Consider the following 72,089-nt stretch of genomic DNA (forward strand, 5'->3'; position numbering starts at 1 on the left):
TCCCACCATATAACTATGGATCTCCAAAAGCACTGTGTGATTGGTAAACTCTCTGAACTGTGATGTACAGTTGATCCTCCAAGAACACAGGGGGTTAGGAGTATCCAGGTTCCAATATCCATGCTTCCATACTGGCAGATTCAACCAACCACAGATAATGTACTATAGCAGAACATATTTATTGAAAAAAATTCACATATAAATGAACACACACATTTTGTTCAAGGGTCAACTGTATAATATATATATATATATATATATTTTTTTTTTTTTTTACTTTACAATATTGTATTGGTTTTGCCATATTTGTGGGAACTTGTAATTATATTTGGGCCATTCCAAACATTTCTATGGAAAACTGAATTAATTTGTCTGTTTACCTTCTGGTTTGAACCTGAGTCACCTCTGCATCTCAAGGGTATTTCCATAGCAGTTGACAAAATACTCACTGTATGTCTGCTGAAGGAGTGATATGAAGCTGTGAATCACAGAAGTTAAACTGTAAAATCAGATGTCAGAAAGAAATTAACACTAGTTAAGAATAATGTCTATGCTCATTCAAATTTGAAAATCTAAGGCAACAACCTAGAGAAAGTATGGTCCGATGGAATAAACCTTCTTTAGAGGATGAAATCAAGACTAATTTACTATCTCCAATAACTTCTGCTAAAATAACTTCAGTAGAAGAAATATACGCAGCTATTTAATATTCTACTTATCAAAACCCTCTATTCCATACAATGAGTTGATTATCAAAGCTAATATCTGGTATCTAACCAGTGCAAAGATTTTTGTCTCTTATGGAAACCATCATTAGAAACTGATCACAGATGTATGCTGCTAAACTATTAAACAGCCCAAATGACCTGAGTTCATTAATTATTCATAAGAAAGAGGGGAAACCATCACTGGGTTAATCAACAAAATATTTCTACTGGTCCCTAAAAAGGACTTTGTTATTATGTTTCACAAAACTATTAATTTTCTTCCTGCATTATCCTTTGCTTTGATCCCAAGGAAGACACTGAGCCTATGCAAACCAAGTAGGGGAAATTGGTTTTTAGAAGGGCAAGTCAATTGTGAGAACTAAACTTTTTGCGCATACTAATACACAAGTGAGACACACGCATATTAGAAACACTGTATATTTAATGTCAAAGAATTTGAATTCAAGTACAAAAATTAAACAACACATGATTTCAACATTAAAAAACCATAACACTTCTTACTCAACTATACATCGAATATCACAAAAACAGAAGTATAACTACAAAAACCTTGAATATATTAACGGCAAAATTATAATTTATCTTTACAACAAATAATTATTAACTAAAATATTTATAGTTATTTTCAAGGACCACAATGGTAGACTGCTTTTTCTTTAGTACTGCATAAAATTTGCATCTTAATCTTTTTGCCCTTCATTTCTTTTTACATAATAGTTAGATGCTTCTGGTTATATAATTGTTCTAATCTCTGATACAGATAAGTGATCCTTGGTAATCAAATCTAGTGCTTTAATACTTGTGAAACTCTATTTAGTAAAGTTACAATGAAAAAAATTAATGTAAACTTCTGGGTTCTATTGACCACTCAAGAATCAGAAGTTATTTAAAATCCCAAAAATTTAAAACTAACAGTAGTTTGTTATACCTTTATCAAGAGAAATCACTGAGTAACTTTTTAACCGTAGCATTTTTACAAGTTTTACAACTGTAGGTTATTCTGATGTTTACTATGGCTGATGTTTACTATGTTGAATATATAATTTTCTTTTTAAAACCAAATGTACAGACCCGATTCTAAAATAAAACAGTATTTTAATGTGCATGCTTTACAAAGAAACTTCATACTCCTGTTTACAGTATTTTCTTCAGAAGAATGAGGCCTGATTGGAGATATATAATCGCTGTCCAACATGGCCGCCATTAGCAAGAGGTACCGTTGGTGACAAGGAATAGCTTGGATAAGAGTAAGGCCTTGAAGTATAAGGAAGCACGCTGGGAGTCCCAGAAGAGAGGGTAGCACTAACAGGGGAAAGACTATTTATTGAGCTGCGACGGAAATTGTAGTCTGTAAATAAATACATAACAATTATGCTGCACATCTTTATGGTTACAAATTTAACTCAAAGAGACAACGCATTATAACTATAATCACAGTTTAACATAATGTTCTAAAACTTTCAAAATCCTGATCATCTTATATTGCTTGTAAAGACTATTTCAGCATTCACTGCATTGCAAATTCTGACAGTTTCATCAGTCAGTTATGTAAACTTTCACTGACACAATGCTTCAGAGATCTTACTAGGATGCATTGTTGGATATCTATCAATTGTTTTGTGTCTTTATGATCACCAAAAAAGAGAACCTCTGATTTCTCTTACTCTCTTCACAATGAAGCTCCTTTTAAATCTGATATTGACACTAAGGTGTAGGTCATCCATGAAGAAAAGATATAAAACACTGAATTCATTATTTGCTTCTTTTTAAAAATTGTGTTAGGTGAAACATTTACCCCTGGATTGCAAAAACTGTCTAACATTTCATTACTTAAATATTAATATAAACAATTATACAACTCGACAAACCAACTTAATATCAGAATCCTACCAGTACCATAAAACAGTAAAATGAATCATCTTCATAAAATAAACATCAAGAAACCATTATCAACTTACAATATTGAGAAATCCAAACATTAATCCAAATTATTTTTTGAAAACCAGTACTTGAAATATTACTGTTCCAAAATAAACATTAATCTTATGTAGATGCAATTTCCTGCTTCATTAATTATAATGTTTAGAGATGTGTGTGACCATTAAAGACCAAATCTGTTAAATCCTGTACTTTCCAAAAACTCAACTATGTTCTTTAGTGTAGAGTAAGTCAAAGAGTGTGAAAATGACTATAAAATGATTATTTATAAAAGGTATGGTACTTCTAGGAATGGAAGAAATTAGGTCATCTAATATATCGGTCAAGTTTTTTCTACATTTTCCTGGTACTATAAATGAGACTTAAAAATGAACATTAACTTAGTATTGTCATGGAACTTAATAGTAGGCCAACAGGAATGAGATCAACTGCAGGGGAATAAGCTCAAGAAACATCAGAAAGAACGTAGTTAAGAAAAAAAAAATGGAAAAAATAAAAATCAGTTAAATGTAAGTTTAATTTCTAGCACTGTAAAATTCTATAATTAGAATAATTTTTATAAACTTTTAATGGTACCATAAGATCAATGAAAGCAGTTTGCTACAAGAAGACAAATACCAAGACATCCAACTAAAAATATTTTCAATATTTTGAAACTGGATAAGGAACTATCCATTTGATACCATTTGCTTTCCTAATATCCAGGTATAAAGTAACATAAATCCACGTATTATAGAAATTTTTTTTTCTTCTTTTAAAGGATCCTCTTTGCCTAAAGCATTACAATATTGAGTATAAACAGAAATCTTAATGTTTCTGATAATTCTAATAATTGTTTTTTTTAAAGTTCTGATTCTCTCCTCTCATTCTAAAGATTATCACACAATCAATTCCTTATTCATATAGTTCATGCTTTCAAATTTTAACAATGTGATCACAGACAACATGATTTAAAAGAACAGATCTTTAAATAGTTATACTTTGTATATGGGGAAATGCAGTTTTCAGAAAAATCACTTTCACTTTGGGTTTATATCCATTCAAGATCTAATGCAGCCTGTTCATGGAATGTGGCTAAAAGAGAGATTTTCAGAAGATTTCACAAAGAAGATACAGACAACTGGCTACTTACAGAGTGTTCATTAGGTCTGAAAAACTGCATTTTTGATACACCCCTACTGTAAACCTTCAATTTAAAAACACACTAATGACCACTGTAGTCTCACATTCTGAAGGAGACTAAAATATAAAATTAAAAGGGTACTTTGATGGCTTTATTCATAGAGGATAAATAAAGAAAAAAAAATTCTCTCTAATACTATGAAGATTGGGAAATAAAAAGCTTCAGATGTTAACAAGCATTTCAAAAAAAATTCTTTTGCAATCTAAAACTCTAAATATATTCAGAAAAACATCTGGGTGTCTAGAAAATATAATACATACCAAACTTGAGATAATACCTGTGAGATAAATCTAGATGAATTGTATTTCCTCTAATACATAATTTATGTATCACAGACAACAGAACTCAGAAACATCACTGATTTCTATGAAACAACAAATTAACAAATGAATTAAAATTCCTAACATATATTTACTTGTCCACCTCTGCTTTTTCTTCCCAATGAACACCCTTAGTTCTTGTTCATCCTCTGTTTCTGCCTCAGACTGGGATATGGACTCCCCTCCCCACTTCTTCTTATGGGAATGATACAGAGCCAATTTCAGAATTTTACACTGATAATTATTCAACTGTCTTAACACTTTTTAAATTGAGGTAAAATTTACACTTTACATTTAAATTGAGGTACAATTTACATGGGGCTTCTCTAATAGCTCAGCTGGTAAAGAATCCACCTGCAATGCAGGAGACCTGGGTTTGATCCCTGGGTTGGGAAGATCCCCTGGAGAAGGGAAAGGCTATCCACTCCAGTATTCTGGCCTGGAGAATTCCATGGAATGTCTAATCCATGCGGTCACAGAGTCGGACACGACTGACTTTCACTTTCACAATTTACATACAATAAAATGCATACATCTTATGTGTTCATTACAATGAGTATTGCTAACTATAAAAACCTATGTAAACAACACCTAAAGCAAGATATAAAACATATCCTTCAATCTAGAAGATCCCATTATCCATTTCAGAGCCCTTCTATTGGAGGCAACCACTTTCTGATTTCTAGCATTATTAGTTTAGTTTTGCCTGTTCTTGGACTTTATATAAAATGAATTCTTAAGGTACTTTTTATGTCTAGATTCATTCATGTTATATCAGTAGGCTGTTGATTCTTATTGTTGAGTAAGTAGTAGTCCACTGTATGAACACACCACAATTTCTTTATCCATTTACCTGTTGATAAAAATTTGAGTTGTTTCTAACTTTGACTATTATGATTAAGCTGTTATATACATTCTTATACAAGTTCTTTTGTGAATACATATTTTCATTTCTTTGGGGTAAATAACTAAGAGTAGAATTGCTAGGTGATAGCGTAGAGACAGATACTGCTAAACAGTGCATTTACAGCAGTACACACATATTGCAGTGATATGAAATGATATCTCATTTTGGTTTTAATTTGTATTTCCCTTATGTCTAAGGACTCCCTGGTGGCTCAGACAGTAAAGAATCTGCCTGCAATACAGGAGACCCAGGTTTGATCCCTGGGTTGGGAGGATCCCCTGGAGAAGAAAATGGCAACCCACTCCAGGCTTCTTGCCTGGAGAATCCCCATGGACAGAGGACCCTGGGGGGTTACAGTCCACAGGGTTGCAAAGAGTCACACATGACTGTAAGACTAACATTTTTACTTTCACAAAATTTCATCATAAAATTTAGAGGGCTCCAGATAATCTGGGTTGAAGAAAACCTCACAGACTGCTAAATGGGGGCTACATTCCTACTTGTTGTGGCATACAAGAAACTGGTGGAACACAACCAAGCTGTTTAAATTGCAGAAGATAAGTTGCAAAGATCTGAGATGCAAAGGCTGGCTACAGGCATATTTCACTGCATGTAGCATCTGAAAAGATTCTTTGTTATGATTTATGAGGGTCCTGGTTAGGTCTTGGATCTGACCCCAGTGACTTGCAATAAAAATGAAACCAAAGGCTTGAACTAGATATTTTACTAAAATGGTCACTTACTGATCATTCTTACTGGTTTTTTCTTCTTACTGTTGATATCAATAAAGTTTTTTACTAATTAAATTCTCTAAATCAAAATATTAAATAGGAATAGCTTGAGTCCTCAGAAGTCTCTACTTTAAACCACCTCTTTCACTGAAGAATATTACCAACAAAAGATGGTTGATTTGAGTGACTTTTCCATATTCCACACAGTTAAACAGAGAAAACAAGTCAAAAATTAGGCCTTCTAACTCCTAGGAAAGTACTATTTCCACCTGATCAAGCTCTTTTACTCTGACAATTTTCTCAAAACTAGGTTGAGAGAAAGTGTTTCAAAAGGGTGTTGTGGGCAGGGTGAGAAAGAGAGCGCTGAAGCTTCCCAGGTGGCTCAGTTGGTAAAGAATCTGCCTGCAATGTGGGAGGACCTAGGTTTGATCCCTGGGTTGAGAAGACCCCCTCATGTAGGGAATGGCAACCGACTCCAGTATTCCTGCATGGAGAATTTCACTGACCAGAGGAATCTAGTGGACTACAGTCATGGGGTCACAAAGAGTCAGACATGATTGAGTGACCAACACTAAGCTACCCGGCTTCTGCTTGCACCTATCCACACCCTCATTTTGCACTTCAACACACAACTCTGCATTCCCTTGCTTTAAATGCTAAACTTTTATGCAACATTTCATTTAAGGAAAAGGCCCTTTTGTACAAAAAAATGTATGAGTAACTTGCTCTAATATAATGCTTTATTAGAGATATCATTTTAATCAAATCCTCTAAAATTCCATATTTATATGCTGAATAAAAACATTTTTACAGAATAAATTTGATTTATAGGCTTAACCTTAAGAGGGCCCTTGATTCCAGAAGACTTTGAAGCTATGTCTGGAGTGAGCAGGATCGTGAGTCATAGCCATGGTGCCACGTGGTGCCAGGGAGCAAGTGCAGAGCCTGGCAGAACATGTCCCACCTGCTTGCCAGTCCTACCTCTGCAGTGAATACACTGTGGCCTCCGACCCTTCTCTGTCCAGCATGAGACAAACGCCACCAATATGTTTCTCAGTGGAAACTAAGAAATAGGTATACTGATTTATTCTGTTTGAGTCTTGCTTTTCTGTTTCTCTCTTACACATCTTGATGGGACATCACACAATCGCCAACTGCTTTTGTCTTATACAAAGGAGAAAGCCTTAATAGAGACTTTAAAGTGAGTTCCGAGAAAGCATCCTCTCATATTAATCTTTTTCTTTTAGTTTCTAACAAGACACTCTTTGAATTCATTTTCCATTAGAAAGTAAATTCCTCATAATTGGTTTTTTCCTTTCTCCTTGTTAGCTCTGTGAATTCTACCTTGATATCCACCTCTTCTTTCTGATGTACCTTTTTAAAGTGTACGATTCAGTGATCTTTAGTACATGCATAAAGTTATGCAACAAGACCCTCAACAGAAACTCTGTATGTACCTATTAGCAGTCACTCCCCATTCCATCTCCTCCAGCCTCAGCAACCACTCACTTTTCTGTTTCTACAGATTTGCCTATTATAGATTTTTCATATAAATGAAATTACATAATTAAGGTGGTCTTTCTTAACTGACTTAGCATGATTTAAAGGTTCATCCATGTAGTATGTATCAGAACTTTTTTATAGCCATCGTATAGAGATATTGCATTTTGTTTATCCAAATTGTTTATCCATTTGTTTATCAATGGACATTCACCTTTTGGTTGTTGGGAATAATACTGCTAAAGAGTACGTGCACAAAATTTTGTGTGAACATATGTCTTCAATTCTCTAGAGTGAATAACTAGGAATGGAATTACTGGGTCATATGGTAAACTCTATGTTTAACTTTCTGAGGTATTGCCAATGATTTTCCAAGAAACTATATACCATTTTAACTCTCCCAACAGCAATGTGAAGCACCCGATGTTTTGACCTGTGAAAAACATTTCCACCTTTAACATGTATTTTAAGCATTTCTTTAGATTTCTATGAGATCTCTGTCAAAATTTTGAAAAAATTTCATTTTACCATTTTTTATTTCAATTTCTAATATTTGAATAGCCATAACTATAGTAACTCAATAACTTTCTTTTACTGAACCATTGAATTTCATCTTTAAAATAGTTTTTTTCTAACAATATTTTATATATATATATATCTAGAATATTTTAAAAAGGCTAGGTTCAAACATAGACATTAAAATCATGTATGTTAGAAAACAATTAACATTTATCATTCATTATGCTGTATTTCTATCCTAGTACAGAAGACCAAGAGCTAACTGTATAGCAGAGGAAAGCATTTTCAGAATTGGTAATTATTAAGCAACTATAACCTATGAGATATTTAAAAATCATTAACTAAATTTTTATGTGGTATTTTTGACTGGACTACATTAGGAGTATCAAATTTATTGGTATTTTTACCTCATTTACTTTCCCTACTTCAAGTAAATTTTTTTTTTAAGTATTTAATTTCCTACTTAATTTTTCCTATCAGGTGACTGATAGTAAAGGGCAAAGAGTACACATGCAATGACCGATGTGTTTCTCTAAGACTAGGCCCACAGAGTAACTGAGGTCAGTATTTCTGTTTTAACATGATTTATAGGAGGGTTTGAATATGATAATCTTAGTAATAGGTGCCTGAGTAAGAAAGTTACTGTCTATAACTGTTTCCTTATAAGCTTATAGTTAATTAGTTATCTGATTTTACTAGATGATTCTATTTCTCAAATTCAATTTTGAGGGGAAATTATTAATTAAATTATGGACTGCAGCCTATCAGGCTCCTCCACCCACAGGATTTTCCAGGCAAGAGTACTGGAGTGAGTTGCCATTGCCTTCTCCGCATTACGGTGTAATTCCCATATAATTTTGAAGATATGGGTTTAAAATTCTTACTCTAAAAACTTTGATATCATAAACATTTTGTCAATTATCTGTATTATTAACAGCTGTTTCATTCTAAATTATCTAAAGATTATAATTGAAACCCCAAAACAAAGGTTTGAAATCCTTGAAAATGCAAACTAATATCACTACAGTGAAAGCATCAGTTTCAGTGCCTGCCTGGGAAAGAGGACGCAGAAGACTAAGTGGATTATAGTAAAGGTGACAGAAATCTTCTTTTTCTTGATTTCACAGATTTATAAAGCAAAACTGATCAGAAGTCTACACTTTAAATTTGAGCATTTTATTGTATTTTAATTATACCTCAAAAAAATTATAAAGAAATCCCAAGCATTTCTCTGGGTTAGTTTAAGTTTCCCAAACTACATCCCACACAATTCTTGAAACAAGAATCCCTTGGGCCAAAAAACATCTTAGGAAAATTTTAGGAAAGATGGATCTAACAGCTAAACAAATTGTACTATAGTTATTCAGGATGCTAACTGCAATGCATTATAACTTCCAAGGGGAGAATATATAGTTCATGGTTCTTCCCAAACGTGACCACAGAAACAGCTATTTCACTGAACAACTGTGCAAATCAGTATAGGAAGAACCTTTAATAAGACTACTATATAATGGGAAAACATTAAAAAGAAATCAGAAAAATTCTTAAAATATGTTAAATACAGCAATTATAAACTCAAATGTCTTTAGAGGCCAAGATGTAACAAACAAAAAAGCTCAAAAAGGACCAAATGTAAAATAATAGGGGTCCAGCTATTTGTACTGAAGTGAAACCTAGCTGCTTTCCTGTCAAAAAATTGAAGAGACCAAACAAATTCTTTCTAGAATTTCCAGTATGCTACCTTTGTATTAAGAGATTTAATTATGTCAAATTCCTTTTAATGCTAGTTTATACACCATTTGGAAAAAGAGGAATAAAAGAGCAGCCTATGAGAGGGAAAATTATGATTTGAGTTATAGCAAACTAGGCTTTCTAGGTGGCGCTAGTGGTAAAGAACTCACTTGCCAATGCAGGAGACAGACAGGAGTTCAATCCCTGGGTTAGTAAGACCCCCTGGAGGAGAGCATGGCAACACACCAGTATTCCTGTCTGAATCCGAGGTCCAGAGGAGCCTGGCAGGCTACAGTCCATAAGGTCACAAAGAGTCAGACATGACTGAAGCGACACCACACATACAAAACTAGGCTTCAGTGTAGCTTAAAAATTGTAGCTCACTACAAAAACTGTCTGAGCCAAGGTGAAGACACAGCTCTAAGACAGCCAGCAACTCTTTTCAAGTTTCATTTCCATCAATAAATTTAGTCTTCATACTTTAAAATTTGAACAAAAAAAAATTGTAGGGAAGGCAGTTCTGAAACAGCATCACATATTTAAAAATTTTAACTAAGAGTAAGATCTATACAAATAAAGTTTTAAGTTTCAAATTTAAATATATTGCTTGTATCTGAAGTATGCTGCTCTCTGTTCAGTTGCTAAATCATGTCCTACCCCATGGACTGTAGCACATTGGGTTCCTCTGCCCTTCACTGTCTCCCCGAGTTTGCTCAAATTCATGTCCATTGAGTTGGTGAGTATCTAAATATCTCATCTTCTGCTGCACCCTTCTCCTTTTTCCCCTTTCTCCTTTTGCCTTCTGTCTTTCCCAGAATCAAGGTCTTTCCCAGTGAGTCAGATCTTTACATCAGGGGGCCAAAGAATTAGAGCTTTAGCACCAGCATCAGTCCTTCCGATGAATGATCGGGGTTGATTTCTTTAGGATTGACTGGTTTGATCTCCTGGGTGTCCAAGGGACTCTCTCAAGAGTCTTCTCCCACATCATAATTCAAAAGCATCAATTCTTAGCGTTCAACCTTCTTTATAGTCCAACTCTGGTATCCGTAGTTGACTACTGGAAAAACCATAGCTCTGACCATACAGACCTTGTTGGCAAAGTGATGTCTTTTTTTAATACACTGTCTAGGGGCTTCCCTGTTAGCTCAGTTGGTAAAGAATCTGCCTACAATGCAAGAGATTCCTTGGTTGGGAAGATCTGCTAGAGAAGGAATAGGCTACCCAACCCAGTATTATTGGGCTTCCCTTGTGGTTCAGCTGGTAAAGAATTCACTTGCTTGAGGGAGACCTGGGTTCGATCCCTGGGTCTGGAAGATCCTCTGGATAAGGGAAAGACTACTGACTCCAGTACTCTGGACTAGAGAATGCCATGGACATGCACAGTCCACGGGGTCACAAGGACTGGGACATGACTGAGCAGCTTTCACTTTCACTTAGGTTTCTCATAGCTTTCCTCCCAAGGAGCAAGCATCTTTTAACTTCAAGGCTGCTGTCACTGTCTATAGATAATTTTGGAGCCCAAGAAAATCTGTAACCGCTTCCACTTTTTCACCCTTTCCCATGAAGTGATAGGATCAGATGTTGTGACCTTAGTTTTTTGAATGTTGAGTGAAGCCAGCTTTTTCACTCTCCTCTTTCACACTTATCAAGAGGCTCTTTAGATTCTCTTCACTTTCTGTCATGAGAGTGGTATCATTCGAATATCTGAGGTTCTTGATATTTCTCCTGGCAGTCTTGATTCCAGGGTGGAGGAATTGCACATGGTGTACTCTGCATATAAGTTAAATAAGCAAGGTGACAATATACAGCACTCCCATACTCCTTTTCCAATTTTGAACCAGTCAGTTGTACCATGTTTGGGTCTGCTATTTCATGACCTGCACACAGGTTTCTTGTTTATCAGGAGACAGGTAAGGTGGTCTGGTATTCCCATTTCCTGAAGAACTTTCTAGTTTGTTGTGATTCATACAGTGAAAAGCTTTAGACATAGTCAACGAAGCAGAAGCAGATGCTTTTCTGGAATTCCTTTGCTTTTTCTATGATACAATGAATGCTGGCAATTAAATCTCTGGTTCCTCTGCCTTTTCTAAAAGGCATCTGGAAGTTGTACATCTGGCTTGTACATCTGCAAGTTCTCAATTCACATACTACTGAAGTCTAGCCTGAAGAATTTTGAGCATTATCTTGCTAGTATGTGAAATGAGAACAATCATATGGTAGTTTGAACATTCTCTGGCATTACCCTTCTTTGGGACTGGAATGAAAACTGACCTTTTCCAGTTCTATGGCCACTGCTAAGTTTTCCAAATTTGCTGGCATATTCAGTGCAGTACTTTAACATCATCTTTTAGGATTTGAAACAGCTCATCGGAATTCCATCATCTCCACTAGCTTTGTTCATAGTAATGCTTCATAAAGCCCACTTGAATTCACACTCCAGGATGTCTGGCTTTGGGTGGGTGACTATGGCATTATGATTATCTGGGTCATTAAGACCTTTCTTGTATAGTTTGTCTCTATATTATTGATACCTATTCTGAATCTCTTCTGCTTCTGTTAGATCCTTACTTTTTCTTTCCTTTATCGTGACCATCCTTGCATAAAATGCTCCCTTAATACCTCCAATTTTCTTAAAGAGATTTTTCTATTGTTTTCCTCTATCTCTTTGCATTGCTCATTTAAGTAGGCCTTTTTATGTATCCTTCCCATTTTCTGAAACTCTATATTAAAGTTGGGTATATCTTTCCCTTTCTCCCTCGTCTTTTGCTTCTCTTCTTTCTTCAGCTATTTGTAAAGCCTCTTCAGACAATCACTTTGACTTCTTGCATTTCTTTTTTTTTTTTTTTTTTTGAGATTACTTTGGTCACCGCCTCCTGTACAATGTTTTAAACTTCCGTCCATAGTTCTTCAGGCACTCTGTCTCCAGATCTAATCCCTTGACTCTTTTCGTCACTTCCACTGTACTAATCATAATAGATATGATTTAGGTCACACCTGAATGGTTTAGTGGTTTTCCCTACTTTTTTCAATTTAAGTCTGTATTTTGCAGTTAGGAACTCATAATCTGAGCCACAGTCAGCTCCAGGTCTTGTTTTTGCTGACTGTATAGTGCATCTCCATTTTCAGATGCAAAGAATATAATCAATTTGACTTTGGTATTGACTATTTTTAACTTATATGCAGAGTACACCATGAGAAACGCTGGACTGGAAGAAACACAAGCTGGAATCAAGATTGCTGGGAGAAATATCAATAACCTCAGATATGCAGATGACACCACTATGGCAGAAAGTGAAGAGGAACTCAAAAGCCTCTTGATGAAGGTGAAAGTGGAGAGTGAAAAAGTTGGCTTAAAGCTCAACATTCAGAAAACGAAGATCATGGCATCTGGTCCCATCACTTCATGGGAAATAGATGGGGAAACAGTGGAAATAGTGTCAGACTTTATTTTTTGGAGCTCCAAAATCACTGCAGATGGTGACTGCAGCCATGAAATTAAAAGACGCTTACTCCTTGGAAGGAAAGTTATGACCAACCTAGATAGCATATTCAAAAGCAGAGACATTACTTTGCCAACAAAGGTCTGTCTAGTCAAGGCTATGGTTTTTCCAGTGGTCATATATGAATGTGAGAGTTGAACTATAAAGAAGGCTGAGCACTGAAGTATTGATGCTTTTGAACTGCGGTGTTGGAGAAGACTCTTGAGAGTCCCTTGGACTGCAAGGAGATCCAACCAGTCCATTCTGAAGGAGATCAGCCCTGGGAGTTCTTTGGAAGGAATGATGCTAAAGCTGAAACTCCAGTACTTTGGCCATCTCATGCGAAGAGTTGACTCACTGGAAAAGACTCTGATGCTGGGAGGGATTGGGGGCAGGAGGAGAAGGGGACGACAGAGGATGAGATGGCTGGATGGCATCACTGACTTGATAGACATGAGTCTGGGTGAACTCTGGGAGTTGGTGATGGACAGGGAGGCCTGGCGTGCTGCGATTCATGGGGTCGCAAAGAGTCGGACACGACTGAGCGACTGAACTGAACTGAACTGACTGACCATCTGGTCAAAACTGTTAGCCTTTGTCCTGCTTCATTTTGTACTCCAAGGCTAAATTTGCCTTGCTATTCCAGGTATTGCTTCACTTCCTACTTTTGCATTCCAATGCAAAAGTGTGAGTCTTTCATGGATCACGGTCTTGTCATGGCAAAGGAGCTTGTATAACTTAATGAAGCTATGAGCCATGCCATGTAGGGTCACCCAAGATGACTGGGTCATAGTGAAGAGTTCTGCAAAATGAGGTCTAGTGGGGGAACAGATAGCAAACCACTCCAGTATTCTTGCTGCAAGAACCCCATGAACAGTATCTGAAGCATGAGTTATAGTTAATATTTATTGAGCACTTACTAAGTACAAAAAAATAACTACTCAAGATTAGCAGTATTTAATCCTTAACAATAGCCTTACAAGGTAAGCACTACTAATTTTCTCTTTAACATGGAGGAAACTGAGGTACTGAAAGATAAAAAACTTACTCAAGAACATACAGATTACTTCCCAGTGAACTACAACATTTTTTTTTTTTGGTCTCTGTATGTAAAAATGAATTTAGATACTAATAATCTTTACTCAAACTCTAAACTACCTTTAATTTCCTACTAAAATTTATCCTCCTCAGTACCATATTGAAAAAACTAAGTGAATCCTAATAAATTTAGTTTTTATTCTAAACTGTATCAATAATAATTTGGTTTAATAAATCTGAAAAAATCAGCCTTCCATTGTCAAGTTAGTTTGAGAAATCTGGGGTAATCTACTTATGATATGTTTATTTCAACTACATCTACTTTAAAATACTGTTTGTCATCTGGGTGCTTTACAGTGTATACACTAGCCTGTTTAAAGTTTTGAGAAGTCCTAAAATATGGAAACCAGGTTAACTTTTTAAAACTTTGTGTAATGCGTCTATAATAATCAAAGCTATAATCATCAAAAGTTATCACAAGGTTTCATTGGCCAATTTTAAATATTTCTTCTTAAAACTGTAAGAAGAATAATTTATAACTAGCTTTCTGAAAACTAAACATATCACTTAATATTCCTAAGAAGCTTTTTCTTACCTGCTTATTTTCTCCAAATTCTTCTATATAGGTCCAGGCTGAAGAGACTGTGTTCCCTGTCTGTAAGCAGTGAAGACAGAAAAGAATTGAGTCTTTAGACGGATGTTATCCCTATCTTGGAAGTGATGGAATCCTTGATAACTTCAGTTAAAATTATCTGATCAGTAAATATGAAAATAAATTTAGAGGAAAATAAACAAGTGATAATTATTTCTGAAGTTCTGCAAAGATGAACAAAGAGCAGTATTTTGCTTTCAGAATGAAAATTATGATTTAATACATTAACAGAATTAACATATCTTTCTATACAAATTAAGACCTTATTAGTTGGTTTTTCCAAGAAGGACTACTCTACCAATAAAATAAGAAAAATATTTAAAAAACAAATGAGATTGCCCGATTTTTTATAAGTGGATAGCCAAAGAACCTAAGTGAATTTGAAAAAATCAATATCATTTCCCTCTGTGTTAAAAAGAAATAAATAGCCAAACTAATACTAACCTTAAAAAATATTTGACTTATTAACAGCTAAACTTGATCTACTTGAAGCCTAACTTAGCTATATACAGTATAACTTTGAATGTCCATCCATTTTGGTGGATCTCTGTATTCAAGTATGAACAAGTAAAAAATGTTTGATCCACATAAAACTATAGACTTTTAAATACTGATCTGACAGATAACTCAGCAGAAAAAGGCACCATATTTTCTGGTTTTTGTGTAATAAATTAGGTATTTAGTCAACCCTTCCCAGTGAGAACTAAATACCCAGACATTTATTAAAAGAAAAGCTAACTATCTAAAAGCACTGAGAATGGTCAAGATTGAAGAACTGTGGGACTGTGATCTTAGACAAGAAGAAACTCGAAGAGGTATGCACATCTTCTGGAGGTACGTTTTGCCTACAAAGACTGGCAAGTTCTAAAGAGGGATCTGAGAGACAAAGGAAGATGGCAACATACAGACAAATTTCTGAGGATAAGAGAACAAAAACTGGAGTTGAGGAGCATGTCTAGAACCCTGAATAAAACTGAACTAGAAGTAGACCAATTTTAATTTAGTTTAGATGACTAAATTCAAATCTCAATACCTGCCAAGATTAAGACAATCTGAGGTTGCCAGTCCTATGGTCACCTTTTTAAAGCAAGCATATTAGCTTTCAGATCATCACATTTTTCATATATGATACCTGGCATTCAATTGAAAAGAACCAATCATATAAAAAGATAAAATAACGTGACCTACAGTCATAAGAAACAGAAGTCAACAGCAAGAGAGCTATAGGAAATGTAGACAAACTTTTCAGAACTAGACATCAAAATAATTATGACTGCCATCCTCAAGGAAATAAAAAACAAGACTGAAAATTTTGGAAGAAAAATATAAATCACAACAAAAAAATCAAATGAAATTTCAGAACTGAGAAATTCAAATAATTACTTTATCATGTTAGACACAGATAAAAAACAAATTCATAAGCAGAAAGACAACCCTGAAAAATATGTAGACTAATTATACAAAAGAATGGAAAAGTATAGAAAGAACACAGTAGATAAATGGGATATAGTAAAATGGTCCAACAGTTCATAACTGGAGTACCATAGAGAAAAACAGAGAAAATGGGACAAAAGCAATATAAGAAAACAGAATAACTTAGAACTTTCTAAAACAAGTGAAAAACACTGATCCAGATTAAAGTTCCAATTAAGACAAAAACTAAGAAAATTACACCTAAGTCTACCATAGTAATACTTCTGAAAATCACAGGAGAAACAGAAAATATTAAAGTAGCCAGAGGAGTTTATAATAAAGGAGTAATGGAGGCAGTCCCAAGATGGCCAAGGAATAGGACGGGGAGACCACTTTCTTTCCCACAAATTCATCAAAAGATCATTTGAACGCTGAGCAACTTCCACAAAACAACTTCTCAATGCTGGCAGAGGACACCAGGCACCCAGAAAGGCAGCCCATTCTCTTCCAAAGGAGGTGGGACAAGATATTAAAGATAAAAAGAGAGACAAAAGAGTTAGGGACAGAGACTCAACCTAAAGAGGGAGTTGTGAAGGAGGAGAAGTTTCCAAACAACAGGAAACCCTCTCACAGGCAGGTCTGTGGGGGATTTTTGCAATCTCAGAGGGCAACATAACCCAGAGGGGGGGCGGGGGGAAACACACAGAATAGGTGCCTAACCGCAACTGCCAACGGAGAAGCAGCCCAGATGCTCGCATCCACCACTAGCGAGTGGAGGCTGGACAGGGAGGCCTGGGTGGCATCATCAGTCCTTGGGGTAAGGACCAGGCCTGAATGCCCTGAGGACAATCTGAGGAAGCTAATGTGAGACAGCAACCCAAACTGGGGGATCGCTAGAGAGGAAAAATAAAGAGAGAGAGAACTTTCCCATGGAAGGCTCTAACATGTAGCCTGGCCCGCTCACAGAACAAAGGACTAAGAGAATATCAAAGGAGAGTGATCCGGCTGCATACAGCCCACCCCCTACCCCCTGCCAGGGCAGAGGCAGGCAAGCGAGAGCCAGAGCCGGAAGGCAGGGGGCTGCTCCAGTCTCAGCCCCAGAGACGGCATCCTCCACCAGACTGTGAGCAGCCCCCCAGCTGCTAACCACGTCTACCTGGGATCCTGGACGGCTGACTCCTGCCAGGAGGTTGCAGCCTGAGGTAAGCTCCCCAGAGGAGATACACAGCTGAGACGGCACTCCCATGGCATACCAGGGAAACCGAGCGGCTGGGACTGGGGAGGTGGTAAGACGCACAGCCCACCTGGGACAGTGCCCTCGCCAAGCACCTGGTTGCCTGAGCTGCTCCGACCTCGGAAGGGCACAGAATGGATGCCCAAACGAGTCTGTGCCCTTGTGGAGTTCCCGAGAACCTGAGCAGCTTAGACCTCGGAAGTGCACAGAAAGCAGGGCCTGCTTTGGATAGTGCCCTGCAGAGCACCCTGGAGCCTAAGCAGTGTAGACCCAGAAAGCACATGCCTCTGTGAGCGGGGGCAAACCCAGTGTGGTCCATACACTGCAAGCACTCCCTGCTTAGGTACTTGTTTGCAGTGTTTCTCCCTCCCCACAACAGAACTGAGCAAGTCAGCCTAGGTAAGTGACGGGGTTCGACCCCTTGTGTCAGGGCAGAAATCAGAAGAGACTTGCAAACAGAGGAAGCCAAAATAAACAAGTAAGAGAGAACCGCTGTAGTTAACATTGACTAAGCATTGGAGGAGGCCTATAGATCTTGAGAACAAGTACAAGCTGGAACAAGGAACTATCTAAAACTGAACTGACCCCACACTGCCCACAACAGCTCCAGAGAAATTCCTGTTTTTACTATTATCACTTTTTAATTAAAAAAAAATTTAGTTCTTTATTACTCCTTTAATTTTCATTTTTATAACCTACTATTACCTTGCTAAAAGACCATTTTTAAAGCAAATTTCACATATATATATATTTATAATTTTTGTGATTGATTTTGTTTTGTATTTTTAATATTGTAGTTTTGAGAGTCTAACCTCTACTCTAGATTTTTAATCTTTGCTTTTGGGTATTTGTTACCAATTTTTTACCTTTAAGAATCTAATCTTCAGTATCCATTTCCACTCAGGGGTGTGATTACTGGCTTGATTGCACTCTCCCCTTTTGACTTTCCCTTTTCTCCCGTAGGTCACCTCTATCTCCTCCTTCCCCCTTCTCTTCTCTACTTAACTCTGTGAATCTTTCTGGGTGTTCTGGGCTGTGGAGAACACTTAGGGAACTGATTTCTGGCTAGCTTGCTCTCTCCCCTTTTGATTCACCCTCTTCTCCTCCTGGCCACCTCTGTCTCCTTCCTCCCTCTTCTCTTCTCTGTGTAACTCTGTGAGCATCTCTGAGGGATCCAGACTGTGGAGACCACATAGGGAACTGATTACTGGCTAGATTGATCTCTCTTCTTTTGATTCCCCCTCTTCTCTTCCTGGTCACCTCTATCTCCCGCCTCCCTCTTCTCTTCTTCATGTAACTCTGTGAACCTCTCTGGGTTTCCCTCATCTTTTCACCATTAACCTAGATGTTTTATCATCAGTGCTGTATGGATGGAGACATCTTGAGGCTACTGTAAGAATAAGACTGAAAGCCAGAGGCAGGAGGCTTAACTCCAAACCTTGAGAACATCAGAGAACTCCTGATTCCAGGGGACACTAATAGACAGCTCATCCAAAAGCCTCCATACCTACACTGAAACCAAACTCCATCTAAGAGCCAACAAGTTCCACAGCAAGACATATCAAGCTAATTCTCCAGCAAAGCAGGAACACAGCCATGAGCATTAAAAGACAGGCTGCCCAAAGCCATACCAAACCCACTGACACCCCAAAACTACTGGACACATCATTGCACTCCAGAGAGAAGTGATCCAGCTCCACCCACCAGAACACAGACGCAAGCTCCTCTAACCAGGAAACCTTGACAAGCACCTAGTCCAACCCCACCCACAGTGAGCAGCCACCACAATAAAGATGAACCACAAAATGCCAGAATACAGAAAGGCCACCCCGAACACAGCAATCTAAACAAGATGAAAAGGCAGAGAAATACTCAGCAGGTAAAAGAACATGATAAATGCCCACCAAACCAAACAAAAGAGGAGGAGATAGGGAGTCTACCTGAAAAAGAATTCAGAATGATAGTAAAGATCCAAAATCTTGAAAACAAAATGAAGTTACATATAAATAGATTAGAGACAAAGCTTGAGAAGACACAAGAAATGTTTAACAAGCACCTAGAAGAAATAAAGAAGAATCAATCAATAATGCAATAACTGATATCAAAAGCACTCTGGAGGGAACCAACAGTAGAGTAACTGAGGCAGAAGATAGGATAAGTGAGGTGGAAGATAGAATGGTGGAAATAAATGACGTAGAGAAGAAAAACGAAAAAAGAATTAAAAGCAATGAGGACAACCTCAGAGACCTCTGGGACAATGTTAAACCCCTCAACATTTGAATCGTAGGAGTCCCAGAAGAAGAAGACAAAAAGAAAGGGCCTGAGAAAATACTTGAGTTTTTAATAGTTTTTCAACAAATAGTTGAAAACTTCCCTAAAATGGGGAAGGAAATAGCCACCCAAATCTAAGAAATCCAGAGAGTCCCAAATAGGATAAACCAAGGCAAAACACCCCAAAACACATATTAATCAAACTAACAAAAATCAAACACAAAGAACAAATATTAAAAGCAGCAAGGGAAAAACAACAAATAACACACAAGGGGATTCCCATAAGGATAACAGCTGATCTTTCAATAGAAACTCTTCAGGCCAGAAGGGAATGGCAGGGCATACTTAAAGTATTCAAAGAGAAAAACCTACAACCCAGATTACTGTATCCAGCAAGGATCTCACTCAAATATGAAGGAGAAATCAAAAGCTTTACAGACAAGCAAAAACTGAGAGAATTCAGCACCACCAAACCAGCTCTTCAACAGATGCTAAAGGATTGTCTCTAGACCAGAAACACAGAAAAGGTATATAAACTCAAACCCAAAGCAACAAAGTAAATGGCAATGGGATCATACTTGTCAATAATTACCTTAAATGTAAATGGATTGAATGCCTCAACCAAAGACAAAGACTGGCTGAATGGATACAAAAACAAACCCCTATATATGCTGTCTCCAAGAGACCCACCTCAAACCAAGGGACACATACAGACTGAAAGTGAAGGGCTGGAAAAGATATTCCATGCAAGAAGAGACCAAAAGAAAGCAGGAGTAGCAATACTCATATCAGATAAAATAGATTTTTAAATAAAGACCATGAAAAAAGACAGAAGGACACTACCTAATGATCAAAGGATCAATCCAAGAAGATAATATAACAATTAAAAATATATATGCACCCAACATAGGAGCACCTCAATACATAAGGCAAATGCTAACAAGTATGAAAGGGGAAATTAACAGTAACACCATAACAGTGGGAGACTTCAATATCCCACTCACACCTATGGATAGATCAACCAAACAGAAAATTAGCAAGGAAACACAAACTTTAAATGATACAATGGACCAGTTAGACCTAACTGATATCTATAGGACACTTCACCCTAAAACAATGAATTTTACCTTTTCCTCAAGTGCACACACAACATTCTCTAGGATCCCTAGGGTTAGTGTTAGGCACATCCTGGGCCATAAATCTAGCCTTAGTAAATTCGAAAACACTGAAAACATTTCAAGCATCTAAGATTAGATGTCAATTACAGGGAAAAAAACTATTGAAAACACAAACATATGGAGGATAAATAACATGCTTCTGCTGCTGCTAAGTTGCTTCAGTCATGTCTGACTCTGTGCGACCCCAGAGACGGTAGCCCACCAGGCTTCCCCATCCCCAGGATTCTCCAGCCAAGAACACTGGAGTGGGTTGCCATTTCCTTCTCCAATGCATGAAAGGAAAAGTGAAAGTGAAGTCGCTCAGTCATGTCTGACTTAGCGACCCCATGGACTGCAGCCTACCAGGCTGCTCCGTCCATGGGATTTTCCAGGTGAGAGTACTGGAGTGGGTTGCCACTGCATTCTCTAACACGCTTCTGAGTAACCAACAAATCATAGAAGAAATCAAAAAGACAATGAAAATATGCATAGAAACAAATGAAAATGAAAACACAATAACCCAAAACCTATGGAACTCAGTAAAAGCAGTGCTAAGGGGAAGGTTCACAGCAATACGGGCTTACCTCAAGAAACAAGAGAAAAGTCAAATAAAAAACCTAACTCTACACCTAAAGCACCTAGAAAAAAATGAAATGAAGAAACTTAGGGTTAGTAGAAGGAAAGAAATCACAAAAATTAGGGCAGAAATAAATGAAAAAGAAACAAAGGAGGCTATAGCAAAAATTAACAAAACTAAAAGCTGATTCTTTGAGAAGATAAATAAAATTGACAAACCATTAGCCAGACTTATCAAGAAAAAAAGGGAGACTCAGATCAACCAAATTATAAATGAAAATGGAGAAATCATAACAGACAACACAGACATACAAAAGATCATAAGAGATTACTATCAGTAACTATATGCCGATAAAATAGACAACTTGGAAGAAATGGACAAATTTTTAGAAAAGTATAAGCCAAAAACTGAACTAGGAAGAAGCTAAAAATCTCAACAGACCCATCACAAGCATGGAAATAGAAACTGTAATCATAAATCTTCCAACAAACAAAAGCCCAGGACCAGATCGCTTCACTGGTGAATTCTACCAAAAATTTAGAGAAGAGCTAACACCTATTGTACTCAAACTCTTCCAGAAAATTGCAGAGGAAGGTAAACTCCCAAACTCATTCTATAAGGCCACCATCACACTAATGCCAAAACCAGACAAAGACACCACAAAAAAAGAAAACTACTGGCCAATATCACTTATCAACACAGATGCAAAAATCCTCACCAAAATGCTAGCAAACACAGACCAACAACATATTAAAAACATCACACATCATGACCAAGTGGGCTTTATCCCAGGGATGCAAAGATTCTTCAATATTCACAAGTCACTCAATGTGATACACATTAGCAAACTGAAGGTTAAAAACCATATGCTCATTTCAATAGATTCAGAGAAAGTCTTTGACAAAATTCAACATCCATTTATGATAAAAAAAAAAAAAAACTCTCCAGAAAGCAGGCATAGAAAGAACATAACCTCAACATAACAAAAGCCATGTATGTTTACCACACAGCAAACATTATCCTCAATGGTGAAAAATTGAAAGCATTTCCCCTAAAGTTAGGAACAAGACAAGTAGTCACCACTACTATTCAACATAGTTTTGGAAGTTTTAGCCACAGCAATCAGAGAAGAAAAAGAAATAAAAGGAATCCATATTGCAAAAGAAGAAGTAAAACTCTCACTGTTTGCAGATGACATGATCCTCTACATAGAAAACCCTAGAGACACCACCGAAAAATTACTAGAGCTAATCAATGAATATGGTGAAGTTGCAGGATATAAAATTAATACACAGAAATCCCTTGCATTCCTATACATTAACAATGAGAAAACAGAAAGAGAAATTAAGGAAACAATCCCATTCACCATTATGACAAAAAGAAGAAAATACTTAAGAATACATTTACCTAAAGAAACAAACAACAAAAAAAAACGTATATATAGAAAACTATAAAACACTGAGGAACGAAATCAAAGATGACACAAATAGATGGAGAAATATATCATGTTCATGGATCAGAAGAATCAATATAGTGAAAATGAGTATACTACCCAAAACAATCTATAGATTCACTCCAATCTCTATGAAGCTACAACAGCACTTTTCACAGAACCAGAACAAATAACTTCACAATTTGTATGGGAATAGAGAAAACCTTGAATAGCCAAAGCAATCTTGAGAGAGAAGAATGGAACTGGAGGAATCAGCGTGCCTGACTTCAGGCTCTACTACAAAGCCACAGTCATCAAGACAGTGTGATACTAGCCCAAAGACAGATATATAGATCCCTGGAACAAAATAGAAAGCCCAGAGATAAATCCACACGCCTATGGACACCTTATCTTTGACAAAGGAGGAGAAAATATACAATGGAGAAAAGACAATCTCTTTAACAAGTGGTGCTGGGAAAATTTGTCAACTACATGTAAAAGAATGAAACTGGAACACTTTCTAACACCATACACAAAAACAAACTCAAAATGGATTAAAGACCTAAATGTAAGACCAGAAACTATAAAACTCCTAGTGGAAAACATAGGCATAACACTAACATAAATCACAGCAAGATCCTCTATGACCCACCTCCTAGAGTAATGGAAATAAAAGCAAAAATAAACAAATGGGACCTAAGTGAACTTAAAAGCTTTTGCACAAAGAAGGACTATAAGCAAGGTGAAAAGACAGCCTTCAGAGTGGGAGAAAATAATAACAAATGAAGCAACTGACAAAGAATTAATCTCAAAAATATACAAGCAACTCCTGCAGCTCAATGCCAGAAAAATAAAGGATGTAATCAAAAAATGGGCCAAAGAACGAAATAGATATTTCTCCAAAGAAGACATACAGATGGCTGGCTAACACATGAAAAGATGCTCAACATCACTCATTATCAGAGAAATGCAAATCAAAAACACAATGAGGGACTAGCCCACAACAGTCAGAATGGCTGCTATCAAAAAGTCTACACACAATAAATGCTGGAGAGGGTGTGGAGAAAAGGGAACCCTCTTACACTTTTGGTGGGAATGCAAACTAGTACGCCACTATGGAGAACAGTATGGAGATTCCTTAAAAAACTGGAAATAGACCTGCCATATGACCCAGAAATTCCACTGCTGGGCATACACACTGAGGAAACCAGAATTGAAAGAGACACGTGTACCCCAGTGTTCATTGCAGCACTGTTTATAATAGCCAGGACATGGAAGCAACCTAAATGTCCATCAGCAGACGAATGGATAAGAAAGCTGTGGTACATATACACAATGGAACATTACTCAGCTATTAAAAAGAATACATCTGAACCAGTTTTAATGCGGTGGATGAAACTGGAGCCTATTATACAGAGTGAAGTAAGTCAGAAAGAAAAACACCAATACAGTATACTAATGCATGGTAACAATGACACTATATGAGAGACTATATGAGAGCAAAAGAGACACACATATACAGAACAGACTTCTGGACTCTGCGGGAGAAGGCGAGGGTGGGATGATTTGAAAGAACAGCACTGAAACATGTATATTACCATATGTGAAATACATCGCCAGTCCAGGTTCAATGCATGAAACAGGGCACGCAAAGCCGGTGTACTGGGATGACCCAGAAGGATGGGATGAGATGGAGAGGGAGGTGGGAGGAAGGGTTCGGGATGGGGGACACATGTATACCCGTCTGATTCATGTCAATGTATGGCAAAAACCACCACAATATTGTAAAGTAATTAGCCTCCAATTTAAATAAAGGAGTAATAAGCAAATTTCAGCTGACCTCTCAACAGAAACAACAGAAGCCTGAAGACTGAATGGAATTAATAACCTCAAGGAATTAATGGAAAGTAACAGTTGGTATAGTAAAAATACCCTTTCAAATGGCAGATGAATTAAAGACATAGTCAGGCAAACAAAGTGAGGTAACCTGTCACTGGCATATTCATACCAAAGAAAACACAAATGAATATTCTTTGAGAAGAATAAAGAATTAATCATAGTTAATGCTTGGTAATATCAGAAAATAAAGAGCAAAGGAAATGATATATAAACAGTACAAATATATGTTAACTAAAAACTATTATAATTAGGTATGTGGGGGTTAAAACATAGTCTTAAGACATATGGAAATATCAAGATACTACAAAAAATTTGGAAGAGAACATTTAATAAGTTAGAGTGTATTAAGGCCCTTGCATTGTCTGAAATGGAATAAAAGCACTAATTAATATTAGATTTCAGTAACTTAAGAATACATGTGGGGGGCTTCCCTGGTGGTTCAATCGTTAGGACTCTGGACTTCCACCACAGGGCTTGTGAGTTCAAACCCTGGTCAGGGAACAAAGATCCTGCATGCCAGGTGGTGCAATTCCCCAAAAAGAATACATACTGGAGGCTACAAGGTTAAAACTAGAATAATAAAGACTCTATGACTAATATAGCTAAAAGAGGAAGACAGAAAAAAAGCAAATAATCCATTACAAGAAGGCAAGAAAGGAGAAAAGGGAAAGAGTACACAAGGACTCAGAACAAGGAATAGAAGGCAAAGGGCAAGACAAACTTAATTCTTAACATCCGTGTAAGTATATTAAATGCAAGCTGATCAAACACTTAAAACATAGACTTGCAACAAAACCAAATGTCAGCAACAAAAACAACACTAACTCTACACTGGGGTCACCTTAAAACTAAGATACAGGCAAAGTAAAAGTTTAAAAATAGAAGAAAATACATGTGTGAAACCCTAATCAAAAGAAAGCCTGGAAACCTATGTTAACATCAAAGTATTCTTTAAGGCAGGAAAGAATGATAGGAGTCAAGATTGCCAAGAGAAATATCAATAACCTCAGATATGCAGATACCACTCTGATGACACAAAATGAAGAGGAACTAAAGAGCCTCCTGATGAGGGTGAAAGAGGAGAGTGAAAAAGCTGGCTTAAAAGTCAACTTCAAAAAACTAAGATCATAGCATCCAGTCCCATCACTCCATGGCAAATAGATGGGGAAAAAGTAGAAACAGCAGATTTTATTTTCTTGGGCTTCAGAATCACTGCAGATGGTGACTGCAGCCACAAAATTAAAAGACATTTGCCCCTTGGAAGAAAAGCTATGACAAACCTAAACAGTGTATTAAAAAGCAGAGACATCACTTTTGGTGCATAAAGTTAAAGCTATGGTTTTTCCAGTAGTCATGTATAGATGTGAGAGACTATCAAGAAGGCTGAAATTGATGCTTCTTTATTGTGGTGCCAGAGAAGACTCCTGAGAGTCCTTTGGCAGCAAGGAGATCAAACCAGTCAATCCTAAAGGAAATCAACCCTGACTACTCATTGAAAGGACTGATGCTGAAGGTGAAGCTCCAATACCTGATGAGAAGAGCCGACTCATTGTAAAATACCCTGATGCTGGGAAAGATAAGGGCAGGAGGAGAAGGGGGCAAAAGAGGAAGAGATGGTTGGATGGCATCACCAACCCAAGGGACCTGAGTTTGAGCAAACTCTGGGAGACAGAGGACAGGGAAGTCTGGTGTGCTGCAGTCTATGGGGTTGCAGAGTCAGACACAACATAGCCACTGAACAAAACAACAACAATGCATAATAGAGATAGAATGACACAGTATAATAATAAAATGTACACTTCACCAGAAAAACATAGCAATTCTAGATTTCTATGTACCTAATAATATACAACTTAAATTATATAAAGCAAAAGCTGACAGAATCAAAAGGAGGAAAAGCCAAATTTGTAGTCACAATGGGTAATATTCACAACCCTCTCACAGTAATAGAATAAGCACCAGAAAAACATGAAAGATAAAGGATTTTACACATGGTTAGTAAACCGGGGCTAATTTATGAGTTAAATCGTGTGCCCAAAAATGTATGTTGAAGTCCTAATCCCTAGCACCTCATAATGTGACCTCAAATGGAAACAGCTTCATCACAAATGTAATTAGTCAAGATGAGGTCATACTGGAGTAGTATGTGCTCAGCTGGTCAACAGTGCCTGACTCTTTGTGACCCCCATGGATGGTAGTCCGCCAGGTTCCTCTGTCCATGGAACTGTTCAGGCAAGAATACTGGAGTGCATTGCCATTTTCCTCCTCCAGGGGATCTTCTCGACCCAGGGATCGAAACATGCATTTCCTGTGTCTCCTGCATTGCAGGCAGATTCTTTACCTGCTGAGCCATTGGGGAAGCCCATTGCAGGGACTCAATCTAGTATGCTGGATATCCTGATAGAAACAGAGAAACATAGAGAAGAAACTGCCTCATGAAGACACAGAAAGATACAGGGAGAAGATAATCTTACTCAACAGAGGCAGAGGTTGGAGTAATGCATCTAGAAGCCAAAGAATTAAAGGACTGCTGGCAAATACTTGAAGCTAAAAGGTGCAAGGAAATTCTCCCCTACCAACTTTAGAGGGAATCAACTTATTTCTAGACTCCAAAACTATGGAAAAATAAACTTCTGTTGCTCAAGTCAAACAGACTGTTGTACTTTGCCACAGCAACCCTTGAAAGCTAAATACACTGCAATTAGCAATTGGAAATACATTTTTTTTTATCAGGCATGAATTATTTAATTTAATTAATCATTAAAAAACAAAAGACAAAGTACTGAAATGATCCATAATATACTTTTTGATCATAGTAAAATAAAAAACGAAAATATAACTATAGAAATCTTCATATGTATAAAATTTATACTCATGTGAAATCAAAATGAAGTATTTTCAAATAAATAATGATAAAAATCAACGACATCAAGACATATGTGACACAGCTATAACCACACTTAAAAGGGCAATTTGTAGCCTTGAAATGTACCCAGTGTAATAAAAGAAAGGCTGAAAACTCTAAGATGACTTCTTAAATGATATTCCACATATCCAAAAATATACATATAATTCCAACCAAACTCTTCCGTAGAACATTAAAAGAGAAAAAATTTAGTAAATGTTTTTATGAAGAAAAGTATGGGCCAATCTCATTAATGAACACAGATCTAAAAATCCTAAAGAAAATATAAAAATGAAATTTAGCATATATAAAAAGGATAATGTATACCATGATTCAACTGGGTTTATTTCAGAAATGCAAGACTGGTGTCACATTCAAATATCAATCAATGCAGTTAACATTAAAAGAATAATAGATAAAATGATATAATTATCCATATAGATGCAGAAAAACTTCATTGCCCATTTGTGATAAAACCTCTGAGCAAACCAGGAATAGAAAGGCCACGATAAAGGGCTTCTATAAGAACCACAGTAAACATCATAGCTTAATCGAGAAATACTGAAAGGATTTAAGAATGCCTTCTATCATTATTTGTAGTCAAGGCTGGATAAGTGGTTCTAGCCAGTGCAATAAGGCAAGAGGAAAAGAGAAAAGTGAAAGGACAGAAAAGGAGGACAAAATTCCCATTTTTTTGTGTGGTTGATATGACTGTGTAAGTAGGAAAATTTTAAATGATATAGAGCCAAATCATTATACTCAAATAAATAGCATTATTCAATACATAATAAGTAAATTGTATTTATATAAACAAGAACAATTAGAAATCGAAATAAAAGGCAGCATTTACAATGTCAGTGAAAAACATTAAGACTCAGGAATAAATCTAATAAAAGATATAGGAGATATTTACACAAAACACTTATAAACTATTGAGTGTTTACAGAAATTAAAGAAAGTCTAAATAAATGGATAGATCTATAAGTTTCATGGATCAGAAAGCCCAACATTATAAAAATGTCATTTCATTGCAATTGGAGCTACACATTCAAATTCCAATCAAATCCCTAGTAGGATTTTGGTGAAAATTTACCACTGATTCTAAAATTTATATGGAACTATAAAGGCTAACATGAGTCAAGGTAATTGTGAAGAAAAGAAAAAAGAAAAAAATACTAAATATCAAGATTTTCATAATTAAGATACTATAATAAAATAAATCAATGGAAAGGAATATAGAATCTAGAGTAAGACTTATACGAATATATATGTAAACACATACATACATACACGTGTATACAATACATACTTCACAACCTCACTAAACTTAAAAGATAAAAGTTTCTAAAAGATAATACAAGAGAATATTTTATCACCTTGAGGTAAGCAAAGATTTCTTAGCAGGGCACAAACAGTACCAACTTTTAAGGACTGATAAAGTAAATCACACTAAAATTAAGAACTTCTGTCTTTTTCAAAGTATATCATGTAGAGCGTAGAAAGGTAAGCCACTGGTGGAAGAAGGTATTTATAAAGTATATATCCAACAAAGGGCTTGTACTTTAAAAAAGAAAAAACAAACAACCCAATATAAAAAAGGGACAAAAGATTTAAAACGAGACATTTCATCAAAAGGACATCTTACTGCCCTATAATCTTATTAAAAGATGCTCACTATCCATTACTCAACAGTGATGCAGAAGTTATAATCTTAATGAGACAGTAATATATATCTAGCCAGAGTATTCAATATCAAAAGACTAATAATAATGTCCAAAGTGGTGGCAGGGATACGGAACAACTGAAACCCATGCACTGCTAGTAAAGTATAAATTGATATAATCACTTTGGAAAACTGTATGGCCTTATCTGCTCAAGTTTTAAAGGCTCCCCAGGTGGCACTAGTGGTAAGGAACCTGCCTGCCAAGGCAGGAGACCTAAGAGAGTCAGGTTTAATCCCTGGGTCCAGAAGATCCCCTGGAGGAGGGCATGGCAACCTACTCCAGCATTCTTGCCTGGAGAATTCCATGGATAGAGGAGCCTGGCAGGCTACAGTCTATAGCATCACACAGAACAGGATATGACTGAAGTGACTTAGCACATATGCACTCAAATTTTAAAAATATTACCTACCACATTTATGCCTGTGTATTCAACAGAAATGCATTCAAATGTACACCAGAAAAACCCACCATGTACAAGAATATTCACAGCATCATTATTCAAACAGCTCAAATATGAAGCACTCAAATTTCTAACAACAGAAATAGCAAACTGTATGATTCTGATGGAATCCTTACACAGAAGACAGGACATATAACAACACAGGCCAATTTCATAAACATGTCAAAATAAGCCAGACCAAAATATACAAAATTCTGTACAAATTTCAAAAACAGAAGTAGTCAGAAGATTAGTTTCCTTTGGGAACAGAGATAGCTGAGTAGGAAAACAGAGGACCATTCTAGGGTATTGGTCCTTTGTCTTCCCCTAGTGGTTACAGTGTCCTTGGTGGCACTAGTGGTAAAAAACCTGCCGGCCAGCAGGAGACTCTTTTAAGAGACACAAGTTGATCCCCTGGAGGAGAAAATGGCAACACACTTCAGTATTCTTGTCTGGAAAATTCCATGGACAGAGAAGCCTGGGAGGCCACAGCCCATGGCGCTGCAAAGAGTCGGACACGACTGAAACCACTGAGCACACACTAGCGGTTACACTGATGCGCTCCCTCTGCGGTGATTCACAAAGCTTTTAGTCAGGAACTGTGCATACTTTTCAGTTTGTATGTAATGTAGTAAGTCAAAAAAAGAATTAGTGAAGATAAACGAAAAGTTAATCACTTATAATTTAAAAAATAAAACCACACAATATAATAGTTACTATCAAGATAGAATAATATATAAAAGAAAAATGATTCAAAGTGGCAGAAGATACTATCTATTGTTAGGTAAGATGGGGACAAACAACTGAGAATTCCGAACAAGAGAATATGGAGTTCAGAGGACGTGATAAGCTATACATTGTAATAGCAAGCCACTGTAGGCTCCTGAGCAAGGAAACGATGATAAAAGCAACAGCAGACATAACTGCAGTGATGTTACATGGGTGAGTGACATACTGCTGTGACGTCTGAGCACAATCCAAAAGCAAAATGAGAATCCCAAGCAATAAGATACCATGAACAGACCAAGCAACAACATACCATGGACAGACCTAAACCGACTGTGCCTATTTGAAATTCTGTCTAGTATCTGATGGAAGGGGAAACAAAAAAAAAACAAACCAAGTCTCTTCTGCCAGCATGTCACATATGTGACCAGCTGGCAATGCTTACCCCAGAGGAAACTTAAAAATCTCAAGCTCATTTGTAAACAATGTATGTTCACAACTCCTCTGTAACTTGAATGATTTACTTAGGATTCAAACAGGTATCTTAGGTGCACACTATTAATACATGGAGTGAATGGGAATATGGACTTGTTGGACTAGGAAGATAAACCTGTCTCTGAAAAGCAGGCAAAGTATGAAACAAAAGCCCATTACACTATATTTTAAGTTTTAGAAGATTAACTTGCCAATAATTTTCCCCAAATTCAGATCTGTCATCAAATGTTTAACATTACACAAAGGTCAGTTTTTCACTGGGAACATGTAGTTAATAAAAACAATAGTTAAGACAAACCCAGACAGCATATTAAATAGCAGAGACATCACTTTGCCAACAAAGGTCTGTATAGTCAAAGCTATGGCTTTTGCAGTAGTCATGCAGAAATGTCAGAGTTGGACCATAAAGAAGGCCGAGTGCTGAAGAGTTGATGCTTTTGAACTGTGGTGCTGGAAAAGACTCTTGAGAGTCTCTTGGATAGCAAGGAGATCAAACCAGTCAATCCTAAAGATCAACCCTGAATATTCATTAGAAGGATTGACGCTGAAGCTGAAGCTTCAATGTATCTTCACATGATGCTAAGAGCCAACTGACTGGAAAAGACCCTGATGCTGGGTAAGACTGGGGGCAGGAGCAGAAGGGGGCAACAGAGGATGAGACAGTTGGATGGCATCACTGACTCAGTGGACATGAGTTTGAGCAAGCTCCAGGAGATAGTGAAGGACAGGGAAGCCTGGCAAGCTGCAGTCCATGGGGTTGCAAAGAGTCAGACAAAACTGAGCGATGGAACAACAAAAAAGAGCAGTTAAGAGCACAACTTCTTAGACAACTGGGGGATCCTGAACAAATTACTCAGTCTACTAAAGCCTTGGTTTCTTCACTTATTAAAAAAAGGTGACATAAAATATAATAAATATTTATTATACAAATATTATATACATAAAAATAAAATAATATATAAAAAGACATAAAAATGATATATATAGCACCTCAAAGAGTTTACAAAATAATGTATCATGTAAAGGCATTTAGCACAGTACCTAATATACAGTAAACACTCCAAGAATCTTAACTACTGTTATTACTAATAAAATTCGTTATTATACATGATTGGAAAATCTGTTGTCCTGGATTTGTTTTCTGAATAAAGATTTTTAATACTTATACAGCATATTTTAGTATAAAGGCACTGCTGTGGGCCCTTTACAATTTTAACTCATTTAATACTCTATGAGATAAATATTCTTAACATTCAGATGAGGAAACTCAAGTACAGAGAGGATAAAGTAACTTTTCCAAGAAAGTAATGAAGCTGGGATGTGAATTGAGGAAATTCAGCTCTGAGTGCCATGTTCTTATATTCAATGTTGCCTGTATGTTATCCTAAATTTAAAGAACTGAACTTCCTTTTACTATAATTCTAAAATGCAATGTACTGTTTCCTGACCCTCTCATCTCAGGTCATCCAATTATATTTTCTTATAACACCCCATAGTGTTTATCAGAACTGTAACTGAATAACTGTCTCCCTCAATAGAATGTGAATTCTATGAAGGCAGCAGCTGTGTGTGATTCACTACAGTGATCCTCAGGACTTCACAGAGAGCACAGTGTTCAATAAATATTTGTTGCATGAACATTCATATTAACAAGGTGGTGCAGTGGCAGGAGACACAAGAGATGCTGGTTTAATCTGTGGGTCGGGAAGATCCCCTGAAATAAGAAATGGTAAACCCACTCCAGTAATCTTGCCTAGAAAATTCTATACATAAAAAAAATATATATATTGCTATATAACATTAAGCAAAGTTCCCTGTGCTTTACAGTAGGTCCTTGTTCAGCCAACATAATTTTAAAAATAAAAACATGCACTCATCACACAGGTTTAGAAATAGAAAATCATCAATACCTTGGAAATCTCTTGCATCACTTTCAATCTCTCCTCTTAATCCTTAAAGTAATTATGATCTTTATTTTTAAGTGTTAACCATTCTCTGACTTTCCTTTATAGTTCTGCCATATATTCCTTCATTCCTAAACAATATATTGTTTAGTTTTGCTTGGCTTTATTTTCCTTCTCGTAATTTCCCATTGACTTAATTCCTGCAATTTTTATGATTTGAATCCTTTCATACTTTACCTATTTTTAATAAACCACCTCATATATTTCAGGGAGAGACAGGGACTATGGTGGATAGCCCAATACCAGTAGAAAATAAACAGAAAAGATAAAGGTAAGATTAATATTCTACTTGGGTCAGGCTGCTCCATTAGTATGAGACAGCACACTCTCTCCCAAACAGAAACTGAGCTGAGGGGTTAAGTTAAACATCTTTCCATCCTTTTCCTAAGTCAGATTTTTATAACAGGGCTCTAGAATTTATATAAATTCCCTGAATTAATGAACTATATATTTAAAGAACCTGAGGATAAATATAATTAAACAATGCAACAACACCCCAATTTACTTGGTTTCAAATTACTGATAACTCAAATCTAAACATAAATATTTGCTAGTTGGCTATAGAAATTTTTCTTTTCATATAAAAATTTTCAAAATACAATATCAGACTAAAATAACTGAAAATAAAAATCATTATTGCCTAAAAATTCAGACAAAATCTCAAGGCAATGAAATTTGCCTTATTTACCAATTTAAATCAGACTGGCTGACATCAATATACTCGCCAAGTCCTAAGAGGACTGATGAAAAAGGCCGTTAATCCTCCTCAAGTCGTGTTCACTAATATGCCACTCCCTGCTTGTAGCATAAACCACAATAAGCCAAAATAAATAATGTACAAAGATTTTTAAAAATCAGGAAAAGTAAGGTTTAAAAATACACTGGTGCATAAGAAAGTTAACTGTAAAAAGAGCAGATATCCTAGAGTCACAGTTACCCTAGATACATTTCAATACAAGCACTTAAAAATCTTAAAATCAGTAAATCATAGAAAACACTTAAAAGAAATAAAGAAGGAAAACAAATCACAGATACCTCATCATATTTGTAAATACCCTTCAGAAGCTAAGACTGCTTTCACAGAATAAGTAATCCTATTTTTGCTCAGTATCTCCCCTTTCTCTCTAGTTATGAGAAAAAAAGTAACTTTCCAGTGCTCTGATATCTTCGTTATTTCTAATAGTTGGTATATCTAAATTTCACACCTATGAATCACTCAAGGAAACTTGATTTGTGATCTCTCAAAGAAACAGATGTAGACACCTAAACACACAAGTGAGACATTTAAATTAATAAACATTACTCTGAATTATTTTGCTTTTGGTAAAAATTATAACTTTATAGTGCAGAATACAATTTAAACCTGTTTTCCAAAGAATCATAATGGCTCACTTGGAATGTTTTAAATTCTATACCCAAAGTTATCCAATATAGGTATCCCCCACTTTTTGAAAGTTCACTTTACACATTGGTATCTGTTTTTGCTAACCAAAAGAAATACAAAGAGGATTTTTCCTCTATGAGAAAAGGCAGAAAGCAAAAACAGTGCTTAGCCTTCATTCTGTAGCAATTCCACTATAAAGACAGCATACAGTCTAAACATCCAGACCAGCGAAGGCAAGCTCCTTCCCCTAGAATGGCAGGGTCTCGGCATCAAGCTGTCAAGAGCTCTGAACCGCGTTGGTGAGCATTTGTGCTTTACCTTGGTTTACTGTGTGCCTCTGTTAGCAAGACTGTGTCCTAAGCCTCTTTGCTTTATTCTATTTGGCTTACAAAAGGTTTCCCAGAAAGGCTCTACTTTGGATAGTGGGTGACAATTGAACTTTACTAAATCTGTAACTACATATTTGGTCACCTTTGGATCAAAAATTAACATAGCCGCAGAAGGAATAAGCCATACACACTATGGCACATCGGCTGCAAATTTGCTTACTCCCTAATCTGCCCAGTAAACAAGCAGACTGGAATATGTATGCTGAAATGAAGATAAGAGGAAAAATTAATTTCATGGGCTTGCAGTCTTGCAACAATTCACCTATAAAAGAGGATTACCAAAAAAAAAAAAGTAAAAAAAAGTAAAGCGTCTCTAGAAATAACATTCTTAGAAAATATAATGAAGAAAAATCAAAAACATGAAAGAAAAAATGAAGTAAAGGTCAATAGATAACTACTGTATAAAGGAAACGAGTTGTATATTCAAGTTTAAAATTTTTATTTATTCAAGTTTATTTCCTCTTGATTACTCTGTATATAAAAATCAGGCTATACTGTTTAAATGTGTAAGAAATGAGGAGGCTTAGAGTATACTTATCAAATTATCAGGCAATATAATTGAGCAGACTGATGTTTTCTAATGATTACACTCTGATACACTTTTTAACTGGAAGTTATAAATACATTTATAGTAATCATTATCAGTGGTATGTAAGACTGTATTTACCAAAGGCAATACAGAAAGATATAGTTAGCCAAATAAATGAGTCTCTTAAAATATGAATTATTGTAAATAATTTTTATAACTCACATGTCACTTGCTGTAAGGAAAGGCCCACATATAACTAATGACCTTTAACCAAATATTTCAAACTTAAGGGCAAAGAAAATGTAAGTTGTTATTAACATTTTGGTGATTTAGAGATTCTAACCACCTGGGAAACTAGGGTTTTTTTCATTTTTTTTTGACTCTCCAGAGGCAAGTACACTCTTCTTAGAGGTAACGCACTATCAGGTCTTGGATAGAATATGTATCACTCTATGACAGAGGATGAATTGCTCTAGTATAGATAATATATCTTAAATTAACTAGTAAGATCAGGTACTACCTTTAATCCTCACCAAAAGGCCTGGAAGCAACTGACACTAATTTTAAAGTGGTTAAAATCACAAACGATCACTTGAATAAATTCATCACAATAAAACCATTTTTCCAAAACAGCTTCCCTATTCACTAGTCCATTCATTTTACAGCATCAGTAAAATAATTACTGTCTGCTGCTGCTGCTGCTGCTGCTAAGTCACTTCGGTAGTGTCCGACTCTGTGCGACCCCATAGATGGCAGCCCACCAGGCTCCCCCGTCCATGGGATTCTCCAGGCAAGAACACTGGAGTGGGTTGCTATTTCCTTCTCCATTGCGTGAAAAGTGAAAGTGAAGTCGCTCAGTTGTGGGACTCTTAGCGACCCCATGGACTGCAGCCTACCAGGCTCCTCCATCCATGGGATTTTCTAGGCAAGAGTACTGGAGTGGCTTGCCATTGCCTTCTCCAGGTTACTGTCTACTAAATACTAAGTAGGAAGCAGAAATAAAGGCACAATAGTGAAGCTTCTACACAGAGTTTCACTATTCTAAACCTTCCAAAATATGTATAAACCTTACTTATTTCGGAGGGTTTAGAAGCTTAGAGGAGAGAAAAAAATCAATACAACACTGAAATTCCTTTTAAAGCCACACTGAAAAATATATTTAGGAGATACCATGTGGTAAAATTTTGAGTTGCTGCTGACATCTAAGAACAAACATATGCAAAATTTACTGTGGACTTTAACACTAGAAGAAAATTTACAAACCATAGGTTTTTTAATATTAAATATCATACATTAAGTTTATAAATTAAAAAGCAGTAGCTACTATTAAAACTAGTATATTAGAAAAAGAATTTTAGATATGTATTAACGAAAGATACTAAGAAACTGTAGGACAGAAGATCAAGCATGACTAAATAAATGTATAAAATAAATGAAATCACACGATCACATTTGTCAGCTAATAATATAACTATGGAATAAATACTGGTTTTAATATACATCATTCATTTCCTAGATTCTCTGGTACAAAAACCAATTTCCAAATTGCTAATTAGGTTGTTTTATAAAATCTTGGTTTTGATTATAATTAATTGACAAATGCATGGAAAGAAAAAATAATTACTTGTCATCATGAAAATGAAATAGGTAACTCGTTTTCTAAATCTAGTTGTTATGCTGTGAAGCAGACAAACATAAGTTTGAATTATATGAAAAAAGGAGCATTAAACTGAGAAAAGGGTTAATTCTGACAAAAGCAGCTCTTGATTTTAAACTATTTGAATTCTATCTCAGTATGCATAAGAAAAACTCAAATATTGTTTTTTGGTTCTTTACAGAGTTTTTATCATATGTGAAACAAAACCATAAATTTGGGGGAGGTGATCTCCTTAGAAGTCACCAAGTAAAACCCTGATATTTTAGAGATGAAGGCACCGAGGTCCACAAAGGTGGATGATTTCATGGTCACATTTTGTCAGCAGCTGAGACTATAGCTTCTTTTACTTGATTACTCATTATTAAGCTTCTGTCACAGAAGCAACTTCATAAAAATTATGGTCTGTTAAAACAAGTGTTAGTAAGATAAAAATTATGAGTAATCTCAAACGATGATCTTCTGGGGGAAAAAAAAAAAAAAACTAGGTTTCAAGAGGAATAAAAACACATTTTCACAAACACGGGGCCCTCTCAGAGGTCCAAAGACACATAGTTGAGTTAATGGAATTCTCATCTCACCACTTGGTCATATGAAAACAAATTAATGTGTAAAATGTTGGTGATCATCCCACTTAACTAGGTGAATTTTAAAGCAAATTCAGAAAATTATTTTGTTCTTTAAAATATAAGTTTGAAATAGTATAAAAGTTAGATCCATAATTAAAACTGGAAAGAAAATATTAACTTTCTAAAAGTGTTAATTTTTCTAGTTATTTAATTTTAAAATTTCACTATAAACATTTTATTATATTTAGTTTGCTGCTGCTGTTTCTAAGTCACTTCAGTCGTGTCCAACTCTGTGCGACCCCATAGACGGCAGCCCACCCGGCTCCCCCGTCCCTGGGATTCTCCAGGCAAGAACACTGGAGTGGGTTGCCACCTCCTTCTCCAACGCATGAAAGTGAAAAGTGAAAGTGAAGTTGCTCAGTCGTGTCCAATTCCCAGCGACCCCATGGACTGTAGCCCACCAAGCTCTTCCAATCATTTCTCCTAAAATTTCTTAAATTTAAAAAAATAGAGAAGTTTCTCTTTGTTTCAAAGCAATTTATTGGCAAATTTTTTAAGTTAAAATTTTATTTTTGAATTTCTGCCCATCAATCTGGAAATAATGATAGCTCATAAAGAATAGCACCAATTATTTTTCAGATGAAAACTTCTCAGAATAGTATTTCTTCATCTTACTGCGTCTTCTATTTCATAAGTTTCAACCAAGTTACAAGTGACAACAGAAATAAAAACCAAATCCCCTAATCTTTTAATGATATTAAAGGGATAGCAAATATAATGGCCACATGCTTAGAATATATATTTAATATTTTAGCACTCAATGACCAGAAAAAAATAGATTCTGGTGATGTATGCCATTACAAAGTCAAATATGAGAAGCAACACGCAGGTCAGCCGCAAAATGAATGCTGAAAAAAAGTACAGAATATATAAAAAAAAGATGAACATTCTCACATAAAATGGTCCACACAAATCAAAATGGATTCATCTAAGAAAAACATTACTTGCACAGAGAAAAAGCAGAAGCAAGCACAATCAACATAGCTGTACTAAAAAAGAAAGAAAATATCCACAAAGTTCCAAAAAATAGAACTGATGAAATTTACATTAACTAAAGTCCACATATTTTCTAATTCTAAAAATCTGACTGAAATCACCAAAGCACATCTCTGTGTTCCCAAATTAACTATGCATAGAGTTCACACCTCTGCCTTCTTCAGCAGATCTGACTCCTTAAGAGCCAGAACAGTATTTTATTTACCTTTAGGTCCAGATTGCTTAGTAAAGTACAATTCACACAAAAGAGGCATTCAAAAAAGCTTGTTCTTTAATTAAATTTTATCAGTCATAGCAACAGTGCAAAATTTCAGACAAAATTAAATCACTGTCACAAACAAGCTGGTTTGTGACAGGTTCTTCACTCCTGCTTTTTTAAAAGAGTTTTAGGTGTAATTCAAGTAAAAAAACTACCATTTGCATCAGGAATGAACACACACAAAAATGAGAAATGTCTTGCCTACAGTTACTTGTTAGTAAATTATTCAACAGAATCAATTATCATCAAACACTGAGGCTACCTCCCTCCTTCCAGTAAGTTTTCTCCAGGACTTTTCTTCTTACAAAACTAGGACTTTTCTTTATCTCCTCAATTTCTGTCTCCTCAATAGTGAAGACTACTCCAGAGAAAAGCCATGGCAATATTGGAAGATTCAAGACAGAGGCAAAGTTTTAGGAAAAGCAGGATTAGTCACACTGATAGTCTGGTCAATTATTAAACAGATAAAAATTATGAGACAGAAAAGGCCTATGTAAAAAGATGTGATATGGAATGACCTGAGATGTTTCCATACATCAAATATTTAGTACAGAACCTATCTCCTAGCCCCCAAGTCTGTATTCTACCCATAAAACCCACTGATAGTGGTGTGGTGGTCTAGTTGCTAATTCGCGTACAATTCTTTGCAACCCCATGGGCTGTAGCCTGCCAGGTTCTTCTGTCCCTGGAATTTTCCAGGCAAAAATACTGGAGTGGGTTGCCATTTTCTTCTCCAGGGGATCTTCCCAACCTAGGGACTGAACCTGCATCTCCTGCATTGCAGGCAGAGTCCTTACTGCTGAGCCACCAAGGAAGCCCTTAAACCCACTGAGTATCCCATTTATTACAGCTTCCTAATGTCGAATAATCAAGTGATAGATAATTTCTTATCTTGTTGGTTGGGTACTGAGTTCCCAGGGAGGTTATTCTCTGACATCCTGAAGATGAAGACAGTCTCTATCTTTGAAGTAAAAAATAATAATAATAAGGGTTCAATTTTGGCAAGAACCCCAGCTTCCAGCTTTTCATAAATTATTTTGCTTAAAATAAAGCTTACTATAAATGGAAACAAAAAAAAACCAGAATATTTTTAAAATTCATTTTACATTACTATGCAACAAGAATATTTTGGATTCTAGTAAGAGCACTAAATGGTCACCAGAAGTACTCTGATTTGGCACTTATATAATGCCTGCTCTCCCTTGAAAAAACTTCTATGTCCCTCAACACCAATAATCATCATTTAACTAAATGAAATCTATTTTTTTTTCTCTTTTATTTTTCAGGCTTGAAAAACAGGCATAGTGAAGCTAAAACAAATGTGGATAGTGAAAGCATACTGTTAAAGAGCTGAGACAAAAAGGCAAATGACTGTTTATATAGCATAGAACAGACAAAGATCATTAAGGTAAGATTTAATAGCATCAGAATAGCATCAAAACTGCAAGAGAAGAGTGTCAAAGCAAATAAAAGTGCTACACCTAAAGAAAACATCTTAAAATATTAATAGCAGTTAAATTCACTACCTAGGAAATTAGACTCAAATTCTTCAAGAAAATAGAGCCAAAATATGATTTCATATTTAATGAAATATATTTGAGGGGGCTTCCCTGATAGCTCAGTTGGTAAAGAATTCACCTGCAATGCAGGAGACCCCGGTTCGGTTCCTGAGTTGGGAAGATCCACTGGAGAAGGGATAGGCTACCCACTCCAATATTCTTGGGATTCCCTTGTGGCTCAGATAGTAAAGCATCTGCCGGCAATGTGGGAGACCTGGGTTCAATCCCTGGGTTTGGAAGATACCCTGTAGAAGGGAAAGGCTACCCACTCCAGTAGTCTGGCCTAGAGAATTCCATGGACTGCATATGTATAGTCCATGGAGTCACAGAGTCGGATAGGACTGAGCGACTTTCACTTTTACTCACATTCGAGGAATTCCAGGAACCAGTAGCAACCTCTCAAGATCTTGGAACAATCTAATGCTTGAAACATGCAGGACATCAGTAACACAGCACCTCTTCCCCTCCAAAAACACAACACTATCACCAACTGATCTCAACCCTGAGCCACCCAGTGAAACCCTGCAACCTTTATTTAAAGGAAACCGCACATAAAAAGGCACAGCTCATTAAAGCCCAAAGGATCCACTGGTAACAGAAGGAACAAGCACGCCAAAGCACTGCCAACAATCCAACCTATCCCTAACCTGCCTTGTGGCAATGTGTCACTGTCCAGCTGCCTACTTTAAAGGCCTCTGAAGGTCTGATGTTTGTTTTCTTATTAAAGATCTCTAGACTTCTGATTTCTGATTCTTCCACTTCCTTGAATTCTCTTCTCCTGCTTAGCTGCCTCTTAACTCAGCCTTCATTCGTATTTCTAGTCATTCACAGTTTGTGTGCTACCATCTATGGACAAGGCCTCTAGCCTTGTGTATGAAATTCAAAATTTGGCTTGCATTTGGATCTTGGCTTTTGTCTCTGATGATGAACTGAAACTGAAAAATAAAATAAAACAGAAACTGTTCAATTTTTCATTATAAGCAGTTTTGATATATGTTGATAAAATCTGTAACAGAAGACTAAAGCAAATTGTCTGTGCCCTCTAAGAACTTCATTCCTTGACACTAACTGTATCCCTAATGAACATAATCAAGTTGGAAATACTATAACTCAACAGGGGTTGTCTTTGGGAACTACAGGTGAATAGGAGTTAACTATTGCCCTAGGACTCAAGTGAAAAACATCTTAATAATGGAATTTACAAGTAGATGGGTCAACTATGTCTAAATAGAAAATCTGACAAACTAAAAAAAAAATGTTTTAAGAATCTTGCAAATTTAAATTTTTAAAGAAATGAACAGATATAGAAATAAAATATGTTTCAAGCACAAGTATCTTGCTCAGCAACTGAATGCCAAACATTCCACTTTGAAAGAATAATTTGATCCATTTTCTCTAAGAACACTGTTAATCATTTGCTATCCACCTAATTTGATCTTTAACTCAGACTGTCTTTATTAAAAGAAAAACTGAAGGAGTCTATTGAGTTGACCAAAAAGTTCGTTTCAGTTTTTCTCTATGCTCATACAGGCTTCCCAGGTGGCACTAGTGGTAAAAGAACCCACCTGCCAATGCAGGAAACATAAAGAGACGCAGGTTCATCCCCTGGGTTGGGAAGATCCTCTGGAGGAGGACATGGCAACCCACTCCAGCATTCTTGCCTGGAGAATCCCATGGGCAGAGGAGCCTGGTAGGTTACAGTCCATGGGGTTGCAAAGAGTCAGACACGACTGCAGTGACTTTAGCACACATATATGTATCATCATACAGAAAAACGCAAACTTTCTGGCCAACCCAATGTTTTGTACATTAACTGAAATCACATCTAAGACTTAACTTAGATGATCGTAAAATTTCCAAATTCCAAACTAATACTTGAGAACACTGCTGAAAAGTTTCTTGTAGGGAACCTCCCTTCAGCCCTAAACTTCTGACTCCACCTCCAAATCAGAATCTCCTAAAAATATCTGTAATACCATGGGAGTGGCCATGATACATAAGCAAGTCTGTAATGAGGTACAAAAATTATTCTCCCTTTAACAATGATTTTCCTTTTTAATTTCCTCTCCTTAACAAATTTGAGAATATAAATTTTAAACAGATGCAATATTCAGTAATATGATTCTACAACTATATAACAAATAAATTTTAAGCTATGACTGACAATTATAATCAAGAACAATTATAACCCTTAGTAGGAGACCTTTCCATTCTATTGTAACTTTCAATAAGCCAGTATTCTTCTAATAAATATCATTTTAAACACAAAGTAATAACCAACTGAAATCTATAGCTGCATTAAAAAATGAAACAAACTACTGCAAGGGGAGGACAGTCTGGAGAGACTAACACAGAACAGTAAAAACAGCAGAAGGCAGACACCAGAGTGACGTTACATCTCTTTCCTCACAAGGCCAAATATTTAGTTAGCATATGGCCCAAAGTGTGTCTTAATTATCCCTCAAATGCTTTAGAGAAACTTTTTTAAAACCATGAAATTAAAGAGAATGGTCATAAACATCTCTTAATGATGCTTCTTGTTTTTCATGAGTTAATAATGACAGATTTCCAGATTGGTGAGCATAAGGTGTGTCTACACATGACCCATCTGAAATGCTTCTGATTTTAAGCCTAAGCCTGCTCTCAAAAAAAATTATCATGTAGACTTCACCAAGGATATAGAAACATTCTTATAAACTGGTTTAAGTAATAAATACTGCAACTTATAAAGAAATTATTTCAAATGAGGATTAGTCACTACAAAAACAGTAAATTGATAAATTAAGATAGTGAACTCTCAATAAATCAAAACCAAATGTTCCCCCCAGTAAATAATAAATAAAAAGCTAAATATAGGAAGACCAAGCAGAAGTCTCAATAAAATTTAGCATGAGTTCACAAAACTGAGGTAAAATTTATGTTACTCACCACTAATGTTGAGTTCAAATTTATAAATAATCTATAATAATACTTTCTAATTTCACATTCTACTCTATTGTTTAAAGTACTTATAAACTTACCCAAATGAAGTAATGTAAACTGGGCTGCCAGTTCCTTTGCATCTTCTAACGTAGTACAGAGTTTGTCTGGCATGAAGTAACTCTGGGATCCATTTGCAATAGCAGGAATAATGATTTTATATACCAAGAGTACTTTCCCATCTTGACTTGTTGTTGAATATAAATAATATTCTGGTGGTGCCCAATTATTTTTGTTGCAGTAATAATCCAAATGCATTACTGCAGAATTGAAATGATTGGATTTTAAAGAATACATACTAATTGGAGTAAGCTTTGTTCCAGGAAAAAACGGGTAAGTGCATCTTTCAATTTCAGGGGGGCTCGGGCTATGCTGGCCATTGAGACGAACTGGAAGAGTTGACGGCTTTCCTAGAATTTTGGGGTGACTCTCTTCTTTGTTAGCAAACACAATCAGGTTTTCAGAATTGGGGCTAATCTGACCATTAAGATGCTGTCTCCAAGTGTTTTCTTTATTTACAGGTTTTGCCAGTGTTACCTCAATACTTGCTCCATCGATGCATTTTCCATTCATTACTGACATAGCAGCCACTGCATCTTCTCGGTTGAAAAAATGAACAAAAGCATAATCTCTAAGTTTCTTTACTCGCTCAACTGTACCAGGTTTGAATTTATTGAATTCTGCTTTAATTGTTTCCTCAGTAGTTGAGATCATTAAATTTCGTACATAGAGAACTTTAACTCTCTGCATGGTTTCCTCATCAACCTCTTTCTCTGGGTCAGCCCAATCCACCTGAATGGTATGGCCCCACAGTTGGAAGGTTCCTGTAAAAGAATAAATTAATTTGAAGACAATTAAAATAAATCAAAATCAAAAATAAGTAAAACTGTTTCTCCAAAGAAACAGAAACTCAAATACATATAATGTATTTGGTAAAGTATTAGTTTCCTATTCACACAAGTTTTTACTAAGGTGAACTGAGACAGACTTACAGTGAAATTAATTCTGCGAGTCAAAAGACCAAATACAATTCAAAGACAGACCTTTATTAGAAGGATTAGGTACTGTCCTTTTTATTTTTATCAAACAACAACTAACAGCTAAACAAAACTGTATACATTCTGTAAATCAGTAAACTGTTATAAATGACTCATTTTATAGGATCATATTCTTTTAGAATCATTTGTTTTACTTTCTTAATTTCTACTCCTCTTCAAGGGCACTACATATCTTCGTAAGTTGATCTACGAGGTACTGCTATTTTTTCAAATGTATAGTAAGGTTAACATAGAAAAATAACCTTTGAAAAAGGATAAATTTACCTGGAATTAGTTTTCTCCTAGCCATTGCAGCAGCTCTGTGAGATTCATATTCCACAAATGCAAAACCACGATTTTTGGTCTTATCAGTTGCACTTGGGTAAACAATGACATCTACAACTCCTTCTGTAACTTTCTTCATTTCATCCAAGATTTCTTCTTTCTTCTTTTCTTTTGGAATAGCTCCAATAAATAATCTGCAATTATCCAAGCTTACACACACACCAATAAATTTCCCTGGTCTAATTTCATAATTATTAAGAATTCTAATGGCTAACTGGGCTTCTTCTTTTGTAGTATACATCACAAAAGCATAACCTCGATTTTCACCACTAAATTCCATCATAAGTCGAAATTCATATATTTTCCCAGCTCTTTCAAATACAGGAACTAACTCATCTTCATACATATCACGAGGTATTTTTCCTACAAAAACTTCACAGCCTCGAGGTGGAGGTGGACCTTCCCAACCTGAAAGACAAAAATAGACAAATTCTAACAAGGTATTTATGTTTACTATTCAATAATTCATTCCACAGGTTTACTGTGAGCCTTCTATATGCCATGCACTATTATACATATTAGGGATACAAAAATGAACAAACTAGAAACCTCCTTCCTTCATGAAGCTTATATTCAATAGAAAAAGAAGACATTGAGTAGTGAGTGCTATGAAGCAAAATAAAGCCACAGAAGGGTTGATAATTTTGGTAATCGGGTACATCTTTTCTAAGCACATGAGGTTTAAGCAGAGACCTGAATAAAATGAAGGAATGAGCCTTGAGAATATAGCACAAAAAAGGAAAAGCAAGTGCTTTTTATATTAGTTATATTAGAACAGCACACAGCGAGCAGGTCTGTATGGGAAACGCATACTTGAAGGAGGAGTTAAATGACAGGCAAAGCAGCCGGCACTGCCATTAGAGGCTACGATTCTGTCTCACAGAAAGTTAACTGGAGGGTTTTGAGCAAGGAAACTGTACTGGCTATTGGTAGAAAGGCAAAACATTATATCTAATAATCTGCTTGCATCTAGTATAAACACCACTCCTCTACTTGTTACTCTTTCTGATTCCTCCCCAAATGCCCTCCCCTTTCATAGCTAGAGCCCACTTTCCCCATTGACCTAATCCTGACTTATTTCTTAACTGCTACTTAAATCAACAGTAGAATGTTCAGGGAAAGACACGCATAACAAATATAATCTATCTCTTTTCCTTCACAACAGTAAACATGACTGCTGAGGTCTTAAAGTAGTTTCAAGGAAAGAGCTATTTGTTGGGATACTTGTGGAGATATATATCTAATGTAAATGACTGCATTAAACATCCAATTTTTTGAACATAAAAAAATCCACACCTGGAGGTGGACCACCAAACTTCCTTTGCCCATTTTCTTGAACCATGTTGTATCCAGTCTTTTCCATCAATGCAAGCAATGCTGCTTCATTCTGAGTACCAGTCCGTACTTTGTTGCATCCATTTGTTCCATCCATAGTTTCTTCACTCATGGCTGCAGTTCCTAAAGCAAAGTTTAAGAGAAGTGTTTATGACACAGAGCTCCAGGAGGAATCTATGAAGCTTTTCTCTAGGTGCAAAAAACCAAGAATAGTTGTGGCTGCTATGTTCAGAGATCACTGAAGCCTTGGCCCCAAAGTTCTTCCCTACAGGGGAAACTGGAAGCCTCTTTTAATGTCTCTAGTCAGTTAAGCAGTACCTTTATAAGGCATAAGCTACAATGAAAGGGATGCAAAAGTGAAAAAGACAAAGGAACAACAAAAACAAAAGTGGAAAAACAGGAGTAAGTGAAAGAAGTTAGAGGAGAAAAGAGCCAGCAGAAATAGTAACAAAGTATTCAGAAATTCTAAAATGATATAGCTAAAATTAGGTGACCTGAGAAAGTCCTTCTTAGTTCTAAAATATCTGAGTTTTCTTCGGAGTGATGAGAAATATAGCTACAAACATCCATTATCATATACACCACACCCACAAAGTCTTTTTACGGTTCCTCCCAAGCTATCCAGTTGCGTTAATGATACACTTCTGAAGACAACATAGAAGGAAAGAAGCTCACGCACCCTCACAGCTAAATGCAGCAGTCCAAGGCTCTGTATTAAGCTACCAGTCATTATCTAATTGCCTACTGAGTTTGCCTAGCAAGCACTAAGAATGAGATTTTTAACTGGCATCTTGAATTCAACCGATTTAAAACTGAATGTCATTTTATCCTCCAAACCTGTTCCTTCCTATTTTACCTTATCTCCATCAATTCATCTGGCCAGCCGATAATGGCACCACAGGGATTATTTATTACTCCTTCTCCAAACTGTCACAACCAGAAACCCGGGAACTTAATCCTGAGGCCTTCCTTTGACTCAGCTAATCAGCCACAAAAACCTGCATATTTTCCCTTCTAAATATTTCTTGAAATCAATCTTCTCCTGTTAATCCCACAGCCTGTTCTCAATTATATCTTACCTGAATCAGCATAGTCATTTTTCATCACTCAGGATCCATAGGGGATGATTCTACAACTCCCAAGGACCCCAAAACCCACATATGCTCAAACCTCACATAAAATAGCATAGTCATTTGCCTATAACCTATGCTGCTGCTGCTGCTAACCTTTGCATATCTTCCCATATACTTAAACCATCTCTATAGATTACTTACAATACAATATAAACATAATGTAAAGAGTTGTAAGTACAATGCAAATGCTATATATGCCACTATGTGTGTCAAATTCAAGTCTGAGGAACCTTCTGGAACTATTTTTCAAACATTTTTGATCAAAGGTTGGTTGAATTTGCAGTTGTGGAACCATGGATACAAAGAGCTGACTATGCGAGGTTCCTAACCATTGTTCCAGAGATTTTGTCCCTTTCGGACAAAATCTCAGTGCTGTCAAGATGACATAAAAATATGTACCTGACTACTTTAAGCTTCTACAGATCAAAACTAAAGGGGAAATGAGTGAATTTACTTTATCTTAGAATCGAGAAGGCTCTTCTAAGAAATAAACAAAAAAAACTCAAAGAAAAATAGTACTAAATTACTTTTACTACCCTGGTGGTTCCAATGGTAAAGAATCTGCTTGCAATGTGGGAGACCTGGGTTTGAACCCTGGGTTGGGAGTATCTCCTGGAGAAGGGAAAGGCTACCCACTCCCATATTCTGGCCCGTAGAGTCCATGGGGTCGCAGAGTTGGACACGACTAAGCGACTTTCATTTCATTTTTACTACCTAAGTATCAACTATTTTGAAGGCAGAAAATTACAAACGGGGGGCGGGGGGGGAATGATCTGCAACACAACATAATAAAAACCTAATTTTCTTAAAATAGAAAGAGCAACATGGTATCATAATTAAGAGCAAACTCAGGTACCTAAATGATTGCTTAAATGTGATCTCTGGTTCCTCCCGATATTAGCTATGGCTTTGGGCAAGTTTGGCCTCTGTTTGTCTCTAAAAGTAGAAAATAACAGTTTCTATTTCATAAGATTGCTGACAGGATTAAGCATAAAGGGCTTAAAATAGTAGTTTGCATATAAGCACTATAAATTTATTATCTAATTAATACAATAATATATATACTTAATGTTAACTTTTAGGAAAATAATACTATTGTATAATAAATTAATAAAACAATAAAAAAACAAACTGCTGACCAAGGTCTACAAACATGAATTCACTTATTCATTTATTCAATGAATGTTTATTAAGGACAAACTGTGTGCCAGACACTATTCATTAAGTCTGGGATACATCAGTAAGGTAAAAATCAAAACTGCTCCCTTGCACAGCTTATACTCCAAGAAGAGAAACAAATGATAATACAAGTAATATGTAAATAATATGTTAAAAGATAACAGGAGGAGGAAAATGAACAGGTACATGGTTGGGGAAGAGGTGTGCAGAAGACAGTGTACAATTTTAATCAGATAAGTTCCTGAGAAGATAACATTTGAGCAAAGAACTGAGGAGCCTGGCCATTGCAGTTATTTGGGAAGAACAACACAAAAGGAAAAATGAGGACAGAAGACCAAGAATAGAAGTGTGCATGGCATATATGAGGTGAGCATGGGGGCCAGTATGGTAAAGCCAAGAAGAGAACAGCAGGAGATGAAGTCAGCAAGGTAACAAGCTGCCACATCTCACAAATCTTCTAAGTCAGGTGCTGAAGGTCCTCAGCATTGATTCGGAGTAAATGTGGGGCCACTGGAGATTCTGAGCACAAGAGTAATATGATCCTTCATTTTCAAAGGACTATCTGCCTGTTGTATTGTGAAGTCTGTAGAAGAGCAAAGGTGGAAGCAAGGAGACCAACAAAAACCAAGACTAAAATTCAGGTGAGATGATGGTGCCATGGACCAGAAAGGTAGAGGTGGAAGGGAGTCTCCGATATGAGATATAATTAGAAGGTACGTCCAATAGCTTTCTGACAGACTGGATATGAGATAAACAGAGATGTCAAGGATAACACCAAAGTTTTGACCTGAGCAACAAGCAGCAAGGAAGTAAGGAAGGCTGAGATAGAACTTAGAACTTATACTTAGGGGAAAGAGCAGAGTTCAGTTCTGGGCCTGCTAAGTTTGAATATCCACTAAATGACCAACTTAAATGCCTATAAGGCCATGGCAACGAATGTTACATGAGTGAAAACAAAAGGCAAAACCACAGGATTCTGACAAGTGCTGTGGACTGTGTTTAACAAGAAAGACACTGGGAAAAGGCAGTGGATACTCAATTCTAGCAAACTGTTACTGTGAGGAAATCCCCAGTTTGCCCAGTTATGCTAAATTTTCCAAGGTTTCAGGAGAAGCCGGAAATCTGCAGATTCATATGTAAAATCTCTCAATTCTTAAAATTTGAGTCAAGGAGCTGCATTAACATATTAAAACTATAAAACTACATAATGTCATCCATTTACATTTGCAAATACAGCATAAAAATGGCATGATTAAAATGTAATCTGGTAGAATATTATGTTCAAACTTAATCTAGGGTATATGTTATCCAAATTCCAACTCAAAAAATTAATGAGTCAAACTCTCACAATTCAGTTCAAGTTTCTACACATTTACTGAATGTTTTCTATGACCAAGCATTTTTCTGGATTTTTAGTCATGTGGATGACCCTGAGGGGCAGGACCACAACTCAGGTGGACAGCAGAGGACAGATTAACTCAGTGGGACTTTCTGCCAAGCAGACAGAACTGCACAAAGTTGGAAACAGCTGACCAGAAGATGTCTTCCTGCCTAACTGAAGTATTCAAATACAGGCTGGACATGCTGGAGAGATTCAAGCAAAGGGGGCATTGCTGGACCATGTGGCTTTTAATATTCCTTCCAAAATTTAATACAAAGAGAGTTCAAGCATAGATTCTGCCTTTTTAAAAGGACCTACAATCCAGGAAAGAGTAATATCATCATCATGCAGTCAACTTCCTTCTATGTTTTAAGCCTGCAATTTTTTTTTTTTTTTTTGCCTCAGATATGCAGATGACACCACCTTTATGGCACAAAGTGAAGAGGAACTAAAAAGCCTCTTGATAAAAGTGAAAGAGGAGAGTGAAAAAGTTGGCTTAAAGTTCAACATTCAGAAAACGAAGATCATGGCATCTGGTCCCATCACTTCATGGGAAACAGATGGGGAAACAGTGGAAACAGTGTCCGACTTTATTTTGGGGGCTCCAAAATCATTGCAGATGGTGATTGCAGCTATGAAATTAAAAGACGCTTTCTCTTTGGAAGGAAAGTTATAACCAACCTATATAGCATATTAAAAAGCAGAGACATTACTTTGCCAACAAAGGTCCATCTAGTTAAGGCTATGGTTTTTCCAGTAGTCATGTATGGATGTGAGAGTTGGACTGTGAAGATAGCTGAGCACCGAAGAATTGATGTTTTTGAACTGTGGTGTTGGAGAAGACTCTTGAGAGTCCCCTGGACTGCAAGGAGATCCAACCAGTCCATTCTAAAGGAAATCAGTCCTGGGTATTCATTGGAAAGACGGATGCTAAAGCTGAAACTCCAATACTTTGGCCACCTCATGCGAAGAGTCGACTCACTGGAAAAGATTCTGATGCTGGGAGGGATTGGGGGCAGGAGGAAAAGGGAACAACAGAGGATGAGATGGCTGGATGGCATCACCAACTCAAAGGACATGAGTTTGAGTAGACTCCGGGAGTTGGTGATGGACAGGGAGGCCTGGTGTGCTGTGATTCATGGGGTCACAAAGAGTTGGACACGACTGAGTGACTGAACTGAACTGAACTGATCTCTACAAGAGGTTCACGGTTTCTTGAAAACAAAATGTTGCAGGGTTAAAAAAAAAAAGAAAAGAAAACCCTGGAAATTAATTCAACTATAAAAATAATAACAAAAACTGTAGAAACCAAACAAAATACCTGCAGACATTCTGTGGCTTAAACTCTGAGATGCATAAAAGCAGAGATTCCTATCTGCCTTGAACACTTTCCCTATTATCCAACACAGTGCTTGGTACACAGTAGGTTCTTAGTAATTCTTTGCTGGATGAAGATGCTAACAGAAAACAAAAAAAAAAAAAAAACATGATTTTATACACTCTAGGCATTAAATTAGAATGATTTTTAAAGGAAAATTTGGTAATCTTATTAAATTCTAAAATGTATATATACTCAGTAATTACTAAGAAATTAACCTACGGATATAGTTGTACAAGTATATAAAGATATAAACACAAGCATGTTCACTGAAACACTGTGTTCAAAATAAAAAGTCTAAAAAATTTCTAGTTGTCTACCAATAGAGGACTGATTTTAAAATTATGGTACAACTACATAATGGAATGTTATGCAGCTATTAAAGAATGTCATAGATTTGTGTGTTCTGATATTGAAAAATATTTAAAAGAAACATCACATGAGAATAAGTTGGAAAACAATATACTGACTACGTATCAACTGTGTGTTTTGTTTAAAGATATATATCTATACACTAACAGATGTTCGTGAATACAAAAATTAAAGACACACGATTTGGAAAAATTTACAGGGAACTTTAACAGTAGTTATCATCTGTAAGTAGGACTAAGAGTTAAGGGACCTTAACTTGTCGCTTTTCTGTGACTATCAAGAGCATATGCTACTTTTACTAAAAGCAAAAGGTCTTTTCAGGGATTCTCCACTGTTCTTTAAAGATAAAATCTAAACTCTCTTTTAAAAGCATCGAATACATTTGAATCAGTTCTAATGAGGTGGATGAAACTGGAGCCTATTATACAGAGTGAAGTAAGCCAGAAAGAAAAACACCAATACAGTATACTAACGCATATATATGGAATTTAGAAAGATGGTAACAATAACCCTGTGTACGAGACAGCAAAAGAGACACTGATGTATAGAACAGTCTTATGGACTCTGTGGGAGAGGGAGAGGGTGGGAAGATTTGGGAGAATGGCATTGAAACATGTAAAATATCATGTATGAAATGAGTTGCCAGTCCAGGTTCGATGCACGATACTGGATGCTTGGGGCTGGTGCACTGGGACGACCCAGAGGGATGGAATGGGGAGGGAGGAGGGAGGAGGGTTCAGGATGGGGAACACATGTAAACCTGTGGCGGATTCATTTTGATATTTGGCAAATCTAATACAGTTATGTAAAGTTTAAAAATAAAATAAAATTAAAAAAAAAATAAATAAATAAAAGCATCATAAAGGTCCTTTCCTCACCTGCCCCAGCCTATCTCTCTCAAACTTCGCTTCCTGTATGTCAACAACAAAGCTTATCTAGTTGCAATACTGCAAATGCACCATGTTCTCATACACCAGCCTCTGCATAGGCTGCTCCACAGTCCTCTCTTGCTTTCTTTGCCTTTCCCAAACTTAATATTTTCCAAAAAAAAAAAAAAAAAAACCAACAAACAAAAACAAACCATCCCTTCTCCATGCTAAATTAGATGCTGTATCCTTTTGTACTGCTACCATCTCAGAGTGGGGGACTGTCGGTCCCTGCTGCCCCTCATTCCCCAACCCCTGACAGACCTTAAGCAGAGTCTGGTCTTTTATTCCCAAATCCCTATCACAGTGTACATTCCCTGGCACATTCACTAGCTTGCTGCTCAAAGAAAGAGACAGAAGGAAGATACATTGTGGTCTAACTAAACATAAGGGGCATGGGTTCTAGTTCTCAGTCAACAGATCTTTGACAAATCATTTTACACTTCTACCTTCACTAATTTCTGAAATTTCACTGTACACTTATTTCTGCATTCATTTATTTAGCACATTTATACTCTGCATGATGACAAGCATGTTACGCACATCATCTCATTTAGTACTTACCCTCTAAGATATTATTTTCCATTTAAAAAATAAATAAGCTGAGAATAAGAGAGGTAAAAGTCATAGTGCCTATAAATTGATAGTGCTTGGTAGGGTAGACATGCAAATTAGAGACCCATCTGCCTAAATATGGGATTCCTAAACCCCTACTTTATATTACCCTCATATTACTTATTTAAAAATCTGAGATGTCCAGAAAGTAACATAATTTACCTGAGATCATATAACCTGAATCCAAATTTTTTTCACAATAAGTTTTTTAAAAATGTTTAAAATAACAAATCAATTAAAACTACAGTGTGATTTTTTAAAAATACTGTATAAACTTGGGGGAGGGAATCCATTAATGGAAACTTTTTGGAAAACTCCTAATAAAACAACTTCAAACTTTAATTAGAGATCTTAAAATCATTTAATTCAACCAATTTTGCTGCAAAGCAGTCACCCATCTTATTTTTGAATCCTTACAACAACATAACTTGGGCTAATTCTTTAATAAAGGTCTTTTTAATGAATCATTATCTTTTTCCTTGTAACTTTCACCTACAGGTTCTGACTTTATCCTTCTGGCCAAACTGAACATGCCCCTTTCATACAACTGCTTTTGAAAAACGATTCTCTCCTTCTCCAGGCTAAACGTTATTGTGCATGCGTGCTAAACTGCTTCAGTCATGAGCTACTCTTTGCGACCCCATGGACTGTAGCTCACCAGGCTCCTCTGTCCATGGGCTTCTCCAGATAAGAATGCTGAAGTGGGTTGCCATGCCCTTCTCCAGGGGATCTTCCCGACCCAGGGATCAAACCCACGTCTTCTACATCACAGGCAGATTCAATTTCTTTAATCCAACATTTTCTAAAATGATATTCCTAAAATGATTATTCCAGGAGCTATTAGCAGGCCTCAAAAATGTGTTTTATGCCTAAATACACCTGGGAATCACTATACTTCCCTCTTAGGAGCATCACAATGAACAGCAGCATATTTAAGGCCACAAAAATTTTAATAAAAACAAATCTTTCCGCTTTAACTCTGTGTTTCCCAAACATTTCAATATGATATTCTAACTTTCCTTGGTAATTAGCTTTCTAGAGAACCATTTGGAAAATGAGTGTATCAACTGCTTCTATGATAGTTTCAAGCTTCCTCACTAACCTCTTTCCTTTGAAACTGAAAAGGCCACCAGTGCAAAGAAAGACATTAGTGTTTGACACAGCTGCATGACACTGACAGTTCAAATTAAGCAAACTGTCAAAAAAAAACAAAAAACTTACATCTGCCTTATCCCGTAACAAGTAACCAGATTTTAGACTCATACTGAATTTCACCTTCTTAGGTTCAACTCACCACTTCCTCCAACCCTCCTCTCTAATCTTTTATCAACTTGAGCCCCATTCATGAAATGACCTCACTTATTATCCTCTTCCAGGACACAACTCTCACATATTTTCAAGTTTAATTAACAGCTATCTTTCCAAAGATAATCAAAAAGCAACTTAAATCTTCCCAAATCTGACTAGTGATAGTAACAGAATTCAATACTGGTTTAAATAGTCATCCTTATTCATCTTTGATTCAGATTAAAACATTCTGTCATCTTTATAATAAAATAGAGTATCTACTCATTAATATTATTTGGGTACTAACAATTAATTTTAAAAATGTATTTACACTTGAAGAACAGGTATAACTGGTATCCTAAAGAACTCTTGTTTTAAATAATACAGCTACTATGTAAAGCCCCATTTCCAGAAAAGGTAAAAAGCTGTTCATCTTTTCTTCGATTCCTCCTTCCATGTTCATTTCACCATGGCTGGTAATGTCTCATTTCTCTTTATATGTTTTTCAGATTCTTCTAATTTACTGGCCTCATATATTTATTAACTGACAGAAGTAGAAAAAAAGCCTTATCCAAGGAAAAGTCTTAAGTCTGTACATCCAGCTGTGTATCTTACACTATACTTTAGGAATATATTTTATTAATGTGATATAAATCCAATAAACTATTAATAGTTTCTTATAAAAGAGATGATACTCTTTGACAATCAGAATCATTAAAGATTAGCTAACCAGCCTTTCATCTTGAATAAACACAATTTTTTCTACTATCATTCCTTTAAAATTAAGAGCATTTTAAATGATATAACTACATTTCTCGATTTAAGACTGTTTTATTCTAGGTTTTGCCATTATACCATCACTGCAGACTTTGCAGTAAGAAAATATTAGAATTGCAAGCGGACCTTAAATCCCTCAAATTTTACACACTGGAAAACTAAGAGTAAATAAACTTGCTTAAGGTCATAAAACTAGTCATTTAAAGACCTGGGACCCAAACAGTCAAACTCTAAGAGATTTATAAACTCTGGCTCTCTTCCATCATTTATTCTGTGTGATGCTCAGTCCTGTCTGACTCTTTGCGACCCCATGGACTACAGCCTGCCAGGCTCCTCTATCCAGGGAATTCTCTAAGCAAGAATACCGGAGAATTGGTTGGTTCTCCATGCCCTCTTCCAAGGGATCTTCCCAACCCAGGGATTGAACCCAGGTCTCCCACATTGCAGGTGGATGCTTTACAGTCAGAGCCACCAGGGAAGCCCATCATTTATTCTATGCTATGCTATGCTAAGTCGCTTCAGTCGTGTCCAACTCTGTGCGACCCCATAGACGGCAGCCCACCAGGCTCCCCCGTCCGTGGGATTCTCCAGGCAAGAATACTGGAGTGGGTTGACATTTCCTTCTCCCAGAGAAAAGTGAAAGTGAAGTCACTCAGTCGTGTCCGACTCTTAGTGACCCCATGGACTGCAGCCTACCAGGCTCCTCCGTCCATGGGATTTTCCAGGCCAAGAGTACTGGAGTGGGGTGCCACTGTCTTCTCCAATCATTTATTCTAGAGGGACCTTAACGGATCCCACAGGACATCATACTGGCCCACTACACTAATGCCATCATGTTGACACAATGTAGAGAAAAGGAAAGTGTGAGATTTCCATTTTTTAAACACGCTGCAAGAAAAAGGATGAGAAAAGAGAGACTCTAGTTTAATATGTTACCTTACACATGAAATTTACTGCCTATAAGCACAACAGATAAATACAGATTCTGCTTCTGTTTTATCCAAACAGGTTTTTTTGTGTTTTTTTTTAGTATAATGCACAGCCTGCTCCAAATGGCTGATTTCTGCAACCCACCCCACCCTCCCAATTACTTTATAGATATATATCTTCGGTTAGCCCATGTCACTGAAGTTGTATTTTTAAAGATATTATCTCGAGTCCCATGTTTAAATAATAGGCCAGACCCCACATTAAAGACTTTTTTTCTAAAGAGACAGTAAAAATGTATGCTATATTTAGTACATTTCAAGAAACCTCAATCAAAATACAAAAAGTTGAAATTGCAGAAGTATAAGATACACTGGAGAGTCACCAATCCCACTCTCTTTAAAAAGAGTATGTTCTTATCTTCAAGTCTCCCAAACAAAAGTAACATATACATATATCTAATTCACATTTTCTAACACGAAGACCATACTTTATTTAGCCAAATATGTTTACAAAAGAGCCAGAATTCAAGAACCTCAACCAGAGAATCGTAAATCAAATCTAAAGCAGGCATACAGTATTTTTATACTCATTTCAAAATGTTTCAGAATCTGAGAATTACCAAAATTCCAAAGAGGCATAGCAGTCCTATACATTATGACAAAGCTGATATTATCAATTGAAGTGTCCAAGACTCAATTAGTCCTCTGGCACTTTCAGCTGTGGATTCACAATGCTATGTGTTTTACAAGGTTTTCTCCTTCCCCTGTTGACCCAAATAATCTGAGTAAAGGAAGGAGGATCCTGAACATGGGAATGGCATACCATGTTTATAAAAAATAAAAAGTGGGAAGGGTAGATTAAAAATTGTTGTACCCTATGTGGACTCTAGCTTTCATAGATAAGTCTTTTTTTCCCAAACTTTGGACTTTCAAAGATTTCTCTTCATTTCTATTTTAAAGTAAAGGAAGAAAAAAAGAAAAAAAAAATCCACCAAAGTGGAAGGACCAAGAGAGTTAGCCAATCACAAGACAGATATTCAAGCAGCAATCTGAATCAAGTCTTTAGCCTGAAATGGTTAACTGTATCTTCATTAGTGTTAAGCATCTTAATAACAAAAATTTCAAGTTTCAAACTCCTACTGACTTTCAAAATAGAAATATTAATGAAAAATAAGAAACACAATTTTAACAAAATATAAATGAAAATCATTCATCTAAAAGAATGTCAGTTGTGTTCAAGCTATACTTAAATTGAAACTTCAACTTATTACGTAAAAATTTATGAAGTTGTGAAAATGAACATTTTATAAATTTTGATTTTTAAAAACTAATTTAACAGTGAAAAATATTAATTTTAAAAAATATCAAAACACACTTATAAAAAGCACATTAGACCTTTAAGGTATCCCTTAAATTACATAGCATTAAATTTCTGACTTGTTAGTTCAGTTGTTACTGACTGTGGTACATGGCTAGCAGATCAAGAGAGATTTTTTAGCAACAACTCATTTTAGTGACAGACTGCACTATAGCAATATGGTTGGAAAAATGAGAAGGATCATCGAAAATGTATGGATGTGTAAGTCTAAGGTTATTTCAAAATAAAAGGGTATAAGTGGATCCATTACCTTCCACTTTAAATTTTATTACAGATGAGAGCACATTTTTATTCCTGTATTTTTATTCCTACATTTTACTAAGTTAAATATATCTATGTATAAAAAGGTTTAGAACTCGGTGTTTCACAACTTCTAGTAGTACTGTCAGAGAAGGCAATGGCGCCCCACTCCAGCACTCTTGCCTGGAAAATGCCATGGATGGAGGAGCCTCGTAGGCTGCAGTCCTAAGAGTCGGACACGACTGAGCGACTTCACTTTCACTTTCATGCATTGGAGAAGGAAATGGCAACCCACTCCGGTGTTCTTGCCTGGAGAATCCCAGGAACGGGGGAGCCTGGTGGGAGGCCGTTTATGGGTCGCACAGAGTCGGACACGACTGAAGCGACTTAGCAGCAGCAGTAGCAGCAGCAGTAATACTGTGGACGGCAGATTTAAATTCAGAAAACACTTAAAAACTGAACTACTTTAAAAACAACTGGAACTAATAATAAGTGTCTAAAATAGTGCTTTGAATACTGAAGCGTTATATGCTTTTTGAACTCAAGATTAAGCTATCTACAATAGAACCAAAATTCTTGTGTACTGCTACAAAATTATGCATTTACTATTGCTTATATAAGGTCTTCTATAATCAATGTCATGTGAAACCTGTTATAATTTGAACCGATTTTGGTCGTATTTTCTTTCCTCATCAACCATGAGGTAATAAAATAAAAAACACAGCATTAATATGCGTATCTGGTCAGATTTTACACCAAATCCTCCTTAAATCAGCATGTCTAAGATTCCTAACAACAAACATGACACCACTAAAAATATAAACCTTAATTTCGGTCCATAAATTAGGCATATTCTTGTATGCCTGATAATTTTTACCTCATCATATATTCAGTAAGGCTACTTCGTACATTTCAATAAAATTCATACTTAACATTTCACATTCATATTTCAAGTATTATAATGTTCAAGTTGAATACTCAATCTTAAGTCAAAATTAGCAATCAAAACAGTTCTAATTACAGCACTGCTAATATTTAATAATTGAAGCACCAGTAGTAATCTTTACGTCTATGCACGTGAAAGTCGTTCAGTCATATCCGACGCTTCGTGACTTCGTGGACTATACAGTCCATGGAATTCTCTAGCCAGAATACTGGAGTGGGTAGCCTTTCCCTTCGTCAGGGGATCTTCCCAAACCAGGGATCGAACTCAGGTCTCCCGCACGGCAGGCGGATTCTATACCAGTTCAGCCACCAGGGAAGTCTCTTTATGACTATAATGGTACGTAATTGCAAACAAGCTAATTTTCAATGTTTTAAATGTGTTCTCTGGAAAGAAGTCTATCATTAGAGCCCATGATGAAGTTTAATCCTGAAAGGCTCTAAATGGAAGTTGGTCCAACTACTGAAGATTCTTGAAAGAAAAATACATCCTTAAGCAAAATTCTATCAACACGCCAATGTTATTCATGTTAGCCTACTTTTACACGCAACGTATCCTGCTTCCTGGTTCTATAGCAATCCTCAAACACAAAGCGGCAGATCCGTAAAAGAAATCACGTCTTTGAAAAGCACCTGCAGATGCCCCGTCTGATATTTACCCGTATTAGAATCGCCATACACGATAAAAGCTATAGAGCATTAATCAAGAGTGTAAAGAGATAGCTTAAAGAAACGTCGACATTAAATAAACTAAATTCACATATGAGGCAAGACTGTCCAGATAAAGCAGTTTCCAAGGATTTCAGAATATCAATGCCAAGATGAACTCTAAAGTCTCCCGACTCCAGATTCGGAGGTCTTTTCAGTACCCCAAAGAAAATATTTTTAAACTTAGTTATGAAAACCATCTGGCATTAGGAAACAAGATGGTACCCTGCGTGTACGCCCGCCCGCACGCCGTCCATGGCCGCGCACTGCTAGTCTCGGAAGAGGGGTCAGTTACGGTCCCCTCCACCCGCAGCCCTCCGCTGTCAACACCCGACAAACGCGAGCCCCCGGGCAGGGAAGGAAGGGGCATCAAGGGCGAGGGGGAGAGTTCGAGGCTCATCCCCATTTCAACGATGGAAGGACGACGCGATTGCCAAACCTCACCCAGCAGTCGGACGCCCGGGGCGCTGTCCCAGAGCCTCCAGAAGGAACGCGCGGGCCCGACAACGGCCGCACCGACGCGGCAGACGGCCTGGACCCGCGGCGGTCGACGGAGAGAGAGTGTTAGGAGAACATGGAGGGCAGCAGGTGGGGACGGCCGGAAGGCGGCGGCACAGAGCGGAAATAAGGCGGGGAGAGGGCCGGGCGCCGCGGAGGGCGCCGCCGAGGGGCCCCGACGGCCGGACGGGCGGTGGGTGCTGGCGGCAACCGCGGGTGCAGGCACCTCAGAAGGCGCCCTGGGGTGGGGAGCTCGGCCGAGGTCACTTGTCCTCCTGCCGCTCCACGAGACGGGGAAGGGGGACGGCGCAGCCCGCAGACGCCGCCTGCAGCCGAGCGCGGGTCCCAGTGGCGCGTCTGCCGGGACGGGGAGCTGGACCGGGCTTTCTGCGGCCAGGAGGCACGGTCTCCGGCCGTTACAGGCGGTTTGGCAGTGACCCCGCGGCCCCCATCCCCTCCTCACCCCTTCGAGTCTTCAAATATTGGTCCTAAATCCGTAGGACCAACGACCACAAACCGCCGCCACCGTTTCGGGGACCAGTGGGTCGGAGCGGGGGTAGAGGGCGGTGGGTGGGGTGTCGCAGCAAGGGGGAAGGGAGTCCACGAGGAGCCGCTCGCGAGGTCCTCGAGCCGCACAGCCGGGCTCCCAGAGGGCGCTGCGCGGTGGCCTAGGCAGCGCACGTGGAGGGACGTCTCGACCAATCAGCGACCAGCCCTAGGAAGGAGGGCGGGGGTCCTGGCCCTAGGTTTAAATCCGAAGGTAGTTCTTGGGCGGGGGAAGTGGGGAGGGGGTGGTAAATGCTTGGAGTGACAGACATTTTAGCCAATTGGAGGGAGAAGAGCCAGCTATCCGGGCAGGTGCCCATGGACTGATTAAAAAAAAAAGATAGTGCTTGTTTTGTTGAGGTGTTTATAAAGCAAGGGCTGTGACTTGAACTTCCTTAAACTTTTACTTGGGAAGAATGTGGATGCATTGTAAAAGTTTTCTGAGTTTTCAATGCTAGTCTGACCCAGGAGAGAGAGAGAGAGAGATTTAGAGTAGACTCACAAAGTTTGAATGAGAGAGAGAGAGAGAGAGAGAGAGAGAGATTTGCAGTAGACTCACAAAGTTTGAATGGTTTAAGTGCACAAGAAAATGGGCTGAATCGGAGACCTAGTAACCTACCGCTGATCAGTTTGGAAAGTGATTTGGCTGTGGCCAAGCTGATGCACCAGGTTGTATGCTTGGGTAAAACCAGCTTTTCAAGGATACAGTTTGTGGCTTTCTGCACGCATAATACTGAATTTTGCCTCCTTTAAAGATAGAGCTTGGGTTTATATGGCAGACAAAAAAAGAAGAAGATGGCTTTAGGAACCAGCTCCTAAACAGGCTGAAAGAATATTAGAACTAGATTGATCCTAGATCATGTAGCTTCTCCATTAACAAAGGAGAAACTTGATGCCCAGAATAATCCACTGAGTTACACAGTAACACAGCCCCCTAATGCACAACCACATGATGCTTTCTTCTACACTAGTGATTTCAGTTTATCATCTCCATATGTTGGAGGCCTAACGAATGTCTTAAATTTTCTTGGTTAACAAGCGTGTGTATACATATATAATATATATAAACAGATATGTACATTTAATATGTATATTAACATATTCCAACAGTAAAGAATGAATAAGAACTTTAGAATCATACAGATTTGGGCTCAACTCCCTGTGTCACCATTTTATGATTATGATACCTTGGACGAATTACTTCTCTGAGCCCCAGTTTAAAATGGGATAGGGTGTTTAAATAATTATGTTAACAAATAATGAGCACTTACTGTGTGCCAGAAACAACTTTACGGGATTTTCACATATTAGTTCATTTATTTCTCCAAGTAACTTTGGCAAACATGCTAGCCCCCTGCAGCCCCATGTTTCAGATGAAGAAAATGAGACACACGGAGCTTAAATAGTTTGCTGCTGCTGCTGCTAAGTCGGTTCAGTCGTGTCCGACTCTATGCGACCCCATAGACGGCAGCCCACCAAGCTCCCCCGTCCCTGGGATTCTCCAGGCAAGAACACTGGAGTGGGTTGCCATTTCCTTCTCCAATGCATGAAAGTGAAAGTGAAGTCGCTCGGTCGTGTCCCACTCTTCTGCAGCCTACCAGGCTCCTCCATCCATGGGATTTTCCAGGCAAGAGTACTGGAGTGGGGTGCCATTGCCTTCACCGTATGTAGTTTGCTGAAGGTCATTTAGCAAGTAAGTGGCCCCAGTTTGAAACCTTCAGACAAAACCAGTATGTTTTACTGTTTCAAAATGTGTGCAGAAACAAGTATCGTAAAACCCAGTGCATACTAGATGCTCAAGAAATACTCTTCCCTAAACTCTCTACCCTTCAGGCAGTGAACACCAATCTCATTTATGAAGGCTGCATGCCTTCAAAGTACAGAAACCAGAAAACCTAGACTGATAGACCATTCCTATTGATACTTGAGATTTTTTTTTTATAATGCATTTCTTTATTTTGGGAACCACAAGGATGATAATTATTCTCTTATATTGATTACTATTTGTGGCTGCTCATTTATTTCTCGGAAAAAAAAATTACATTCTTGATTTTCATGTTGGTGCCTCCTCAATTCCAAGTAATTCACTGTAATACACATTCTAAATACATATTTTCAAAGTTCAACTAAATTTGTGTTAGACATATTAGTCTGACAAGTTTAATATTTTTTAAGGAATTGCGGAAGATCCTTCACTGTCACTAAAGTGGAGATGTTATCTTGTGAGCTGCACAAGACATTCTTGGAAGTAGACTGAAGAATTGTTTTACATTTCCAGTTTTCTTTTTTCATTTTTCTTTTCCTATAAATATAAAGGAAACCAAATAAAGAAAAGTTCCTCAATAGGCATTAGAGTCAGGCCAAAGAACCTTGCTTTAGATAAGACAGTGTTATTTTAAGATCCCTCTGATGCTTCAGTTAGAACTGGACATGGAACAACAGACTGGTTCCAAATAGGAAAAGGAGTTCGTCAAGGCTGTATATTGTCACCCTATTTATTTAACTTATATGCAGAGTACATCATGAGAAATGCTGGACTGGAAGAAACACAAGCTGGAATCAAGATTGCCGGGAGAAATATCAATAACCTCAGATATGCAGATGACACCACCCTTATGGCAGAAAGTGAAGAGGAACTCAAAAGCCTCTTGATGAAAGTGAAAGTGGAGAGTGAAAAAGTTGACTTAAAGCTCAACATTCAGAAAACGAAGATCATGGCATCTGGTCCCATCACTTCATGGGAAATAGATGGGGAAACAGTGGAAACAGTGTCAGACTTTATTTTTCTGGGCTCCAAAATCACTACAGATGGTGACTGCAGCCATGAAATTAAAAGACGCTTACTCCTTGGAAAGAAAGTTATGACCAACCCAGATAGCATATTCAAAAGCAGAGACATTACTTTGCCAACAAACGTTCATCTAGTCAAGGCTATGGTTTTTCCTGTGGTCATGTACGGATGTGAGAGTTGGACTGTGAAGAAGGCTGAGCGCCGAAGAATTGATGCTTTTGAACTGTGGTGTTGGAGAAGACTCTTGAGAGTCCCTTGGACTGCAAGGAGATCCAACCAGTCCATTCTGAAAGAGATCAGCCCTGGGATTTCTTTGGAAGGAATGATGCTAAAGCTGAAACTCCAGTACTTTGGCCACCTCATGCGAAGAGTTGACTTATTGGAAAAGACTCTGATGCTTGGAGGGATTGGGGGCAGGAGGAGAAGGGGACGACAGAGAATGAGATGGCTGGATGGCATCACTGACTCGATGGACATGAGTCTGAGTGAACTCCGGGAGTTGGTGATGGACAGGGAGGCCTGGCGTGCTGCGATTCATGGGGTCGCAAAGAGTCAGACACAACTGAGCGACTGATCTGATCCGATGCTTACATTATATGTCCTTTTTGTCAGATTCCTTCTAAATCTTTTATTGCTCAATGTACTCGGTCACTTTAGTTCATGTCCGACTCTTTGCGACCCCATGGAGCCCGACCCCTCTGTCCATGTGATTTTTCTCAGCAAGAATACCAGAGTGAGTTACCATGCCCTCTCCCAAGGGATCTTTCCAACCCAGGCATTGAACCCAAGTCTCCTGCAACTCCTGCCTTGCAGGCAGATTCTTCACTTGCTGAGTCTTCAGTGGTGGTGGTGGTTTAGTCTCTAAGTCCTGTCAGACTCTTGTGACCCAGTGGACTGTAGCCTGCCAGGCTCCTCTGTCTGTGGGATTTCCCAGTCAAGAATACTGGAGTGGGTTGCCATTTCCTTCTCCAGGGGATGTGCTGAACCACTGGGGAAGCCCAAATCTTTTATTACCCATAGCCTCTATATTTATCAAAGGCTATTAAAACTGTGTTCTCTACAAATAAAATTGAAGGAGTGACCTTTAGCTTTGTTTCTCAAGGTTCCTAGAAAAGAGAATCCAAAACAGTTATGCCAACTTGAATTATTTTTCAGAAATAGATCCCAAGTTAGGCTTTGTTAGAAGTTTATTTGTAAATTTATGGAAAATGTGATCCAAATAAATAGGAAGATAAACTGTGTAGAGGTGTTTTTGAATGAAACGCCAAAGTTGAAAGATACTTATTGGTGAGGGAAAAAGTAGAAAGGGAGCTCTGTAAATGCCAAAAAGATCAATAATATTGTGGAAAATGCAATGGAAAAGTTAGAATAAAAAATTGGAAGGGGTGTACAAAATATAGTTAGATAAAGTGATCTGGATTACTATGTAAATGTATTTTCCCTATATTAAATGGAAGCTTTTTGGATTAAATTGTCTTCATATACCTTCTGTAAAATACAAAACCCCAAAAGGGAAAGAAAAAGACATGAGAAGTCCTTTTAAATGTTTAAAATCCAACTTGGTCCTAATAAAGAAGGAAAAGAAGGAAAGAAGTGAACAGTTTTATATGAAAGAGCATCATGCAGTGGTCCGCTTTGTTTTCCATGTGTTGGAGCCTTCTTTAACCATACCTGTCAGTGACGGCACAGATCCACCAAAAAAAAAGGCAACTACTTGTGTATTTATAAAATTAATGAACACAGCATGGGAGCTAGAGAACCTCCTTTAATTTGGTGACCCTCCAATCTAAATGATCTCTCAAAACCCTTTCAGAAGTATAGGAGCTTTTTCAATACTTAGAGTAAATGTGTTTCATTCAATTCTCTGACCCTTACTTTCTCACCCAGATTTGCTGCTTTATGCCTGACAGTTTAATTTGAATTTTTCATAACTCTGGGATGTGAATGTCAGTACCAAGATGATTATAAAGTACGATAGTGTGTTCTTTAGTTTGGGTGATAGGTTATACCACACCGTCTTTAAATCCAGTCAGTGTATCTCCCATGATTAACAACCTGTCTTTCCAAGGCAGCAAATCTTTTGGATCTTCCTACATAGATTAATGCTCTACATGGAGAATAAACCCATAGCTAAGGCCTGGAGACACACACATCAGTGGGTGAATGGATAAAGAAAATGTGGCATATATGTACATACATACATAAATGCACATGAATTCATACAATGGAATATTACTTAAGCATAAGAGAAGAATGAAATCTTGCCATTTGTGACAACATGGTTGAAATCTTAGGGCATTAGACTGAGTAACTCATGCATAAAAGACAAATATCTGATGATTTCACTTATATATGGAAAGAAAGAAGAAAGAGAGGGAGAGAGGAATGTAGGGATGGGAAATGGAAGAAAGAAGAAATGGGGGAAAGAAAAGAAATGAAGCTCACAGATACAGAGAACAGATTAGTGGTTCCCAGAGGCAGGAAGTGAAATGAAGGCAAAAGGGTAAAGGAGGTCAAAAGGTACAAACTTCCAGTTATAAAATAATGAATTCAAGGGAGTGTAATATGTGATGTACAGCATGACATCTAGTCAATAATACTGAATTGCATGTTTAAAAGTTGCTATAAGGAGATAGTAAAAGTGCTCATCACAAGGAAAAAGTTGTAGCTATATATAGGGGTAGATATTAATTAGACATATTGTGATCATGTTGCAGTATATATAAATATTGAGTCATTATGTTGTACACTTGAAACTAGCATAGGGTTATGTCAATTGTACCTCAATTTTAAAAATTAAAATAATTTAAAAAAAGAATGGAGGAAGTATTATGCTGTAGTCACCAAATTGATTTGTTGTAGCATTCTTAGTATAGAAAAAGTGCAATAAATATCAGAATATGCAATGCTAATAACTCATCTTTCTCTAGTATCATCTGTCAGTAATGATAGTGCTATGCTGATCATCTGACCCTTGGTTTCCCATTTTCAGTTAAAAAAAATCTAGTCATCCAATTAATTTTTTAATAAACTATAATATTAGAAATAGTATTAGGCAATACAGAAAAAAACATTTTCCCCCTTTGACTTAACTCATGACATGACAAAACTGACATATGGAAAAATATTTTTCTGATCTGATCAGATCAGTCGCTCAGTTGTGTCCGACTCTTTGCGACCCCATGAATCGCAGCAAGCCAGGCCTCCCTGTCCATCACCAACTCCCGGAGTTCACTCAGACTCACGTCCATCGAGTCAGTGATGCCATCCAGCCATCTCATCCTCTGTCGTCCCCTTCTCCTCTTGCCCTCAATCCCTCCCAGCATCAGAGTCTTTTCCAGTGAGTCAACTCTTTGCATAAGGTGGTCAAAGTACTGGAGTTTCAGCTTCACCATCATTCCCTCCAAAGAAATCCCAGGGCTGATCTCCTTCAGAATGGACTGGTTGGATCTCCTTGCAGTCCAAGGGACTCGCAAGAGTCTTCTCCAACACCACAGTTCAAAAGCATCAATTCTTCAGCACTCAGCTTTCTTCACAGTCCACCTCTCACATCCATACATGACCACAGGAAAAACCATAGCCTTGATTAGACGAACGTTTGTTGGCAAAGTAACGTCTCTGCTTTTGAATATGCTATCTAGGTTGGTCATAACTTTCCTTCCAATGAGTAAGCATCTTTTAATTTCATGGCTGCAGTCACCATCTGTAGTGATTTTGGAGCCCAGAAAAATAAAGTCTAACACTGTTTCCAGTGTTTCCCCATCTATTTCCCATGAAGTGATGGGACCGGATGCCATGATCTTCGTTTTCTGAATGTTGAGCTTTAAGCCAACTTTTTCACTCTCCACTTTCACCTTCATCAAGAGGCTTTTGAGTTCCTCTTCACTTTCTGCCATAAGGGTGGTGTCATCTGCATATCTGAGATTATTGATATTTCTCCCAGCTGGACACAAAGATCCAGCTTGTGTTTCTTCCAGTCCAGCGTTTCTCATAATGTACTCTGCATATAAGTTAAATAAACACGGTGACAATATACAGCCTTGACGGACTCCTTTTCCTATTTGGAACCAGTCTGTTGTTCCATGTCCAGTTCTAACTGTTGCTTCCTGACCTGCATACAAATTTCTCAAGAGGCAGATCAGGTGGTCTGGTATTCCCATCTCTTTCAGAATTTTCCAGTTTGTTGTGATCCACACAGTCAAAGGCTTTGGCATAGTCAATAAAGCAGAAATAGATGTTTTTTTGGAACTCTCTTGCTTTTTCCATGATCCAGAGGATGTTGGCAATTTGATCTCTGGTTCCTCTGCCTTTTCTAAAAGCAGCTTGAACATCTGGAAGTTCACGGTTCACATATTGCTGAAGCCTGGCTTGGAGAATTTTAAGCATTACTTTACTAGCGTGTGAGATAAGTGCAATTGTGTGGTTGTTTGAGCATTCTTTGGCATTGCCTTTCTTTGGGATTGGAATGAAAACTGACCTTTTCCAGAAGTTTAAAAATGTGAACACTTGGTTGGGGAGAGAGCGTGATAAACTCTTTCCCATGTTAACTCACTGGAGTAGTTGAATAACGAGGTACAGTGGTACCAGAGCTTACAGACACTTTAAGAGTTATCATGCCATAGGGAGCAGCCGGAGTGCTGGGCCCACGTCCCAGAGCCAGTCAGTGGCAGTACCAGATGCCCAGCTGCTCACCTCTGACTTCCAGTCTTATATACTGGCTCTCACAGACTTTAAATTGGACTTTGAACTTTTACAGATTCTTTTTAAAGTGCCACCATAAATATATTCAATGAAGAAAATGACTTTGGCTGAAGTCAGCTTTGGTTCAGAGACATTAGTACCCCTGGGCAGGAAGGCTGCCTGAGGCAAAGCAGTACCTCAGGTGTGACTTCTCTTTTATTGCTCCATCTAGGGTGGTGCCCTCTTTTGATGACTCCAGCTCTGCCTGTCTAACTCTCATTTGTCATCGCAGAGGAAGCAGAAGGATACTTGTTCTTTGGGCCAAGAAGACTTTACATTTTCTCATATGCAGGGACCACAAAGCCCATGGAACTCTAAGGGGAAAATGTTTAAAATGCCTTTATAATCCTCAATGCAGTATGCATATTTTAGGGGGTTTTATTTGTTGGGGGGGAGGGTTCTTTATTATTTTTTTTAATTGAAGTATAGTTAACTTACAATGCTGTATTAGTTTCAGGTATACAATAAAGTGATTTAGTTATACACAAACATATATATGTATGCATGTATATTCTTTTTCAGATTCTTTTCCATTATAGGTTATTACAAGATATTGAAAATACTTCCATGTTCTATACAATAGGTCCTTGTTGTTAATCCATTTTATTTATAGTAGTGTGTGTTTGTCAATCTCGAACTCCTAATTTATTCCTTCCTCTATTTTTCCCCTTTCAGTTCAGTTCAGTTCACTCGCTCAGTCGTGTCCAACTCTTTGCAACCCCATGAATCGCAGCACACCAGGCCTCCCAGTCTATCACCAACTCCAGCAGTTCACTCAAACTCATGTCCATCGAGGCGGTGATGCCATCCAGCCATCTCATCCTCTGTTGTCCCCTTCTCCTCCTGCCCCCAATCCCTCCCAGCATCAGAGTCTTTTCCAATGAGTCAACTCTTCGCATGAGGTGGCCAAAGTATTGGAGTTTCAGCTTTAGCATCATTCCTTCCAAAGAACACCCAGGGCTGATCTCCTTTAGAATGGACTGGTTGGATCTCCTTGCAGTCCAAGGGACTCTCAAGAGTCTTCTCCAACATCACAGTTCAAAAGCATCAAATCTTTGGCGCTAAGCTTTTTCACAGTCCAACTCTCACATCCATACATGACCACAGGAAAAACCATAGCCTTGACTGGACAGACCTTTGTTGGAAAAGTAATGTCTTTGCTTTTCAATATGCTATCTAGGTCGGTCATAACTTTTGTTCCAAGGAGTAAGCATCTTTAAATTTCATGGCTGCAGTCACCATCTGCAGTGATTTTGGAGCCCAGAAACACAAAGTCAGCCACTGTTTCCACTGTTTCCCTATCTATTTGCCATGAAGTGACAGGACCAGATGCCATGATCTTCATTTTCTGAATGTTGAGCTTTAAGACAACTTTTTCACTCTCCTCCTTCACTTTCATCAAGAGGCTTTTGAGTTCCTCTTCACTTTCTGCCATAAGAGTGGTGTCATCGGCATATCTGAGGTTTTGATATTTCTCCCGGCAATCTTGATTCCAGCTTGTGCTTCTTCCAGCCCAGCATTTCTTATGATGTACTCTGCATATAAGTTAAATAAGCAGGGTGACAATATACAGCCTTGACGTACTCCTTTGCCGACTTGGAACCAATCTGTTGTTCCATGTCGAGTTCTAACTGTTGCTTCCTGACCTGCATATAGGTTTCTCAAGAGGCAGGTCAGGTGGTCTGGTATTCCCATTTCTTGAAGAATTTTCCACAGTTTATTGTGATCCACACACTCAAAGGCTTTGGCATAGTCAATAAAGCATAAATAGATGTTTTTCTGGAACTCTCGCTTTTTCAATGATCCAGCGGATTTTGGCAATTTGATCTCTGGTTCCTTTGCCTTTTCTAAAACCAGCTTGAACATCTGGAAGTTCACAGTTCACGTATTACTGAAGCCCAGTTTGGAGAATTTTGAGCATTACTTTGCTAGCATGTGAGATGTGTGCAATTATGCAGTTGTTTGAACATTGTTTGGCATTGCCTTTCTTTGGGATTAGAATGAAAACTGACCTTTTCTAGCCCTGTGGACACTGCTGAGTTTTCCAAATTTGCTGCATATTGAGTGCAGCACTTTCACAGCATCATCTTTCAGGATTTGAAATAGCTCAACTGGAATTCCATCGCCTCCACTAGCTTTGTTCATAGTGATGCTTTCTAAGGCCCACTTGACTTCACATTCCAGGATGTCTGGCTCTAGGTGAGTGATCACACCATTGTGATTATCTGGGTCATGAAGATTTTTTTTGTATTCTTCTGTGTATTCTTGCCACCTCTTCTTAATATCTTCTGCTTCTGTTAGGTCCATACCATTTCTGTCCTTTATCGAGCCCATCATTTGTTTTCTATGTATGTGAGTCTACTTCGGTTTTATAAGTTGATTGTATCATTCTTTAGATTCCACATATAAGTGATATAATATATTTATCTTTGACTTGTGTGCATGTGTGCTGAGTCACTTCAGTCATGTCGAACTCTTTGGGACCCTATGGACTATAGCCCATCAGGCTCCTCTGTCCATGGGATTCTCTAAGCAAGAATATCGGATTGAGTTTCCAGGCTCTCCACCAGGGGATCCTCCTAACCCAGGGATAGAACCCAGGTCTCTTAACATTTCCTGCACTGGTAGGTGGGTTCTTTACCACTAGCACCACCTGAGAAGCCCTTGTCTGACTTAATTTCCTTAACAGGAAAACCTCTAGGTCTATCTATGTTGTTGCATATGGCACTATTTTATTATTTCTTATGGCTGAGTAGTATTCGTACACACACACACACACACACACACACACACACACACGTTGGGGTGCATGTATTTGGTTGGCCAAAAATTCCTTCATTTTTTCCGTACCATCTTAATATCTTTTTGAGTTGGAATTTTCTCTGGATATATGCCCAGGAATGGGATTGCTAGATCATATGGTAGATCTATTTTTATTTTTTTAAGAAATCTTCATGCTGTTCTCCATAGGGGCTGTACCACTTTACATTCCCACCCACAGTGTCGTAGGGTTCCCTTTTCATCACAGCCTCTCCAGTATTTAAACTTTTTAATGATGGCCATATTGACTGACATTAGGTGATGCCTCTTAGTTTTGATTTCCAATTCTCTAATAATTACTGATCTTGAGCATATTTTCATGTGCCTTATTGGTCATCTGCCTGTCTTTTTTGGAGAGATGTCTGTTTAGTTCTTTTGCCCACTTTTTGATTGAGTTCTTTGTTTTTTTGGTATTGAGCTGCATGAGCTGCATATATATTTTGGAGATTAATTCTTTGTCATTTGTTTCATTTGCTATTATTTTCTCCCATTCTGTGGACTCTCTTTTCACCTTGCTTATAGTTTCCTTCATTGTGTAAAAGATTTTAAGTTTAATTAGGTCCCATTTGTTTATTTTTATTTCCATTACTCTGGGAGGTGGGTCATAGAGGATCCTACTATGAGGTATGTCAGAGAATGTTCTGCCTATGTTTTCCTCTAGGAGTTTTATAGTTTCTGGTCTTACATTTAGATATTTAATCCATTTTGAGTTTACTTTTGTGTATTGTGTCAGGAAGTGTTCTAGTTTCTTTCTTTTACACTCAGTTGACCAGTTTTCGCAGCACCATTTGTTGAAAACACTGTTATTTTCTCCATTGTATATTTTTTGCCTCCTTTGTTAAAGATAAAGTGCCTCTAGGTGCATGGATTTATCTCCGGACTTTCTATTTTGTTCCATTGTTCTATTTTTCTGTCTTTGTGCCAGTGCCATACTGTCCTGATGACAGTAGATTTGTAGTATAGTCTGAAGTCAGGAAGGTTGACTCCTCCTGTTCCATTCTTTCTCAAAATTGCTTTGGCTATTTGGGATCTTCTATGGTTCCATATAAATTGTGAAATTATTTATTATAGATCTGCGAAAAATACCATTGGGAGTTTGATAGGGATTGCATGCTTTGGGTAGTATATTTATTTTCACTATATTGATTCTTCCAAACCAAGAACATGGTATATTTCTCCATCTATTTGTGTCACCTTTGATTTCTTTCATCAGTGTTTTTTTTTTTCCACCTTTTGGTAGTAAATTTCTTTATTAATTAATTTATTTTAATTGGAAGATAATTATTTTAGAATATTGTGGTGGCTTTTGCCATACATCAACTTGAATCAGCCATGGGTGCACATGTGTCCCCACATGCTGAAACCCACCTCCCACCTCTGTCCCCAACTCAT

At 37.4% G+C, this 72,089-nt stretch overlaps 1 protein-coding gene across 3 annotated transcripts; it reads right to left on the minus strand.

The window, feature by feature from the left end:
- Window positions 1-1,131: 1,131 nt before the first annotated feature.
- RBM46 (RNA binding motif protein 46) lies at window positions 1,132-60,505 on the minus strand. Of its 3 annotated transcripts, XM_055549942.1 has the most exons (6): window positions 60,264-60,504; window positions 46,019-46,180; window positions 44,663-45,130; window positions 43,382-44,164; window positions 14,670-14,729; window positions 1,890-2,076 (listed from the first exon to the last, which is right to left on the minus strand). In XM_055549942.1, the coding sequence occupies exons 2-5, from the start codon at window positions 46,167-46,169 to the stop codon at window positions 14,674-14,676; spliced, it is 1,458 nt and encodes a 485-aa protein (XP_055405917.1). In that variant the 5' UTR covers window positions 46,170-46,180; window positions 60,264-60,504; the 3' UTR covers window positions 1,890-2,076; window positions 14,670-14,673. The 3 variants fall into 3 exon arrangements, with proteins under 3 accessions (XP_055405915.1, XP_055405916.1, XP_055405917.1); XM_055549940.1 differs by lacking the exon at window positions 14,670-14,729 and having other exon boundaries at window positions 1,132-2,076; window positions 60,264-60,505; XM_055549941.1 differs by lacking the exons at window positions 14,670-14,729; window positions 60,264-60,504 and adding an exon at window positions 59,747-59,915 and having other exon boundaries at window positions 1,132-2,076.
- Window positions 60,506-72,089: the final 11,584 nt, after the last annotated feature.

The sequence above is a fragment of the Bubalus kerabau genome, chromosome 16 (genome assembly GCF_029407905.1).
Source record: "Bubalus kerabau isolate K-KA32 ecotype Philippines breed swamp buffalo chromosome 16, PCC_UOA_SB_1v2, whole genome shotgun sequence".
Taxonomy (NCBI): Eukaryota; Metazoa; Chordata; class Mammalia; order Artiodactyla; family Bovidae; genus Bubalus; species Bubalus kerabau.

Excerpts from the sequence above, each read along its gene's own strand:
- RBM46 (XM_055549940.1), bottom strand. The coding sequence starts at position 46,169 with ATGAGTGAAGAAACTATGGATGGAACAAATGGATGCAACAAAGTACGG. Across the intron at positions 44,165-44,662 it reads TAGGAGAAAACTAATTCCAG|GAACCTTCCAACTGTGGGGC; the intron begins GTAAATTTATCC and ends ATTCTTTTACAG. Across the intron at positions 2,077-43,381 it reads GTTTACATTACTTCATTTGG|ACTACAATTTCCGTCGCAGC; the intron begins GTAAGTTTATAA and ends ATTTATTTACAG.